Genomic DNA, 72089 nt, shown 5'->3' with positions numbered 1-72089 from the left:
AGACCTTACAGCTCACAGTGCATGTCAGAGCAAATGAGAATCATGAGGTCAAAGGAACTTCCTGAAGAGCTCAGAGACAGAATTGTGGCAAGGCACAGATCTGGCCAAGGTTACAAAAAATTTCTGCTGCACTTAAGGTTCCTAAGAGCACAGTGGCCTCCATAATCCTTAAATGGAAGACGTTTGGGACGACCAGAACCCTTCCTAGAGCTGACCGTCCGGCCAAACTGAGCTATCGGGGGAGAAGATCTTGGTGAGAGAGGTAAAGAAGAACCCAAATATCACTGTGGCTGAGCTCCAGAGATGCAGTCGGGAGATAGGAGAAAGTTGTAGAAAGTCAACCATCACTGCAGCCCTCCACCAGTCGGGGCTTTATGGCATAGTGGCCGGACTGAAGCCTCTCCTCAGTGCAAGACACATGAAAGCCCGCATGGAGTTTGCTAAAAAACACCTGAAGGACTCCAAGATGGTGAGAAATAAGATTCTTTGGTCTGATGAGACCAAGATAGAACTTTTTGGCCTTAATTCTAAGCGGTATGTGTGGAGAAAAACAGGCACTGCTCATCACCTGTCCAATACAGACCCAACAGTGAAGCATGGTGGTGGTAGCATCATGCTGTGGGGGTGTTTTTCAGCTTCAGGGACAGGACGACTGGTTGCAATCGAGGGAAAGATTAATGCGGCCAAGTACAGGGATATATTGGACAAAAACCTTCTCCAGAGTGCTCAGGACCTCAGACTTAAACCCAATTGAACATCTCTGGAGAGACCTAAAAATGGCTGTCCACCAACGTTTACCATCCAACCTGACAGAACTGGAGAGGATCTGCAAGGAGGAATAGCAGAGGATCCCCAAATCCAGGTGTGAAAAACTTGTTGCATCTTTCCCAAAAAGACTCATGGCTGTATTAGATCAAAAGGGTGCTTCTACTAAATACTGAGCAAAGGGTCTGAATACTTAGGACCATGTGATATTTCAGTTTTTCTTTTTTAATAAATCTGCAAAAATGTCAACAATCCTGTGTTTTTCTGTCAATATGGGGTGCTGTGTGTACATTAATGAGGAAAAAAATGAACTTAAATGATTTTAGCAAATGGCTGCAATATAACAAAGAGTGAAAAATTTAAGGGGGTCTGAATACTTTCCGTCCCCGCTGTATATATATATATATATATATATATATATATATATATATATATACAGTATATGAGACACTTATTATACAAGTGAAAAGTGTTTTATAAATATTCTTGGTCAAGGAATATTATATTCTTTATTGTTTGTTTACTTTTAACATGAGTTAGAATAGATATGGATTTTATTGCATTCATTATTACTGCCAGCTCCGTCCCGTTTCTCTGGGGACTCCAAGGCTTGCAGGGGCTTCCTCAGCCAATGCACCATTCATTTTGAGCTCCAGGATCAAAACTTTCTGTCTGATTGGGCTAAGGTAGCCTATATCATTTCCCTCCTCTCCGGTAAAGCTTTAGCCTGGACTGCCCCTCTGTGGGAGAAGAATGATCTGGTGGTTTCCCCTCCCTGTACACGCTGCCCCCTCTTGCACACATTACTCCTCTCCCTGTACACACAGCCCCCTCCTGCACACATTACTCCCCTCCCTGTACACACAGCACCCTCTTGCACACATTACTCCCCTCCGTGTACACATAGCACCCTCTTGCACACATGACTCCACTCCCAGTACACACAGCCCCCTTTTGCACGTTACTCCCCTCCCTGTACACACAGCCTCCTCTTGCACATATTACTCCCCTCCCTGTACACACAGCCCCCTCTTGCACATATTTCCCCCCTCCCTGTACACACAGCCCCCTCTTGCACACAATATTTCCCTCCCTGTATACACAGCCCCCTCTTGCACACATTACCTACCTTCCTGTACACACAGCCCCCTGCATACATAACCCCCCTCCCTGTACATACAACCCCCTCTTGCACACATTACCCCCCCATGTACTGGACTTGAGTGATTGCACTGGACTTGAAGCTGCCGCCCATGTGACATTGGAGCATGGGACAAAGCCCATTTCTGCGGGACGCCGGGAAAACGTTGTGATCACGGGACTGTCCCGCAGACAGGGGCGGATTAACCATTCGGGCACTTGGGCACTGCCCGAGGGCCCCATGCCACTAAGGGGCCCCATTAGGGTTGCCAGCCTCAATAAAACCAGGGACAGTATGTAAAAATCTGTGTTTTTAAAAAAATCCCAAGATTATAGCTGCCCCGCCTCTCCAGTACCTTTTTAGTGAGTGTATGTGTATTCTGTGTGTGTGTGTATATTGTGTGTCTGTGTCTATACTGTATGTGTGTGTGTATACACACACACATATATATATATATATATATATATATATATATATATATATATATATATATATATATATATATCTCTGTGTATATTATACTGTATATATATATATATATATATATATATATATATATATATATATATATATTGTATATATATATATATATATATATATATATATATATATATATACATATATATATTATGTAGGGGGACTATTTATTTTATTAACATTAGGGGGGGCATCTGTCCGTGTACTGAGCAGTGATGATTTATCACTGCTTAATAAACGGACACCTCAGTGTTTCAGTGAATTTATGGTACTGTAATCTCGTTATGCCTCGCGAGATTCCAGTATAAGGGGGTGTTCTCCACTGTTTGAAGCGTTTGTAGATCGCTTCACTTCATAAAAGGAGAAGCCATCTACACCACTTCATAAACTGGCACTCAGAGGAGAGAGATCTCCTCTGTGAATGCCGGAGAACGGAGCAGTGAATATTTTCCACTGCTTCATAAACAAACAACTTACACTGTTATACAAGCTTTACACTCATTACTTTACTTAGTAGCAAAGTGTAATTTCTTTAGTGTTGTCACATGAAAAGATATAAAAAAATATTTACCAAAATGTGAGGGGTGTACTCACTTTTGTAAGATACTGTATATAAGAAGGCCAGTATGGTGGCCTGAATTTATGGGAGGAGTTGGGGCATTTATATTCAGCTCACTCCCCTGTCTCCTTGTCGGTTCTGGTGCACAATACGTTGAGGTCACCAGGCCGACACTTCCCCGCTCAGTTCGTCGAACGAGAGACTGAGCATTCAAACCTTACTAGTGTTTGCGACTCCTTCGTTCAGGGTCATCGTCAGTGGTACTCCCTCGCTATCGCAGTTAAGCCTCAAACTTTTTCGTACCATGCGTTGTGTTGCGATTCAATGTTTTTTTCACCTCTTTGTAAATCGACCCCTTTTCGCAGTCTCGTTAAATCTTTTGAGTCATTGTGGGTCATCGTCTGGCATTTGCTTGTTACAGGCTTTGCGTCATTCTCGAGCCTGCTCGTTGACGTAGGGAGGACTTTCGAATCTCGTGCACAATCGATGTTCAGCTAGGCACCACAAGTCTCTCTATCTACTTTGGGTTACTCAGCCTCCCTAATGAGGCGCCATGTTACGCAGCACCCAAGTCGCAACTCTCATCAGTCGTTTGCATATTCTTCATTCAAAGCGCACGGTCCCCTGCCTCTTGCTGGCACAACCACGGATCCTTTCTACTATCATCCTTGTTCACTCTTATTTTCTGTCCAAACTTCGCATTTTCATAATTTCCAGCATGGCTGGTTGTGACTCTTCCTTACATACGCTCTGCAATTTCTCAGCTACTTTGTTTCCTACAGCCTCCCTCATGAGGCTCATTTCACGCAGCACTCAAATCACAACTCTCATCAATCATTGGCACATGATTGATTGATTACGGTCATTCGTTCGCATGTCTGTCTTCTCTTCCACAGATCATTAGATATCAGCTTCAATTTCATCCAGCACAAGGTCAGACGTTCCGTCATAGGTACAAAAAAGATTAAATAAATTTTGTTAGGCCAGAGGATACTTTCTTTGCACCAGGCTTGACCTTGGGCCTTCATGTTAACTCTATCTCAGGCTTCCAGCTCGTCCGAGCAATCTCAGCCAGGAACCAGAACTTCTTAAATCAATTCACCTTGATTCAGGTGTGTAGCATACATTCTCCACTCCTACATATCTCTTTCACAGCACTGTTACATCTCGCTGACTTCACACACACTATTTGGCTTGATCATCTGGCGATTAGCACTACTGTCACATTCTTTCTTCAATTTTATTGAAGGTCACCACCTTTCTACACGCAGACTTCTCCTTTGCAGAGATAATCCATCCACCTCACAGGTGTGGCATATCAAGATGCTGTTAGACAGCATGATTATTGCACAGGTGTGCCTTAGGCTGGCCACAATTAAAGGCCACTCTAAAATGTGCAGTTTTATCACACAGTATAATGTCACAGATGTCGAAAGTTTTGAGGGAGCATGCTTTGACATGCTGACTGCAGGAATGTCCACTAGAGCTGTTGCCCTTGATTTGAATGTTCATTTCTCTACCATAAGTCGTCTCCAAAGGCATTTCAGAGAATTTGGCAGTACATCCAACCGGCCTCACAACAGCAGACCGTGTGTAACCACACCAGCCCGTGTGTAACCACACCAGCCCAAGACCTCCACATCCAGCATCTTCACCTCCAAGATCGTCTGAGACCAGCCACCCGAAAAGCTGCTGCAACAATCGGTTTGCATAACCAAAGAATTTCTGCACAAACTGTCAGAAACCATCTTAGGGAAGCTCATCTGCATGCTCGTCGTCCTCATCGGGGTCTCGACCTGATTGCAGTTCATTGTCGTAACCGACTTGAGTTCACAAATGCTCACATTCGATGGCGTCTGGCACTTTGGAGGGATGTTTTCTTCATCGATGAATCACGGTTTTCACTGTACATGGCAGATGGCAGACAGCGTGTATGGCATCGTGTGGGTGAGCGGGTTGCTGATGTCCATGTTATGGATCGAGTGGCCCATGGTAGCAGTGGGATTATGGTATAGACAAGCCTATTTGCGCAATTTTTCAGAGTGTGTTTTTTCTTGATCACTTTTATTCCTATTACAAGGAATGTAAACATCCCTTGTAATAGGAAAAGAGCATGACAGGTCCTCTTTACAGCGAGATCTGGGGTCTATAAGTCCCCAGATCTCGCCTCTAGGCTGGAAAGCCTGAGATAATAAAAAAAAAACAGCTGCAGGCATCATTCAGATGTCCCCACTCAAAGTTTACAAGGTCGTTGGTTGGAAAGTGGTTAAAGGCATTATAAGTCTTCCTATCTAAACCTTTTGGGTTTCACCTGCTTTAGATGTGCATTGATCATGCAGTTAGGGGGAGATTTACAAAAACTGGAGAGTGCAAAATCTGGTGCAGCTCTGCATAGAAACCAATCAGCTTCCAGGTTTTATTGTCAAAGCCTAATTGAACAAGTTAGATGTGGATTGGCTACCATGCGCTTCACCAGAGTGCCCAAGTTTTAGTAAATCTCCCCCATAATGTCATTTGTTGCCCTGTACACGTAGCCTAAAGTAGAGCAAATTTTCACAATCAGGCTTCATATGTTTCCTTTTTGTGTTCAACCATAAGGCACCGCACACCCTGTGTTTTATACAGGATGGGCATTATAAACACACTTAACACCCAAACAAATGTTTTCCTTTCCTGGAAAAGTAAATTTGTTCCTTCACTGCTGAAACTTCACTTCAATTACTTCAATTTTAACCTGTTATAAAGGCAAAAATCATAACTGAAATAAAGTAGAACTAAATCAAACCAGGCAACACATGATTACCTCTTGTCCTTTTTAAAAGGCCCTGCATGTACCTGGCGTGCCATAAGTACAGTCAGAAGCAAATCTCACTTGGTGACTCTAGAAGTACCCATTTACGTTTATTTGAGCTCTTGACATTTATAAATAAATCAATGCAGTCAACGTAAAAGAAAAGGGAGCCTATAGAATGACATTGCAGTTTTAGCAAGTTGCTGTAGATTAAAATGATATAATTATGTTAAAGTATAGTTGATCCTTTGCTCTGAACAGTTCAATAAATGCTATAATATACTGTATAGAAAAGTCAGGTCATTGTTTATTTCACAAAAAGAAAAAGAATTATGTGGACAACTGAGCATGGAATTCATTCGTAGACGTGGTAAAGTGTATCTCTAGACAAAAGCTTTTTTTTTTTAGTTTTGAATAGAGCGTGGGAGTGTTAGACACTTCTCCTATATATTCTTGCTGTCTGTGACCCCATTGGGGAGATTCAACCTAAATCTATTTGCACTGGTGACCATTATCACCTATAAAGCAAATGAGTGCAAATCGTACAATTTTGAAGTGTCCCTTGAACAAGAGGTAAAGGGAAATCTTCATTGGGGGCACCTGTTACGGGGACAACTGTCTAAGATGGGACCTCACTCCCTTTGGGAGATTTCCTTTAACTTCTTGTTGCGTCTGGGACATGAAGTGAAGTAAATTTCTCCAATGGTACAAATAAAGCAAAAATAACATGGCAGGCATGGTAGCCTTTCCCTGCTCTATCCAAAGCCAAAAAAATTGGGGCTATACATACACTATATTGTAAAAAGTATTGGGACGCCTGCCTTTACACGCACATGAACTTTAATGGCATCACAGTCTTCGTCCACAGGGTTTAAAATTGAGTTGGCTCACCCTTTGCAGATATAACAGCTTCAACAAATCTGGGAGGGCTGTCCTCAAGATTTAGGACTGTGTCAATGTTTCTTTCAGAAGCGCATTTGTGAGGTCAGGCACTGATGTGGAAGAGAAGGCCTGGCTCGCAGTCTCCGCTCTAAGTAATCTCAAAGGTGTTCTATTGGGTTGAGGCAGAACTCAGGCCAGTCAAGTTTCTCCACCCCAAACTTGTTTATCCATGTCTTTATGGACCTTGCTTTGTGCACTGGTCCAAATCATTTGGTGGAGGGGGGATTATGGTGTGGGGTTGTTTTTCAGGGGTTGGGCTTGGCCCCTTAGTTCCAGTGAAGGGAACTCTTAAGGCATCAGCATACCAAGACATTTTGGACAATTTCATGCTCCCAACTTTGTGGGAACAGTTTGGGGATGGCCCCTTCCTGTTTCAACATGACTGCGCAACATTGCACAAAGCAAGGTCCATAAAGACATGGATTAGCAAGTTTGGGGTGGAGGAACTTGGCTGGCCTGCAGAGAGTCCTGACCTCAATCCAATAGAACACTTTTGGGATTAATTAGAGCGGAGACTGTGAGCCAGGCCTTCTCGTCCAATATCAGTGCCTGATCTCACAAATGCGCTTCTGGAAGAATGGTCAAACATTCCCATAGACACACTCCTAAACCTTGTGGACAGCCTTCCCAGAAGAGTTGAAGCTGTTATAGGGGCAAAGGGTGGGCCAACTCAAAACTGTACCATACCGAGCAAGACTGGGATGCCATGTGCGTGTAAAGGCAGGCGTCCCAATACTTTGACATTATAGTGTATACTTCTATGCTTTGGCATTGGTCATGGATTGATAGTTTTCGGACTTTCAACAACTGAAAAACCAACAGGTACATGCAAATGACTTCACAAATTAATTTGTCTTCTAAATAATTGATTCCCATTTTTTAAGTTGTTCTTCCATTAGATCTTGATTTACATCTCCTTGCATATCAATGACCACCCTGTATAGTTCAAATGGAACATTTTTGTTTCAATTGTCTTTGATTTATCTAAAAATGCTTACTTCCATGTAGCATTTATCATTGGAATTTTAGAAATTTACATTCATATATGTAAGCTAGATGTGTAAGAGAATATCTGGTTTAGTATGCTTTCTAATAGTTCACATTGAAAACCCTTTTATTGTGACGGAATCTAAATACACCTCGATTCCCTATCTTTATTAGGAAAACCCATTCAGAATATCAGGCTTACAGCAAAGGCCTCTAGTTGCTTTTGAAAACTGTATCCCATTATGTCAAATCCTGTTTCTATGTATTCCATACATTCTACTGTATGTGGTTTATGAATAGAGCTTAAATTTAAAGATGAAACATGAAATAAGCAAAGCATTCAAGGATTGTATAGTCAAGAACTGTTGCTGTGTTGTGGGAACTGTTTCCCAGCTGTCATCCCTGTTACTTTCAATGCTTTCTGTGTCAGATAAAGGACTTCCTTTGTGTGACAGACCCTCAAAATCAAGGTTACATTTAAACCCTACATGCTTCATGAGGTCTCAGAAGGCAGCAGACTGGATGATTATTGAGAAGTTAAAATATGTTTAACAGGAAAGCAAAATTGAATGACTACTACATTTTTTTTTTACAATACCAACAGTAAATGTCTACCTAGATATTTTCTTTAAAATTTAATTTTTTTGTTAGATATTTGTAATCAAGGATGTCACATATAGCATTAGAATACACAATACCTTGGTTACAAGATTGTAGATTACAGTGAGGGAAAAAGTATTTGATCCCCTGCTGATTTTGTACATTTGCCCACTGACAAAGAAATGATCAGTCTATAATGTTAATGGTAGCTTTTTTTTTAACAGTGAGAGACAGAATAACGACAGAAATATCCAGAAAAATGCATTTCAAATTCCATTTGCGAATAATCGCACCAACTGTTGTCACCCTCTCACCAAGCTGCTTTCACATTTCAAATAATGCCTTGTTTTTATTATTTGAAATTTGAGTACCCATACGTTTTTTCTAATAAAACATAATTTTAAACGATAATACACTATAGGAGCCCCTTTGCTTGTTTATTACTTCACGGAGGAGACCAGGTGGACACCCCAGTTTTGCACCTAAGGAGGTATCGCTATATATCCAGCCCTTAGGACAGCGCTTCTCTACAGAGCGATTCCCAAAGCTAAGAGGAGGCATTAGGATCCCCCATGAAAGATATCTGTATAATGCTGTAAACCTTACAGCAGTAAGGCGAGAGGCTTGTGAGCATGGAGGTGTCACAGATTATAAGGAAGAAACACCAATCACTGTTTATTTTTCACCATTTGTAATGTGCAAAAATTAAAGTACCTTCACTTTCATTGCACCTTTCAAGGAATTAATTATACTGCCTTCACTGGGACTATTGACCTATCACTATTTATTTTACTAGCTACTGTATCACCAATAGATAATTTATGGACATTTATAAGCAATTATCAACCATTTGTTCACGGTTTTATTTATTATATTGATTATGTTATTTATTGGTTAAATTTCACATCATTGGGGACAGCGCAGCATCATTTTTATTTTATTTAACGTTCTTAAGACATTTGTAATGTTAAAGAAGATGAACGGATCAGAAATATTATCAGTGACTCCCTGTGTCTCAATATCAGAGAATAAGTCAGTTATATGTTGTTCATGGGACCTATAGAACTCCCCATTCACTTCACCATTCATTTCACTAAAGCAGGTCTTCGGGATAGTTGTAGTTGTGGTAGATGTGGACAGGTCACAGGGGTTTACATACACCTTCTGGCAATCCCTAAAGTTGGTAAGATATTGGAAAGAAGTTGTTCAACATATTAATGCTATATTTAAAACAAATGTTATATGAAATCCATATAAAGGAGCTTTGGGGCAACTGGAGGGTCCAGCAAATTAATTTGTGATGGGGGTTTGGTAGATCGTTGTTTTTTGCTAATTTATTGCACAGAAGTGGACTTCACTACATAGGGAATGGATATAAGCGGTCAATTTGAATTTGGGACAAGAGCAGTTTACTTTATCATTGGGGAGCTTTAAATAAATTTAAAAGATTTGAGCAGAATGGCTTTAGGATCCAGGTTTGGTTCCACATTGGTAAAAATATGACAGATGCTAAAAGCTTGGGAATGTTGGAGTAATATTTTGTATAAATTATTTTGAGAGAGAGAGAGAGAGAGAGAAGTGGAGTTACCCTTTTCTCTTGAACAGACAGAAGCCCGTCGGCTTTGCTACTGTGGACATGAAACAAAAGCCCCAGTAGGACCGTGATAGAGGCTTTGGCCCCCCAAATCTGTTAACAATGCCATACTATATTCCCCCATGCACGGCAGGCCACTTTTTTTTTTTCTAGAATTGCATTTTCCCTTTTCCCTCCCCAGCTCATCTATCTTGTAATTCTGGGGAACCTTCCCAGATGCTGTTTGTTTCTCTTGTTTCTAATAAAACTTGGGTGACATCGCCACACTTGCAACCTTCCTTTTCTACTCAAAATCAAGGTTTATTTGTATATATAGATTGACCTGTTGTATCAACAACTCTTTGTATTATTGATCAGATGCTGTTGCTATATCAGTAGTGTTAAATACTATGATCATTCTGGTGTATGTGATATACCCCCTTTATAAATAAAGAATGAAAAAAAATAAAAATTGAACACAGCTTCACCGTTCCTAGTCATAGTTAGTCACATTCAACTGTATGTGCTGTGTAAGTATTTAATACAATAAAGCAGTGCAGCGCTAAACTAAAAGTCTATTGACACAGTCCCTTTAAGATAGAATCAGTTGTAGGTAGGAAAAACAGTTCTCCACTATGATGATAAAGGTGCTCAAAAATATTCCATGCAGTGCTACGCATCCGTGATACCACCACCGGCCAGCCAAACCGCTCACCTCAGCAAATGGACCCCTGAACTAACAGATAGGTCAAACCAGCATGTACCACGCTAGGTGGAAGGGAATGGAGACTTGTCTGGAAAGATGGTCCCACGGTAGTGGAGATGGCACTCCAAATTGTAGATCATATCACATGTAATAAAAATGAAGATACATAGTGCACACTGCGTGGCTAAAATAGATATCATTTATTAAAAGTATAAGGTACTCACAAACACAGCACTAAGCCCTAGTGCTGGGATACAGGTAAAATGTCATCAAAGGATAACGTGGGTTAAATGGCGGCTGCAGTGATGTCAGAAAGCTCCCGCACGCGTATCGTTCTCCTCTGGACTTCATCAGCGGTTAATGGAGATAAAAGACATCACATCTATATATATAGAGCCCAAAAAATCTATTTCCTGTAAGGTAAGACACCCCCCTAGGGAACCGTCCAATCAGCTCCAGCTATCATGGGGTCAAAGGGATTGCTTCCTACCAAGCATATCAAGTCACTATGGTAACCCAGGCTCATGTGTAATGATGCCCGGTCATGTGACATAAAAACATAGGAGACCCCTATTAGCAAAAAAATGGGATTACACAGGCCGTCATGACGTCATCACCGCCGGGACGGCCGATCATGTGACCCTCTATTCCTTAGTATAATCTGACACTGGAACTCCCTCTGACGCAGAGCCCCACCCCCAGTGTTCAGAGCTTCCCTCTCAGGCCGTCATTCCCTAAGAACGCCCCTTATGGGTGTGTATTGGGGCGGCCGCCGTGACGTCATTGACGTCAGGACGGCCAGTCATTGAGACCACATGACTGGCCGTCCTGACGTCAATGACGTCACGGCGGCCGTCCCAATACACACCCATAAGGGGCGTTCTTAGGGAATGACGGCCTGAGAGGGAAGCTCTGAACACTGGGGGTGGGGCTCTGCGTCAGAGGGAGTTCCAGTGTCAGATTATACTAAGGAATAGAGGGCCACATGATCGGCCGTCCCGGCGGTGATGACGTCATGACGGCCTGTGTAATCCCATTTTTTTGCTAATAGGGGTCTCCTATGTTTTTATGTCACATGACCGGGCATCATTACACATGAGCCTGGGTTACCATAGTGACTTGATATGCTTGGTAGGAAGCAATCCCTTTGACCCCATGATAGCTGGAGCTGATTGGACGGTTCCCTAGGGGGGTGTCTTACCTTACAGGAAATAGATTTTTTGGGCTCTATATATATAGATGTGATGTCTTTTATCTCCATTAACCGCTGATGAAGTCCAGAGGAGGACGATACGCGTGCGGGAGCTTTCTGACATCACTGCAGCCGCCATTTAACCCACGTTATCCTTTGATGACATTTTACCTGTATCCCAGCACTAGGGCTTAGTGCTGTGTTTGTGAGTACCTTATACTTTTAATAAATGATATCTATTTTAGCCACGCAGTGTGCACTATGTATCTTCATTTTTATTACATGTGATATGATCTACAATTTGGAGTGCCATCTCCACTACCGTGGGACCATCTTTCCAGACAAGTCTCCATTCCCTTCCACCTAGCGTGGTACATGCTGGTTTGACCTATCTGTTAGTTCAGGGGTCCATTTGCTGAGGTGAGCGGTTTGGCTGGCCGGTGGTGGTATCACGGATGCGTAGCACTGCATGGAATATTTTTGAGCACCTTTATCATCATAGTGGAGAACTGTTTTTCCTACCTACAACTGATTCTATCTTAAAGGGACTGTGTCAATAGACTTTTAGTTTAGCGCTGCACTGCTTTATTGTATTATATGTTTCCGGAGGTTTTATATGTTTACCTTCAGTGCACAGCAGCTTATATTTCGTATTAGTTATATTTTTGAGCTGACTGTATTATTTTAACGCTGTGTAAGTATTGCACCTAAGGAGGTATCGCTATATGTCCAGCCCTTAGGACAGCGCTTCTCTACAGTGAGATTCCCAAAGATAAGAGGAGGCATAAGGATCCCCCATGAAAGGTATCTATATAATGCTGTAAACCTTACAGCAGTAAGGCGAGAGGCTTGTGAGCATGGAGGTGTCACAGATTATAAGGAAGAAACACCAATCACCGTTTATTTTTCACCATTTGTAACGTGCATAAATTAGAGCACCTTCACTGCACTTTTCAAGGAATTATATTGCCTTCACTGGGACTATTGACATATCACTATTTATTTTACTAGCTACTGTATCACCAATTGATAATTTATGGACATTTATAAGCAATTATCAACTATTTGTTCACGGTTTTATTTATTATATTGATTATATTATTTATTGGTTAAATTTCATGTCATTGGGGACAGCGCAGCATCATTTATATTTTATTTAACGTTCTTAAGACATTTGTAATGTTAAAGAAGATGAACGATCAGAAATATCAGTGACTCCCTGTGTCTCAATATCAGAGAATAACTCAGTTATATGTTGTTCATGGGACCTATAGAACTCCCCATTCACTTCACCATTAATTTCACTAAAGTAGGTCTTTGGGATAGTTTTAGTTGTAGTAAATTTTGACAGGCCACAGGAGTTTCCATACACCTTCTGGAAATGCCCTAAAGTTGCTAAGATATTGGAAAGAAGTTGTTCAACATATTAATGCTATAATTTAAACAAATGTTATATGAAATCCATATAAATGAGTTTTGGGTCAACTGGAGGGTCCAGCAAATTAATTTGTGATGGGGGTTTGGTAGAACATTGTTTTTTGCTAATTTATTGCAACAGAAGTGGACTTCACTACATAGGGAATGGATATAAGCAGTCAATTTGAATTTGGGACAAGAGCAGTTTACTTTAGCATTGGGGAGATTTAAATAGGTTTCAAAAGATTTGAGCAGAATGGCTTTAGGATCCAGGTTTGGTACCACATTGGTAAAAATATGACAGATTCTAAAAGCTTGGGAATGTTGGAGTAATATTTTGTATGAATTATTTTGAGAGAGAGAGAGAGAGAGAGAGAGAGAGAGAGAGAGAGAGAGAGAGAGAGCGAGAGCGAGAGCGAGAGATGGGATAGGTTAGAATGTGTAATGTTTTAAACATGCAATGTTGGGTTTAGTTTGGTCTTTGTGTGTTTTGTGTGTTTTATTTTTTTGGATGTGGTTTGTTATGTATTGTTTAGTTTTATTATGTTATATGTGTTTGTCAGAAATAGTTTTCTTGAATAAAATATGGATAAAAAAGTGAATTCCCAGGACAACCCACGATTTTCTGGCACCGTGGCATACAAGTCGGCACCTTCTTACACATCTTCTGGAAGTGCCTAGTCCTACACGTCTTCTAATGACTTGTCCTGGAGATTATCCAACAAACTACAGGCTTCTCCTTCGTGGACAATCCAACAATCATCTTTCTTCATTTAATCCCAATATCGAGCGAACACTATAAGAAATCTTTGCTTTTACAACTACTGAATGTGACTAAGGCCTGCATTCCCAGTGCCTGGAAAGGTTTGTCACCCCCCAACTGTGGGACAATAGTTTTCCAGTGTAAATGACATACAAGAAATGGAGTTACCCTTTTCTCTTGAACAGACAGAAGCCCATCAGCTTTGCTACCTTGGACATGAAACAAAAACCCCAGTAGGACCGTGATAGAGGCTTTGGCCCCCCAAATCTGTTAACAATGCCATACTATATTCCCCCATGCACGGCAATCCACTTTTTTTTTTCTTCTAGAATTGCATTTTCCCTTTTCCCTCCCCAGCTCATCTGTCTTGTAATTCTGGGGAACCTTCCCAGATGCTGTTTGTTTCTCTTGTTTCTAATAAAACTTGGGTGACATCGCCACACTTGCAACCTTCCTTTTCTACTCAAAATCAAGGTTTATTTGTATGTATAGATTGACCTGTTGTATCAACAACTCTTTGTATTATTGATCAGATGATGCTGCCATATCAGCAGTGTTAAATACTATGATCATTCTGGTGTATGTGATGTACCCCCTTTATAAATAAAGAATGAAAAAAATAAAAATTGAACACAGCTTCACCATCCCTAGTCATAGTTAGTCACATTCAACTGTATGTGCTGTGTAAGTATTGCGCCTAAGGAGGTATCGCTATATATACAGCCCTTAGGACAGCGCTTCTCTACAGAGAGATTCCCAAAGATAAGAGGAGGCATAAGGATCCCCCATGAATGGTATCTATATAATGCTGTAAACCTTAGAGCAGTAAGGCGAGAGGCTTGTGAGCACGGAGGTGTCACAGATTATAAGGAAGAAACACCAAACACTGTTTATTTTTCACCATTTGTAACATGCATAAATTAGAGCACCTTCACTGCACTTTTCAAGGAATTATATTGCCTTCACTGGGACTATTGACCAATCACTATTTATTTTACTAGCTACTGTATCACCAATTGATAATTTATGGACATTTATAAGCAATTATCAACTATTTGTTCACGGTTTTATTTATTATATTGACTATATTATTTATTGGTTAAATTTCACGTCATTGGGGACAGCGCAGCATCATTTATATTTTATTTAACGTTCTTAAGGCATTTGTAATGTTAAAGAAGATGAACGATCAGAAATATTATCAGTGACTCCCTGTGTCTCAATATCAGGGAATAACTCAGTTATATGTTGTTCATGGGACCTATAGAACTCCCCATTCACTTCACCATTAATTTCACTAAAGCAGGTCTTCGGGATAGTTGTAGTTGTGGTAAATGTGGACAGGTCACAGGAGTTTCCATACACCTTCTGGAAATACCCTAAAGTTGGTAAGATATTGGAAAGAAGTTGTTCAACATATTAATGCTATATTTAAAACAAATGTTATATGAAATCCATATAAAGGAGTTTTGGGGCAACTGGAGGGTCCAGCAAATTAATTTGTGATGGGGGTTTGGTAGAACGTTGTTCTTTGCTAATTTTATTGCACAGAAGTGAACTTCACTACACAGGAAATGGATATAAGCAGTCAATTTGAATTTGGGACAAGAGTAGTTTACTTTAGCATTGGGGAGCTTTAAATAGATTTCAAAAGATTTGAGCAGAATGGCTTTAGGATCTAGGTTTGGTACCACATTGGTAAAAATTTGAAAGATGCTACAAGCTTGGGAATGTTGGAGTAATATTTTGTATGAATTATTGAGAGAGAGAGAGAGAGAGAGAGAGAGAGAGAGAGAGAGAGAGAGAGAGAGATGGGATAGGTTAGAATGTGTAATGTTTTAAACATGCAATGTTGGGTTTAGTTTGGTCTTTGTGTGTTTTATTTTTTTGGATGTGGTTTGTTATGTATTGTTTAGTTTTATTATGTTATATGTGTTTGTCAGAAATAGTTTTCTTGAATAAAATATGGATAAAAAAGTGAATTCCCAGGACAACCCACGATTTTCTGGCACCGTGGCATACAAGTCGGCACCTTCTTACACATCTTCTGGAAGTCCCTAGTCCTACACGCCTTCTAATGACTTGTCCTGGAGATTATCCAACAAACTACAGGATCCTCCTTCGTGGACAATCCAACAACCATCTTTCTTCATTTAATCCCAATATCGAGCAAACACTGGCGACGTTCCTTATTGGTCAAAACGCTGCGTAGGGTAGAGCCCGGAGATCTGACGTCACGACACTATATGTGCTGACTGTGGCCATTTTGTTGGTTGTAAACAAATGTTAACCCCTTCCCGCCGACCGTACGCACATATGCGTACTCGGCTTTCCGGGGTTATACCGGAATGATGCCCGCAGCTGCAGGCATCATCCCAGTACCGTTGTTTTCAGCGGGCGATCGGCTACCCGAGTATAACAACCGATGCGGCTAAAAGCCGCTCGGTTGTTATACCGGAGGAGCGGGAGGGGACATCCCCCCCTCCCGCTGCCTCCCGCCGCTGTTACCGGGCCTCCCGTGCGATCGGGAGGCCCGGTGTCCAATCGGGAATCTTCGGCGGCTGGGGGTGGGCTGGAACGAAGCTGTGAGCGGCTTCGTTCCAGCCTTCTTGTTGTAAACGCGGAAGCGACGTCATGACGTCACTTCCCGTTTACTCGGCTGCCAATGGCGCCGAATTTAAAAAAGTACACAGTATTCAGAATCGCCGTTTTCGGCGATCTGAATACTTTGAAGTGTAAAGGAGGGATGGGGGGTCTTTTAGACCCCCCATCCCTCCATAAAGAGTACCTGTCACCACCTATTACTGTCACAAGGGATGTTTACATTGCTTGTGACAGCAATCAAAGTAAAAAAAAAAAAAAAAAAAAAAATTTTAAACACAATTTATAAAAGTACAAAAATAAATAAAATAAATAAAAAAAAAAGTGACCCTGTCCCCGCGAGCTCGCGCAGCGAAGAAAACGCATACGGAAGTCGCGCCCGCATATGTAAACGGTGTTCAAACCACACATGTGAGGTATCGCCGCGATCGTCAGAGCGAGAGCAATAATTCTAGCCCTAGACCTCCTCTGTAGCTCAAACCTGGTAACCGTAAAAAAATTTTAAAGCGTCGCCTATGGAAATTCATAGGTACCGTAGTTCGTCGCCATTCCACGAGTGCGTGCAATTATAAAGGGTGACATGTTTGGTATCTATTTACTTGGCGTAACATCATCTTTCACATTATACAAAAAAATTGGGGTAACTTTACTGTTTGGATTTTTAAAAATTCATGAAAGTGTCACTTTTCCAAAAATTTGCATTTAAAACACCGCTGCACAAATACCGTGTGATAAAAAATATTGCAACAATCGCCATTTTATTCTCTAGATTCTCTTCTAAAAAAATATATATAATGTTTGGGAGTTCTAAGTAATTTTCTAGCAAAAAATACGGATTTTAACTTGTAAACACCAAATTTCAAAAATAGGCTTAGTCATGAAAGGGTTAACCAAGGACTTTTTGTGTTCCTGAAATGTCCATTTTAATTCTCCAAATGTGAGTACCCTGTATGCTTTTTACTTAATAAAATCATCTTGAATTAACATACTATACTATGAGGAGCTGCTTCTCTTTTATCCTACATATGAACCTGTGTATTCACTCCATGTTATGACCCTATGAGCTTCAGCTGTCTGGTACCAGAGTGGAGTCGTGCTATAGTGGATACAGTATATCATGCTTATCTGACCACCTATAACCTAGTGGTCCATTTTCTGCGGTAAGAGGCCCGGTCTGTTGGTTTGTGGTGGAGTATTTCATAGTTCACCTCAGCTTGTCATATTTACACTGTGGGTGATGCCATTTCTTGGAACATGGACTGTTTACGCTCAATGACAGTGGATTTTTATTTACATAGTTATTGTTTGTATTTCTAGCGCTGCAAACCTTTATACATTTTTTTAATAGTGTTACCTATATTTTATGCTAGATGCTGAATAGACATTAGCGCAGTGATTAATTTTATTTATTCACTATTGTTGGTTTGATAGCGCTGGAGTACTTTTCATATAGTCTTAAGAACATTGCTTTCTCCATTTTAATGGAGATAAAGATAAAAAAGCAATATTTTATCCAATATTTATGGATTAATATGCTGCATACAGAATAAATAATACCCACATCAGACAACATCACATTCTCTATTACTGGAATCTTCTAATGTCTCATAGGTGTTATCTTCTCATAGCTGTTAAATTATTTTGCGAATCATTATAATACAATTGCTCAAATCTTAAAATGTATCTAAAGGGCAAATCCATCTAGCTTTGCCACTTCCTTATACTGTACATGCAGTTGGAAAATAAGTAATTCTTTAACTAATCTCTAAAGTTTTTCATCAATTGGAGAATAGGGGCACCACCCGGACATCAAAAAATAAAAAATCCCCTCCTCTATCGCCTCTAACAGGTCACCTTTTCCCACATACACATATCAACTGATATAGAGGGTGGACCATCTTACCACATTCAGGAAAACATTGCACCTGTGCTGCTACACAATATATCATTGGAATAGGTGTAGTGGTATCACCGTCAGTTGAATGCTGTAAGGTTCCTATATGTAATTTGAACAATATGAATTGTGAAGTATATATAATAACTGAGGCATCCAGTTCATCTTTATAAAGTTACATCTGCCAGCTATAGACAAAGAACGTTTACACCACCTATTACACAGAGCCCCTAATTTGACAATAAGTGGAGTCACATTTATTGAAGCAAAAATCTCAGGATTTGTAGAAATTATCATTCCTAATGTTTAAAAGAGATAACCATCTTAATGGATTTGGCAAAGCTAGGTAGAGAAGATTTCAGTTCATCAATGAGCAACTTGCTTCAATTAATTAATAATTCTGAATAATAAGGTAGAAATTTAGACATTTTCTAAAGGGCAGTTTGTACCAAATAACAATAAAATAACACCATCCACATATAGTGCTATTTTTCTTCTATAGGACCTTATTTAATGCTATTGATGTCTGAGGAATGTCTGATCATAGCTGCCAATGTTTCAATAATTATCGCAAATAACAATTCCGTGCTCACAAATCGGATCATTCAATAGTATCAAAGGCTTTTGTAGTATCTAGAGATAATAGCACTTTAGCTTCCATATTATCCAAAGGTATTTGTACATTTAAAAAAGTGTGTTAAATATTATTGGTTGGGAATTTATTAAGACCATACAGCTCCCAGAGGCATTATAATGAGGAAGCATCTCCAATGCTTTTTCCAGCTCTTCCAAAGTTAAAGCAGAATATAAGTAACCCATATAGCCACCTCCAAAACTGGTAATATTATTTGTTCTAAGTAATTTTTTAGTTCACCTTATTATATGCCTTTTAGAAACATATAAAGTACTGTAAAATCAGCAAAATGTATCCACTATATCAGGAGGTAGAAGAGACTTCTGTACCCATTTCATTTTTATTACCCCTATGTAAGCAGATGACTGCTAAGCCTGTTTGTAGGCCGGATGATTTGTCATTTATCCAGGCCGCCCAGGTAGGGGATAAGGGGGGTAGGGGGATAAATCGTTCTATGCGAATTCCCAGGCATTTTTTGGGCTCTGTCCTCTACCCAGTGCTTTATATAAAATGGGGGGGGGGGGTTGTTTCTGCTCAGGGGCCAACAGCCGCATAGGAAGAATCGGGAGGCCAGCTTGAGGATGTAGCCGCCCACAACACCTGAATTACACTCAGAAAACCTTCCTGAGAAGGACTCTGCCCCTAGGACCTTTGGGAAGGTACGCACCAGGCAGCCTGGGTCTAGTTAGTCAGGAACAAACTGTATTGCACTGCTGGACTGTATTACCGAGTTGCCCAGTAAAGTCTGTTCAACTGTTTATCGCCTGGTCTGAAGTTATTCAAAGGGGTGCATGGAGGTACATGGCGTATCAGAAGAACAGTGCCTGTAACGCACATACAGGGGTGAAAAGGGAAGAATGGAATGCTATTGCTAAGGGTTAACTCAGCAAAACAGCTGGCAGAGGGAACATACTTGCTATGAGTAAACATGATCTGGGGGGAATGTAACAGCAGTCACACAGCAAAGTGTGCTACCAGGCATGGGTGACAGGTTCTCTAGTAACGAGGGGGTCGGGCCCATGATATGGAGACTCCAAGGACCTACTAGCATGGTACAGGGGAGCAGCATGTGGTCTGCACTTAGTGCATGCCGGTGTTCTATCGAATAGTGCATCTCCATCAGATAATGTCGCAGACAATCTGTGCATTGTCGGAGGCATTATCCAACGATCTGCATAGGGAGAATTATTATTATATTTATTATACAGGATTTATATAGCGCCGACAGTTTACGCAGCGCTTTACAACAGTAGGGCAAACAGTACAATTACAATACAATTCAATACAGGATCAATCAGAGAGCCCTGCTTGTTACAGCTTACAATCTAGGAGGGAGGGTCAAGTTATACAAAAGGGTAATAGCTGTGGGGGATGAGCTAATGGAGAAAATAATGCAGTTGATAGATGGAGGCAGGATATTCTTCTCTGAAGAGGAAAGTTTTCAGGGATCACTTAAAAGTGGATAAATTTGGAGACAGTCTGACAGATTGGGGTAGGGAATTCCAGAGGATGGGCGAGGCTTGGGAGAAGTCCTGGAGGCAGATATGGGAGGAGGTGATGAGGAAGCTAGAGAGCAGGAGGTCTTGGGAAGAACGAAGAGGGCGATTAGGTTGGTATTTTCAGACTAGGCTAGTGATGTAGCTAGGGGCAGAGTTGTGGATGGCTTTGTAACTTATTGTTAGTATTTTGAATTTAATTTGTTGGGTGAGTGGCAGCCAATGGAGGGATTGGCAGAGAGGGGTAGCAGACAATGAGCGGTTTGTAAGGTGGATAGTCTATTTAAAGGTAAGCCAATGAGGAGTGAGTTGCAGTAGTCAAGGCGAGAGATAACCATGGAGTGAATCAGGAGCTTTGTGGTTTCATTGGTTAGAAAGGGATGCAGTTTAGAGATGTTGCGGAGGTTGAGGCGGCAAGCTTTGGAAAGTGATTGGATGTGGGGCCTAAAGGAGAGTTCAGAGTCCAGGATAATACCTAGCACCCTGACATGTGGGGATGGGTGAACGGTTTTGCCATTGCACTTGACAGATAAGACAGGGGAAGAGGTACGTGGGGGAGGAAATATTATAAGCTCGGTTTTGGACAAGTTGAGTTTGAGGAAGTGGTGTGACATCCATACAGATATGTCTGTTAGTAAGTTAGTGATGTGTGAATCTGATGGAGCGAGTTGAGGGGTGGAGAGATAGATTTGTGTGTCGTCAGCGTAGAAATGATATTGAAAGCCGTGAGAGGCTATCAGCTGACCCAGGGAAGAGGTGTAGATTGAAAATAAAAGAGGCCCAAGAACAGGACCTTGGAGGACCCCGACGGAGAAGGGAAGAGGAGTGGAGGAAGTAGAACTGTAAGTGACACTGAAGGTGCGTTGGGATAGGTAGGATGAGAGCCACTGAAGAGCACAGTCATGGAGACCGAGGGAGTAAAGTTTTTTTTTGAGGAGGGGGTGGTCAACTGTGTCAAAGGCAGCTGAAAGGTACAGAAGTAGGAGTACAGAATAGTGTCCGTTGGTTTTTGCAGTTAGCAGGTCATTTGTGATTTTTAAAAGAGCAGTTTCTGTGGAGTGTTGAGGGCGAAATCCAGATTGAAGGGGATCAAGAAGGCTATTCTTAATAAGGTGGTTGTAAACCAGGCGTTCAAGGAGTTTAGAGGAAAAGGGGAGCAAGGAGATAGGGCGTAGGTTGTTAAGATTGGTATTGTCCAAGGACGGCTTTTTAAGTATGGGGGTGACCAGTGCATGTTTTAGAGCATTGGGGAGAATGTAATTGTCAGATTCTGTGATACAACTCATGCGGAAGAATTGACCGATCAGGTGACAGATGGATTTGGGGGTGTTGCAGGGTGGGCCACCGTCCTGCAACACCCCCAAATCCGCCCTTCAAACCGCCAAAACCCACCTGTCATGTCATTGGTCAATTCTCCCACATGAGCAGAGAGCCAGGCAGAATCTGATGATTACATTCTCCCTTTGCAGATCATCGGATAATGCCCCTGATGATCTGCGGATGTGCAGTGTTGACATCACACCAGCTGATCAACTTATCAGCTGGAGTGACGATGCGTACTGCGCATGCGCAGATCATCTGAGGCATTATCCGGTGGAGATGCATTATTCGATAGTTCCCATCGCACATGTTCCTGGATAAGCTCTCAAAAGTTTGGTTGCGGCAGTAACAACCAGCTGGAAAACTGGTTCAGAAAGACACAAAGTAAATATTTGCCCGCATACCAGTGGCGGCCCATCCATTAGGGGCGCCAGGGCGCCGCCCCCTCTTTCCATGGCCACCAGCCCCTATTCATGCTCTATGATCCATGGCCGCTACCCCTTATTCATGCCCTATGATCCACAACCGCCACCTCCTAATTATGCGTCCGGCCCCTTTCAGGTAGCGTCCAAACGGATTGTTTATTGCATGATCACATCACAAAAACAGTGCAACATTTCAGAGTCACACAGGACCCCTTTCTCAGGCATCAGAGGAGAGCATGCCTGACAAGGGGGGCCTGCGTGATTCCTAAACGTTGCACTGTTCTTGTGATGTGATCATGCAATAAACAGTCTGTTTGGACGCTATTTAGATCCATGGTGTGCTGGCAAATATTTACTTTGGCACTATTCCATAGAACCCAGGGACCCTATTCTGTCAGTGGGAGTAAAGTGGCAGAGGAAAGCTGAACTGGTGGAGCAGGACACAAGCTCATCAGTGTCCCCCTCTAAATGATACATTCTGCAAGACAAGGTGTGCAGCAAGATGGGAAAGAGTGCTTCACATTTGGCATCTGTATGTGCTTCACATGCAGTTGGAAAATAAGTAATTCTTTAACTAATCTCTAAAGTTTTTCATCAATTGGAGAATAGGGGCACCACCCGGACATCAAAAAATAAAAAATCCCCTCCTCTATCGCCTCTAACAGGTCACCTTTTCCCACATACACATATCAACTGATATAGAGGGTGGACCATCTTACCACATTCAGGAAAACATTGCACCTGTGCTGCTACACAATATATCATTGGAATAGGTGTAGTGGTATCACCGTCAGTTGAATGCTGTAAGGTTCCTATATGTAATTTGAACAATATGAATTGTGAAGTATATATAATAACTGAGGCATCCAGTTCATCTTTATAAAGTTACATCTGCCAGCTATAGACAAAGAACGTTTACACCACCTATTACACAGAGCCCCTAATTTGACAATAAGTGGAGTCACATTTATTGAAGCAAAAATCTCAGGATTTGTAGAAATTATCATTCGTAATGTTTAAAAGAGATAACCATCTTAATGGATTTGGCAAAGCTAGGTAGAGAAGATTTCAGTTCATCAATGAGCAACTTGCTTCAATTAATTAATAATTCTGAATAATAAGGTAGAAATTTAGACATTTTCTAAAGGGCAGTTTGTACCAAATAACAATAAAATAACACCATCCACATATAGTGCTATTTTTCTTCTATAGGACCTTATTTAATGCTATTGATGTCTGAGGAATGTCTGATCATAGCTGCCAATGTTTCAATAATTATCGCAAATAACAATTCCGTGCTCACAAATCGGATCATTCAATAGTATCAAAGGCTTTTGTAGTATCTAGAGATAATAGCACTTTAGCTTCCATATTATCCAAAGGTATTTGTACATTTAAAAAAGTGTGTTAAATATTATTGGTTGGGAATTTATTAAGACCATACAGCTCCCAGAGGCATTATAATGAGGAAGCATCTCCAATGCTTTTTCCAGCTCTTCCAAAGTTAAAGCAGAATATAAGTAACCCATATAGCCACCTCCAAAACTGGTAATATTATTTGTTCTAAGTAATTTTTTAGTTCACCTTATTATATGCCTTTTAGAAACATATAAAGTACTGTAAAATCAGCAAAATGTATCCACTATATCAGGAGGTAGAAGAGACTTCTGTACCCATTTCATTTTTATTACCCCTATGTAAGCAGATGACTGCTAAGCCTGTTTGTAGGCTGGATGATTTGTCATTTATCCAGGCCGCCCAAGTAGGGGATAAGGGGGGTAGGGGGATAAATCGTTCTATGCGATTTCCCAGGCATTTTTTGGGCTCTGTCCTCTACCCAGTGCTTTATATAAAATGGGGGGGGGGGGGGGGGGGTTGTTTCTGCTCAGGGGCCAACAGCCGCATAGGAAGAATCGGGAGGCCAGCTTGAGGATGTAGCCGCCCACAACACCTGAATTACACTCAGAAAACCTTCCTGAGAAGGACTCTGCCCCTAGGACCTTTGGGAAGGTACGCACCAGGCAGCCTGGGTCTAGTTAGTCAGGAACAAACTGTATTGCACTGCTGGACTGTATTACCGAGTTGCCCAGTAAAGTCTGTTCAACTGTTTATCGCCTGGTCTGAAGTTATTCAAAGGGGTGCATGGAGGTACATGGCGTATCAGAAGAACAGTGCCTGTAACGCACATACAGGGGTGAAAAGGGAAGAATGGAATGCTATTGCTAAGGGTTAACTCAGCAAAACAGCTGGCAGAGGGAACATACTTGCTATGAGTAAACATGATCTGGGGGGAATGTAACAGCAGTCACACAGCAAAGTGTGCTACCAGGCATGGGTGACAGGTTCTCTAGTAACGAGGGGGTCGGGCCCATGATATGGAGACTCCAAGGACCTACTAGCATGGTACAGGGGAGCAGCATGTGGTCTGCACTTAGTGCATGCCGGTGTTCTATCGAATAGTGCATCTCCATCAGATAATGTCGCAGACAATCTGTGCATTGTCGGAGGCATTATCCAACGATCTGCATAGGGAGAATTATTATTATATTTATTATACAGGATTTATATAGCGCCGACAGTTTACGCAGCGCTTTACAACAGTAGGGCAGACAGTACAATTACAATACAATTCAATACAGGATCAATCAGAGAGCCCTGCTTGTTACAGCTTACAATCTAGGAGGGAGGGTCAAGTTATACAAAAGGGTAATAGCTGTGGGGGATGAGCTAATGGAGAAAATAATGCAGTTGATAGATGGAGGCAGGATATTCTTCTCTGAAGAGGAAAGTTTTCAGGGATCACTTAAAAGTGGATAAATTTGGAGACAGTCTGACAGATTGGGGTAGGGAATTCCAGAGGATGGGCGAGGCTTGGGAGAAGTCCTGGAGGCAGATATGGGAGGAGGTGATGAGGAAGCTAGAGAGCAGGAGGTCTTGGGAAGAACGAAGAGGGCGATTAGGTTGGTATTTTCAGACTAGGCTAGTGATGTAGCTAGGGGCAGAGTTGTGGATGGCTTTGTAACTTATTGTTAGTATTTTGAATTTAATTTGTTGGGTGAGTGGCAGCCAATGGAGGGATTGGCAGAGAGGGGTAGCAGACAATGAGCGGTTTGTAAGGTGGATAGTCTATTTAAAGGTAAGCCAATGAGGAGTGAGTTGCAGTAGTCAAGGCGAGAGATAACCATGGAGTAAATCAGGAGCTTTGTGGTTTCATTGGTTAGAAAGGGATGCAGTTTAGAGATGTTGCGGAGGTTGAGGCGGCAAGCTTTGGAAAGTGATTGGATGTGGGGCCTAAAGGAGAGTTCAGAGTCCAGGATAATACCTAGCACCCTGACATGTGGGGATGGGTGAACGGTTTTGCCATTGCACTTGACAGATAAGACAGGGGAAGAGGTACGTGGGGGAGGAAATATTATAAGCTCGGTTTTGGACAAGTTGAGTTTGAGGAAGTGGTGTGACATCCATACAGATATGTCTGTTAGTAAGTTAGTGATGCGTGAGGAGAATGATGGAGTGAGTTGAGGGGTGGAGAGATAGATTTGTGTGTCGTCAGCGTAGAAATGATATTGAAAGCCGTGAGAGGCTATCAGCTGACCCAGGGAAGAGGTGTAGATTGAAAATAAAAGAGGCCCAAGAACAGGACCTTGGAGGACCCCGACGGAGAAGGGAAGAGGAGTGGAGGAAGTAGAATTGTAAGTGACACTGAAGGTGCGTTGGGATAGGTAGGATGAGAGCCACTGAAGAGCACAGTCATGGAGACCGAGGGAGTAAAGTTTTTTTTTGAGGAGGGGGTGGTCAACTGTGTCAAAGGCAGCTGAAAGGTACAGAAGTAGGAGTACAGAATAGTGTCCGTTGGTTTTTGCAGTTAGCAGGTCATTTGTGATTTTTAAAAGAGCAGTTTCTGTGGAGTGTTGAGGGCGAAATCCAGATTGAAGGGGATCAAGAAGGCTATTCTTAATAAGGTGGTTGTAAACCAGGCGTTCAAGGAGTTTAGAGGAAAAGGGGAGCAAGGAGATAGGGCGTAGGTTGTTAAGATTGGTATTGTCCAAGGACGGCTTTTTAAGTATGGGGGTGACCAGTGCATGTTTTAGAGCATTGGGGAGAATGTAATTGTCAGATTCTGAGATACAACTCATGCGGAAGAATTGACCGATCAGGTGACAGATGGATTTGGGGGTGTTGCAGGGTGGGCCACCGTCCTGCAACACCCCCAAATCCGCCCTTCAAACCGCCAAAACCCACCTGTCATGTCATTGGTCAATTCTCCCGCATGAGCAGAGAGCCAGGCAGAATCTGATGATTACATTCTCCCTTTGCAGATCATCGGATAATGCCCCTGATGATCTGCGGATGTGCAGTGTTGACATCACACCAGCTGATCAACTTATCAGCTGGAGTGACGATGCGTACTGCGCATGCGCAGATCATCTGAGGCATTATCCGGTGGAGATGCATTATTCGATAGTTCCCATCGCACATGTTCCTGGATAAGCTCTCAAAAGTTTGGTTGCGGCAGTAACAACCAGCTGGAAAACTGGTTCAGAAAGACACAAAGTAAATATTTGCCCGCATACCAGTGGCGGCCCATCCATTAGGGGCGCCAGGGTGCCGCCCCCTCTTTCCATGGCCACCAGCCCCTATTCATGCTCTATGATCCATGGCCGCTACCCCTTATTCATGCCCTATGATCCACAACCGCCACCTCCTAATTATGCGTCCGGCCCCTTTCAGGTAGCGTCCAAACGGATTGTTTATTGCATGATCACATCACAAAAACAGTGCAACATTTCAGAGTCACACAGGACCCCTTTCTCAGGCATCAGAGGAGAGCATGCCTGACAAGGGGGGCCTGCGTGATTCCTAAACGTTGCACTGTTCTTGTGATGTGATCATGCAATAAACAGTCTGTTTGGACGCTATTTAGATCCATGGTGTGCTGGCAAATATTTACTTTGGCACTATTCCATAGAACCCAGGGACCCTATTCTGTCAGTGGGAGTGAAGTGGCAGAGGAAAGCTGAACTGGTGGAGCAGGACACAAGCTCATCAGTGTCCCCCTCTAAATGATACATTCTGCAAGACAAGGTGTGCAGCAAGATGGGAAAGAGTGCTTCACATTTGGCATCTGTATGTGCTTCACAGTTGCACAAGGTGTACGACTTGCTCCTAATCTGGGGTTTCGCCTTAAAGCGGGGGTTCACCCACACCGCCAAAAAAAAAAAAATATTAAAAGCCAGCAGCTACAAATACTGCAGCTGCTGACTTTTAATACATTGCCACTTACCTGTCCCGGGGTCCAGCGATGTCGGCAGGGGACGCCGAGAACCCGCTCGGTTCTCGGCAGCTGCCGCCGCCATCCTAGGTGAGGGAATCAGGAAGTGAAGCGTTGCGGCTTCACTTCCCGGTTCCCTACTGCGCATGCGCGAGTCGCGCTGCGCGTCCCTAGTGGTCCCCGCTCTCTGCTGGGAGCTGTGTGTTCCCAGCAGACAGCGCGGTCGGGAAGGGAAGAGGCATAGACTCCCATGGGAGTCTATGCCGGAAGTGGGTGCAAATACCTGTCTTTGACAGGTATCTGCACCCCCCTCCCCCCTGAAAGGTGCCAAATGTGACACCGGAGGGGGGGAGGGTTCCGAAAAGCGGAAGTTCCATTTTTGTGTGGAACTCTGCTTTAATGTTGACCTTCACATGGCCCCACCTGGTCCTGGGCATTGGCGAGCATGTACATGAAAGTGGTACCCTCACGTGCAGGGTGAATAGGTCCTGTCCACATGTGTTATAATTGCTAATAAATGCCCTATTTTATCTCCTTCTTCAGAGTAATGCTTCTTTGAAAAAAGCCTACGTTGCCTTTTACAGTACAATTTTTTTCTTTGGATCCTGTGCCTTTCCAAATTCTTTTAGTAGATAATAGGATTAATATTTATATTCCTCTTCTGCTCTATTCTCTTGTACCATCATATTACACTTCCATTCCTTTTTGATTGCTTTAACAACTGAGATTTGTTTTTCCTCTGAGATATGCTCTAGTTTCCCAGACTTCCAATGGAGAAGTTGTAAAGCTATTCCACCTGATAAAAATCGATAAGATCAGAACGACCAGAAAAGGTCTCCTGGAACAATCCTAACCAATAAGGATTTAATCTTCAAGGAAGAGAAACATCCCTAGTTTAAATTTTAAATTGTATTACCAGTGAATAAATAAACAGAAATACTCCTAGCCATATATTCAGTTTCATTAACTAATGGTATAATGTTGGGATAACCAACTGCTAAATCTATTTCAAAGAATGTTGTTTGCGTTATAAAGAAACAAGAATATTTATTCTCTGTGGGGTGTATTTTACACAATAAATTAATTAATTCCAACTATTGTAGTAACTTGCTGGTTGCTGCCTGGCTTAACAGTGCCCATCAATACTGACCACTAAAAACTGATCTACCTGACCCACACTGACCTACTTGACCATTACACTGACCTACCTGACACACACTGACCATTACACTGACCTACCTGACCCACACTGACCCACACTGACCATTACACTGACCTACCTGACCCTTACATGGACCTACCTGACCCACACTGACCAACCTGACACACACTGACCCACACTGACCTACCTGACCCACACTTATCATTACACTGACCCACACTGACCTACCCGATGAACGCTGACCTACCTGACCACACTGACCCACACAGACCTACCTGACCCACACTAATCATTACACTGACCCACACTGACCTACCTGACGCACACTGATCATTACACTGACCCACACTGACCTACCCGATGAACGCTGACCTACCTGACCACACTGACCCACACAGACCTACCTGACCCACACTAATCATTACACTGACCCACACTGACCTACCTGACCCACACTGATCATTACACTGACCTACCTGACTCACACTGATCATTACCCTGACCCACACTAACCTACCTGACGCACACTGACCTACCTGACATACACTGACCTACCTGATATACACTGACCTACCTGACGCACACTGACCATTACACTGACTGACCCACACTGACCTACCTGACCCACACTGACCTACCTGACACACACTGAACCACACTGACCTACCTGACCCACACTGATCATTACATTGACCCACACTGACCTACCTGACCCACACTGATCATTACACTAACCCTCACTGACCTACCTGACGCACACTGACCTACCTGATATACACTGACCTACCTGACACACACTGACCTACCTTAAATACACTGACCATTACACTGACTGACCCACACTAACTTACCTGGCGCACACTGACCTACCTGACATACACTGACCTACCTGTCAACATACACTGACCTACCTGACACTGACATACACTGACCATTACACTGACCCAAACCCACACTGACCTACCTGACCCACACTGACATGCACTGACCTACCTGACCCATTACACGTGACGTCAGACTTGCAGCTTAGCCGTAGTGTGTGGCGCCTGCGCGCCCATCCCAGGAGACAGCAGGCAGCCAGAAACAGGAGAGGACAGGAGAGGAGAGGATAGCCATCTGCTCGAGTGGGGTTCTTCTCATAGTGACGCGGCTGCATTGTAATTCCCACCTTCTGGAGCCTGTAGCGCCTATGATGGACATCACACGTCCCGCGGCCCTGGCATTGAACCAGTGGGACATCCATAATAGGCACTGCAGGCTCCAGAAGGTGAAACCTGCTATGTCACTCGGCCGCGAGTTAGGTCGTCCCCTCTCGGGCTCGGGGCTAATAATACATTTGTGAATGCCTGAGACCCGGGGTTTTGTGGGGGCCCACTTGGGGCTCCAGCCCCCCTTAGCCCCCCCTCCTGACGCCACTGATTATATAGTCTATAACAATATGTACAGTTGTGCTCATAAGTTTACATACCCTGGCAGAATTTACGATTTCTTGGCCAATTTTTCAGAGAATATGAATGATAACACAAAAACCTTTCTTTCACGAATGCACATGTAGCGCTGACAAATTTTTGATCAGGCGCTTATTTGTAAATTTAGTGGGTTATCTGTTCTATATATAATTCAGAGTTAATCCATGGCTAAATTAGCCTCTGGTCCAGCATTGGCTGTGTTGCGTGCAGTTCCACACTGTTGCCCGTGGGTGTCGTTGTAACTGTAGGTCAGTGTTGGAAAAGCAACAAGCTGAAGTATATTGAGTGCTCTTCTTTCCCAGAGGTAACTCGGCAGAGGTGGTCCACTGCTATGCATTCTGGGAAAGAGTACTTAAGGAACAGATGGCATGTGCTAGAGGTCAGTTCTACCTCGTGGCCCTTCAGGCCGGAGGGCTGCGATGCTGCAGCCATGCAAGTAGGCCCAGGAGCCTGTCTGGGGCCTACTATTATGGAGATAGTCCTGTGCTGTCTGTCCTGTGGGAAGAAGCCAAGCAATTGAGAAGACCCAGGGGAGGACCCATCTTGGAGAGGACCGTGCGGAAGGCTGGTGTCTCAAGAGGGGCCTGGTGACTCAATTGGAGGATGCATCCTAATCTAATCTACCGCACAAGTACTGCCGGGTCGGCTTAAAGGTTCTGGTACTGTCTTGCTGTTCATCTAAAACTACTATTTTTATTTTTTCTGAAAGCCTATGGCGTGCATAACACACCCAAAAAACTTCACCCGGTGCCAAAAAAATGTGCACACACATAAAGAGTGGTCACAAAAAAGTGCAACGGGTACACAGACGTGCCAATTCCCTGATCCCCCGGGGCATTAGGCTCCAGACGGGGACAAAGGTACTTTACAATGGTCTATCTGGCCGAAACCAGACAGACCCCGTTCCCTGGAGGGTCTGCCAAAACAGAACCACCCAAGTACTAGGTGGGGCTCCCCCGAAGGGAGACCCCATGAGATAGGGTGAACTAAGCCAGAAGGCCATGTCCACCCCTTCCCAAGACTTTCAGGGCTGGCCCGAGGACCTGTCCTTACTCACCACACAATGAGACAAACGTGTACAAGACGTGACAAAACATAGGATTCAATCAAAAGAAAATAAATAAAAGAAAGTGGGGAAGGGATAGTGGAGAGGAGAGTGAAAAAGGTGGCCATTGCGTAAAACAATGACCAGGCCCTCCGGCCAGGAATAAAAAATTCCTCTGGTCCCAGCCAAAAAGCCCGGCCCAAGAGGCAGGTGCTAAAAAAGCGTGTTCTATGGTGCAGTGACCGTGGTGCCTCAAATCAAAGTGACTGCCACTCACAGTGATTTTATGGCACCGCTGGACTGCCACTCCAGGGGCACATACTCCATAGGCTTTCAAGACCAACCCTGGCCACCAGCCCAGACCACAGCAGCCCCCACCCCAGGCAGGAAGGCATGGAGTTCTGGAAGCTTGGTGAGAGCCCTTTACCATCAGGCCTCACCGTCGTTCCTTCCCTCCTACCTAATTACATTTGGGAAATACTGGCCGCCCCCCCGGTGGGAGAAAGGGGAGCCAGTGTTCTCTCCCGAATAACTGTCCGGAACTAGAGCTGCCCCAATTCAGGCCAGGAGGCCAGGGTCCCGTCCCTCTGGATCAGAACCCGTGGTTCTCCATCCCATTCAGAAGGCTTCCCTTTCGGCTACAAACCGCTCCAGGTCACCTTTACTCCAGCAGGTTTTGCATAGCAACCGCCATCCCATCTCCATCTCGCCATGGATCAGGGACGGAAGCAAGTGCCACCTCCTGGAAACTGATAAGAACAGATACTACACTTGATCTTAGCCAAAATGCCGAGAAGCGATCTAAACTAAGAAGTCATCTATGGCTAAATTAGCCTCTGTTCCAGCATTGGCTGTGTTGCGTGCAGTTCCACACGGTTGCCTGTAGGTGTCGTTGTCACTGTAGGTCAGTGTTGGAAAAGCAACAAGCTGAAGTATATTGAGTGCTCTTCTTTCCCAGAGGTAACTTGGCGGAGGTGGTCCACTGCTATGCATTCTGGGAGAGAGTACTTAAGGGACAGATGCCATGTGCTAGTCAGTTCTACCTCGTGGCCCTCCAGGCCGGAGGGCTACGATGCTGCAGCCGTGCAAGTAGGCCCAGAAGCCTGTCTGGGACCTACTATTATGGAGATGGTCCTGTGCTGTCTGTCCTGCGGGAAGAAGCCAAGCAATTGAGAAGACCCAGGGGAGGACCCATCTTGGAGAGGACCGTGCGGAAGGCTGGCGTCTCAAGAGGGGCCTGGTGACTCAATTGGAAGATGCATCCTAATCTACCGCAAAAGTACTGCCGGGTCAGCTTAAAGGTTCTGGTACTGTGTTGCTGTTCATCTAAAACTACTACGTCCTGCGGCAGAGGATCGTACAGTTAAATTGTTCTTCTTAAGTCTGTGGCAGAGACTTTTTGTTCGTGCTACGCTCTGGCTGCTAGGTCAGTGAGAGAGACCTATCCGGGTGGACAAAGATGTAATCTTGGACTGAAGGTATATTCCTCCCCGAGATTTCAACTCCTCAGTGATTCAAAGAAAAGGTATTTGTACTTTCCTGCAACTCTTCTTCTACCTCTTTCCTGCTACTTCTTCCAGTTATTTCCCATTAAAGCATTGGAAAAGTACTAAAGTGACTGGTGCCTACATTGTCAGATACAAAGCTCAACATGGACTCTAAGTTCTGGTATTGGTGAAACTACGGGTAAAAAGGTGACGGTAACAGCCCGATATAAATCAGCAGCTCCTTCAGGGGTTAGTGCTACACACAATAAGGAGGCACTTGAAGAAAGATGGGCTGCATGGTCGAGTTGCCAGAAGAAAGCCATTACTACGCAAATTCCACAAAGTATCCCACTTACAATATGCCAAACAGCACAGAGACAAGCCTCAAACCTTCTGCCACAAAGACATTTGGAGCAGTGGCATCTCCAGCTTTCATATTTAGGGGTGCATATGGGGGGACAGGGACAAAAGTAGGGGGGCAACTATAAAATGCATATATATAGATATATATAGATATATAAATATATCCTGGGGCCCTTTACTACGACCCCACAACGACCCTTTCACATGTTCTGCAGTGAGCTCCCTTCCTACTGTATTGGGGTCCCCCAGGGTGGCAGAAAACAAGATATATATATATATATATGTCACCAGCATACCAAGAAAATATAAGGATCCAAAGCAGTGGGAGAACTATCAGGGTTGCAAAGGTTGTCTTCCCTCCAGGCCCTGGTGTTCTGCCACTGTGGGGTTTCCCAGCCTCCTCTTGCTGTCCTGCCCCTGCTATTGACTGCTCTGGTCTGGCATCTCTTGAAATTTACAGGCTGGTTCTCCTGTCCTAAGGATGGGAGAAATGAGTCTGTTTTTTCAGTAACTGAGAGTCCTGGTGGAGTCCTTCCTGCAACTCGCTCTTCTCCCTGCCAATCAGGATGCAGGGGAAAGAGCAGATCGGGTGGCCGTGGTTGTGTGAGCGCTCGCATTATGCAGTGTCAGCAAGCAGAGGGAGGGGGGAGGAATCATCCGCAGGAGCTGACTGGGGACTCTCTCCCTCTTAGACATTGATTTTTTGTAAAAAAAAAAAAAATTTTTTTTTTATTGGGGGGCACATGGTGGGGCACAGCATAATGTTGGGGGGGGGGGGGGTCAGGGCCCCCTCTGTCCCCCCCCCTAGGGACGCCATTGATTTGGATTGAGGAGACCAAAATTTAGCTTTTTGACCACAACCATAAACACTACATTTGGAGAGGAGTCAACAAGGCCTATACTGAAAGGTACACCATTCCTACTGTGAAACACAAAGGTGGATCGCTGATGTTTTGGGGGATGTGTGAGCTACAATGGCACAGAAAATTTGGTCAAAATTGATGGTAAGATGAATGCAGTGTATTATCAAAAAATATTGGAGGAACATTTGCATTCATCAGCCAGGAAGCTGCGCATGAGACGTACTTGGACATTCCAACATGACAATGATCCACAAGGCCAAGTCGACTTGCCATTGGCTACAGCAGAATAAAGTGAAGGTTCTGGAGTGGCCATCTCAGTCTCCTGACCTCAAAATCATTGACCCACTCTGGGGAGATCTCAAACGTGCAGTTCATGCAAGACAGCCCAAGAATTTACAGGAATTGGAGGCTTTTTGCCAAGAGGAATGGGCAGCTTTACCATCTGAGAAGATAAAGAGCCTCATCCACAAACACCACAAAAGACTTCAAGCTGTCATTGATGTTAAAGGGGGCAATACACGGTATTAAGAGCTGGGGTATGTAAACTTTTGATCAGGGTCATTTGGGTAGTTTCTGTTGTCATTATGATTTTAAAAGAGTAAACACAGTTGATTGATAATAAATGGCTTCAGCCAAACACTAACCATGAGTGAAAGAAAAGTTTTTGTGTTATCATTCATATTCTCTGAAAAATGTCTAAGAAAACATAAATTCTGCCAGCGGGGTATGTAAACTTATAAGCACAACTGTATATATACAGTATCTCACAAAAGTGAGTACATCCCTCACATTTTTGTAAATATTTTATTATATCATTTCATGTGACAACACTGAAGAAATGACACTTTGCTACAATGTAAAGTAGTAAGACAGCTTGTATAAGGCCCCTTTCACACTGGGACGGTGGCTGCGTCGACGGTAAAACACCGCTACTTTCAGCGACGCTTTACCGTCAATTTTGCACCGCTATTCAGCCGATAGCGGGGCGCTTTTAGCCCTCCGCTAGCGGCTGAGAAAGGGTTAAAACCACCGCAAAGTGATGCTGTAGCAACGCTATGCCGGCGCTATGCCGGCGCTATAGCCGCGCTGCCCCATTAATTTCAATGGGCAGGAGCGTGAAGGAGCGGTGCATACACTGCTCCTTCACCGCTCCAAAGATGCTGCTAGCAAGACTTTTTTTTAGCATCCTGCCAGCGCACCGCTCCAGTGTGAAAGCCCTCAGGGCTTCAGGGCGCGTTGCAGGCGCTATCTTTAGCGTTATAGCGCGTGCAAAGCGCCCCAGTGTAAAAGGGGTCTAACAGTATAAATTTGCTGTTCCCTCAAAATAACTCAACACACAGCCATTAATGTGTAAACCGATGGCAACAAAAGTGAGTACACCCCTAGGTGAAAATGTCCAAATTGGGCCCAAAGTGTCAATATTTTGTGTAGTCACCATTATTTTCCAGCACTGCCTTAACCCTTTTGGGCATGGAGTTCACCAGAGCTTCACAGGTTTACTGTACAAAATAAGGTGATAGGCATGGACCATAGGGTGAGTACATGGATTGAAAACTGGCTACAAGGGCGAGTTCAGAGGGTGGTGATAAATGGGGAGTACTCGGAATGGTCAGGGGTGGGTAGTGGGGTCCCCCAGGGTTCTGTGCTGGGACCAATCCTATTTAATTTGTTCATCAACGACCTGGAGGATGGGGTAAACAGTTCAATCTCTGTATTTGCAGACGATGCTAAGCTAAGCAGGGCAATAACTTCTCCGCAGGATGTGGAAAAATCTGAACAAATTAATGGGGTGGGCAACTACATGGCAAATGAGGTTCAATGTAGAAAAATGTAAAATAATGAATTTGGGTGGCAAAAATATGAATGCAATCTTTACACAGGGGGGAGAACCTTTGGGGGAATCTAGGATGGAAAAGGACCTGGGGGTCCTAGTAGATGATAGGCTCAGCAATGGCATGCAATGCCAAGCTGCTGCTAACAAAGCAAACAGAATATTGGCATGCATTAAAAAGGGGATCAACTCCAGAGATAAAATGATAATTCTTCCACTCTACAAGACTCTGGTCCACCCGCACCTAGAGTATGCTGTCCAGTTCTGGGCACCAGTCCTCAGGAAGGATGTACTGGAAATGGATACAAAGAAGGGCAACAAAGCTAATAAAGGGTCTGGAGGATCTTAGTTATGAGGAAAGGTTGCGTGCACTGAACTTATTCTCTCTGGAGAAGAGACGCTTGAGAGGGGATATGATTTCAATATACAAATACCGTACTGGTGACGCCACAATAGGAATAAAACTTTTTAGCAGAAGAGAGTTTAACAAGACTCGTGGCCACTCATTAAAATTAGAAGAAAAGAGGTTTAACCTTAAACTACGTAGAGGGTTCTTTACTGTAAGAGCGGCAAGGATGTGGAATTCCCTTCCACAGGCGGTGGTCTCAGCGGGGAGCATCGATAGCTTCAAGAAACTATTAGATAAGCACCTGAATGACCGCAACATACAGGAATATACAATGTAATACTGACATATAATCACACATAGGTTGGACTTGATGGACTTGTGTCTTTTTTCAATCTCACCTACTATGTAACTATGTAACTTTACTATGTAGGTTGCCACTGGAGTCCTCTTCCACTCCTTCATGATGACATCACATAACTGGTGGATGTTAGAGACCTTGTGCTCCTCCACCTTCTGTTTAAGGATGCCCCACAGATGCTTAATAGGATTTAGGTCTGGAGAAATGCTTGGCTAGTCCATCACCTTTACCCTCAGCTTCTTTAGCAAAGCAGTGGTCATCTTGGAGGTGTGTTTGGGGTCATTATCATGTTGGAATACTGCCTTGCAGCCCAGTCTCCGAAGGGAGGGGATCATGCTCTTCTTCAGTATGTCACAGTACATGTTGGCATTCATGGTTCCCTCAATGAACTGTAGCTCCCCAGTGTCGGCAGCGCTCATGCAGCCCCAGACCATGACACTCCCACCACCATGCTTGACTGTAGGCAAGACACCATTTTCTTTGTACTCCTCACCTGGTTGCCACCACACGCTTGACACCATCTGAACCAAATATGTTTATCTTGGTCTCATCAGACCTCAGGACATAGTTCCAGTAATCCATGTCTTTAGTCTGCTTGTCTTCAGCAAACTGTTGGCTTTCTTGCGCATCATCTTTAGAAGAGGCTTGCTTCTGGGACAACAGCCATGCAGACCAATTTGATGCAGTGTGCTGCGTATGGTCTGAGCACTGACAGGCTGACACCCCATCCCTTCAACCTCTGCAGCAATGCTGGCAGCACTCATACGTCTTTCCCAAAGACAACCTCTGGATATGACGTTGAGCATGTGCACTCAACTTCTTTGGTCGACCATGGCGGGGCCTGTTCTGAGTGAAACCTGTCCTGTTAAACCGCTGTAAGGTCTTGACCACCATGCTGCAGCTCAGTTTCAGGGTGTTGCCAATATTCTTATAGCCTAGGCCATCTTTATGTAGAGCAACAATTCTTTTTTTCAGATCCTCAGGGAGTTCTTTGCCAGGAGGTGCCATGTTGAACTTCCAGTGACCAGTATGAGAGAGTGAGAGCAATAATACCAAATTTAACATACCTGCTCCCGATTCACACCTGAGACCTTGTAATACTAATGAGTCACATGACACAGAGGAGGGAAAATGGCTAATTAGGCCCAATTTGGACATTTTCACTTAGGGGTGTACTCACTTACATTTACACTGTTATACAAGCTGTACACTCACTACTTTACATTGTAGTAAAGTGTCATTTCTTCAGTGTTGTCACATGAAAAGATACAATAAAATATTTACAAAAAATGTGAGGGTGTACTCACTTTTGTGTGATACTGTATATAACCTAATACAGATAAACCTTGGTTTGAGAGCAACTTGGTCTGAGAGTGTTTTGCAAGACAAGCAAAATTTTCTAATAAATTTTGACTTGATAAACAAGCGATGTCTTGATATGCAAGTAGCATCACGTCATAACTGAATATAAAAGAGTGGCACCTCTAATGCCCTGTACACACGATCGGATATTGATCGGACATTCCGACAACAAAATCCATCGGATGTTGGCTCAAACTTGTCTTGCATACAAAAATCGGATCGTTCTGAACGCGGTGACGTGAAACACGTACGTCAGGACTATAAACAGGGCAGTAGCCAATAGCTTACGTCTCTTAATTTATTCTGAGCATGCTTGGCACTTTGTGCGTTGGATTTGTGTACACACAATCAGAATTTAAACGATGGATTTTGTTGTTGGAAAATTTTATATCCTGCTCTCAAACTTTGTGTGTTGAAAATTCCGACAGAAAAAGTCTGATGGAGCCCACACACTATCGGAATTTCCGACAAGACAATCCGATCGCACTTTTTCCGTCGGAAAATCCGACCGTGTGTACAGGGCATAAAGTGTAGCAATATGGTTAAATATAATGGTTACATAGTAAGCGAGGTTGAAAAAAAGACACAAATCCATCAAGTCCAACCTATGTGTTACCGTGTAAATCCCTGTATGTTGTGGTCGTTCAGGTGCTTATCTAATAGTTTTTTGAAACTATCGATGCCCCCCGCTGAGACCACCGCCTGTGGAAGGGAATTCCACATCCTTGACGCTCTTACAGTAAAGAACCCTCTGTGTAGTTTATGGTTAAATCTCTTTTCTTCTAATTTTAATGAGTGGCCACGTGTCTTGTTAAACTCCCTTCCACAAAAAAGTTTTATCCCTAATGTGGGGTCACCAGTATGGTATTTGTAAATTAAAATCATATCCCCTCTCAAGCGTCTCACTGAATAAGTTCAGTGCTCGCAACCTTTCCTCATAACTAATATCCTACAGACCCTTTATTAGCTTTGTTGCCCTTCTTTGTACTCGCTCCATTTCCAGTACATTCTTCCTGAGGACTGTTGCCCAGAAATGGACAGCATACTCCAGGTGCGGCCGAACCAGAGTCTTGTAGTGTGGGAGAATTATCGCTTTATCCCTGGAGTTAATCCCTTTTTAAATGCACGCCAATATTCTGTTTGCTTTGTTAGCAGCTGTGTGGCATTGCATGCCATTTCTGAGCCTAAGATCTACTAGGACCCACAGGTCCTTTTCCATCCTAGATTCCCCTAGAGGTTCTCCCCCTAGTGTATAGATTGCATTCATATTTTTGCCACCCAATTGCAATATTTAACATTTTTCTACATTAAACCTCATTTGCCATGCAGTTTCCACATCCTGTTATCAAGTTATTGCCCTGCTTAGCTAAGTATCATCCGCAAATACAGAGATTGAACTGTTTACCCCATCCTCCAGGTCGTTTATGAACAAATTCAATAGGATTGGTCCCAGCACAGAACCCTGTGGGACCCCACTACCCACCCCCTGACCATTCCGAGTATTCCCCACTTATCACCACCCTCTGAATTCGCCCTTGTAGCCAGGTTTCAATCTATCTACTCACCCTATGGTCCATGCCAACGGACCTTATTTTGTACAGTAAACTTTTATGGGGAACTGTGTCAAATGCTTTTGCAAAATCCAAATACACCATGTCTACGGGCCTTCCTTTATCTAGATGGCAACTCACCGGTCCCGGTGATTTATTAATGTTAAGTTTCCCAAGTCCAATTCTAATTCTGTCCTCTATTATCCATGATAGTGCTTCCTGTGATGTGTCATGAGGCTAAACACTGCAGTTTTGGTTACTAAAGCCCCTCACGACTCCCTCGTGAATACTGAGGAGAAGAATAAATTCAATAACTTCGCCATCTCCCCATCCTTTGTAGCCAGATGTCCTTCCTCATTCTTTATGGGGCCAAAATGGTCTGTCCTTCCTTTTTTACTGTTTACATACTTAAAGAATTTCTTGGGATTTTCTTTGCTCTCCTCCGCTATGTGCTTTTTGTGTTCTATTTTAGCCGCCCTAATTGCACCTTTACATTTCTTGTTGGATTCTTTATAAAGTCTGAATGCTGATGATGATCCCTCAACCATGTATTTTTTGAAGGCCTTCTCCTTTGCTTTTATATGCATTTTTACATTGGAGTTAAGCCATGCAGGACTTTTGTTCGCTCTTTTAAATTTATTTCCCAATAAGATGCACTGGCTAATGCCCTTATTTAATATGCTCTTAAAGCGAACCCATCTCTCCTCCGGGTTCTTGTTCCTAAGATTTTATCCCAACTTATGCTTTCTAGCAAGGTTCGTAGTTTAGGACAGTTGGCTCTTTTGAAATTCAGTGTCTTTGTATTCCCCTTATGTTTCCTATTTGTGTCATTTATACCGAAGCCAATTGACCTGTGATCACTGTTTCCTAAATTGCCGGGTATTTCCACATTCGTGATCAGGTCTGTATTGGTGTTAATCAGTAGATCTAGTAACGCTTTATTTCTAGTTGGTGCGTCTACCATCTGACCCATGAAATTGTCCTGCAAGACATTTAGGAACTGGCGAGCCTTGGACGTGGTGTGGTTCCCTCCGCCCAGTCTATGTCTGGATATTTAAAATCCCCCATTATGATAAAACTTCCCATCCTTGCTGCTAATCCAAATTGTGATAGGAGGTCCATCTCCCCCTCCTCCCTCAGGTTAGGGGGCCTATAGCATACTCCCAGTATTATTTTCCCCTTAGCTTCATCCCTTTGGAGCTCTACCCATAAGGATTCCACCTCCTCCCTAGCTCCCTTAGTTTTGTCATCTCTCACATTCACTTGTACATTATTCTTGATATATAGACATACCCCTCCCCCTTTTTTACCCTCTCTATCCCTGCGATAAAGGGTATAACCTTGAATGGTTCCCAGACAATCATGAGAGCTGTTGAACCAGGTCTCTGAAATTCCCACAAAATCCAAATCCTCCTCGTACAATAGTATCTCTAGTTCACCCATCTTGTCCAACAGGCTCCTGGCATTGGTGAACATGGCATGTAGTTTAGACCGGTCGCATACTATCCTCTTATTGGGTGTTCTGAGATTGTAACTAGGACTTGTTACTATACTTACCTTGGGTTTATGTGCTTTAGTCAACCTACCACTAAATGCCCCCAATACTACCTTCTGGAATATGTTCCGTGCTGACTATCTCTACCTCTGGACCCTCCCCCCCGTCCCCTAGTTTAAAAACCCCCCTAACTTTTTGTCCATCTTTACTCCCTATTCATCAGCCATGTGAGTTGCTAAATGTTGTACCTTCATTAAATGTAACCATTTTGCTACACTTAGAGGCGTCTCTTTTCTCTTTTATACACTGTAGTTCCTGCTGGATTTTGCTTCTTATCCCCTTGTGGAGGCTGCCATTTGTGGATGGACATTTTATGGTTACACAACCTTTTACATTGCTATTTCTTTTTATATGGACTATAAACTGAAGAACTTATGAATAAATGGTTGTGGAACGAATCATCTGAGTTTCCATTATTTCTTATGGGGAAATTCATTTTGATATGAGTCCTTTGGATTACAAGCATGCTTCTGGAATTAATTATGCTTGCAATCCAAGGTTTTACTGTAATATGAAATAGCAGAATTCCCCATTACCAATGGAAATGCCCAAACCCTGTGTTAAAGAATCCATAAAAAATTATCTACTGCACATCATATTACAGGGTAAACATTAATTACAATGTCAGATGTCAAAATCATTCTCTAATGACAACTTAAGTGGTCAAAAGGATAGGAAAATAAAACTAAAAATAAAGAATAATGCCGTGTACACACGGGCGGACTTTTCGACTGGACTGGTCCGACGGGACGAATCCGTTGGACAATCCGACCGTGTGTGGGCTTCATCAGACCTGCAGCGGACTTTTTCGGTCGAAAATCAGACGGACTTTAGATTTGAAACGTGTTTCAAATCATTCCGACGGACTCGAGTCCGGTCGAAAAATCCGCTCGTCTGTATGCTAGTCCGACGGACAAAAATCGACGCTAGGGCAGCTATTGGCTACTGGCTATCAACTTCCTTATTTTAATCCAGTCGTACGTCATCACGTATGAATCAGTCAGACTTTGGTGTGATCGTGTGTAGGCAAGTCCGTTCGTTCGAAAGTCCGTCAAAAGTCCATCGAAAGTCCGTTGGAAAGACCGTCGGACCTTTGATGCCAAAAAGTCCACCCCTGTGTACACGGCATAAGACTTTGTTAAGGAACATGAGGGGAAAAAAATAAACTCAGAACTTGCAATTTAGTTTCTTTAAGAGACAACCTATTTCTACTCTACACAACCCATACCCCTAAATCCCGCAAACAGAAAAAAAAACAGAGCGAGAATTTTTTAAAATTGGAACAATTAGAATCCGGAGCAGTGTTTCTCAACTCCAGTCCTCAAGGTGCCCCAACAGGTCATGTTTTCAGGCTTTCCATTATTTTGCACAGATGATTTGATCAGTTTCACTGCCTTAGTAATTATCCCAGCTGTTTCATCTGAGGGAATTCCTGAAAACATGACCTTTTCGGGTACCTTGAGGACTGGAGGTTAGAAACACTGATCTGGAGCAGTTGTGCAAGGCAGCCAATCAGCTTCTATCTTTGGTTTGTTCAGTTGGGCTTTGAAAAAGAAAGCTAGAAGCTGATTGGTTGCCATGCATACCTGCTGCAGATTCTGTCTGCTCCAGTTTTGATAAATTTCCCCCAGTGCCTTCTAAAACCGCCAGGTGCACAATTATTCCAGACAGTGCTATTAGAAATGGTTTTACTTCTTTCCAATCCATGAAACTGAATCAATTGATGTATAAAAAATTAGTTTCTCTCCTTCCAACAATTCCTAACGTAGCCCACTTTCTTTGCACCTTTGCAGTATAATCTGAATACAATTATATCCTTGCACTGTTTATTGTAATATCCCTAGGGTCAAATGCTTTCCCTAGTATACTATCTCTGTCGTGATAGTTAATCAGTCTGGCTAGGGTTGATTTTGGCAGTCCTTAACCACTTCAATACCGGACAATTTCACCCCCTTCCTGACCAGGCCCATTTTCAGCTTTCAGCACTGTCACACTTTGAATGGCAATTTTGCAGGTCATGCAACACTGTACCCAAATAACATTTATATAACTTTTTTTTCACATAAATAGAGCTTTCTTTTGGTGGTTTTTAATCACCGCTGGGTTTTTGCAAACAAATTATCTTTCTTCATAAATTTAGGCTAAAATGTATTCTACTACATTTCTTTGGTAAAAATAATCCAAATCAGTGTTTATTATTTAGTCTGTAGGAAAGTTATGGAGTCCACAAACTACGGTATATATACCGTATATACTCGAGTATAAGTCGAGATTTCCAGCCTTTTTTTTTTTAGGCTGAAAGTGCCCCCCTCGACTTATACTCGAGTCACCGCCGTCTGCCTACATGATCAGCATATCATGCAGGCAGACGGCGGCCAGCGTGTGATAATAAAGTTCAGAGGCTATTCTAGCTTTCAAAAGCCGCGCCTCCTCCTCGTCTGTGATAGGCTGAACACTCCATTTCCCAGCAGTCAGTGTACAGCCTATCACGGACATTCTCTCATCCTCGTCCGTGGTATGAGAATGAGTGAATGTCCATGATAGGCTGACCGCTGACTGCTGAGTGTTCTGCCTATCACAGATGAGGAGGAGGCGCAGCTTTTGAACAGTGGAATGGCCACCGAACTTTATTATCCCACGCTGATCGGAGGTTGGAGATCGCCACAGGGAGGATGGAGATCGCCACACGGAGGTTGCACAGGACACATGACACATACACATGTACAGGACACATGCACATACACAGGGACACAGGACACATGACACGACACATGCACATGTACAGGACACAGGCACAAGTACAGGACACAGGGACACAGGACACATGCACATGTACAGGACACAGGGACATGTACAGGACACAGGACACATGCACAGGACACAGGTAGACTGCACAGGACACATGCACAGGACACAGGGGGGCATGCAGCTGCAGATGGGCATTGTTGACCCTCTTTTTCCACTTACAGTAGCTGCTGCATTTCACACCCTCATCTTATACTCGGGTCAATATGTTTTTCCCAGTTTTTTGTGGTAAATTAGGGGCCTCGACTTATACTCGGGTTGACTTATACTTGAGTATATACATTATTTGAAAATCGATCAATCCTGATGTACTGAGATCTCATTTCTTGAGGCTGGAAATGCCAGGACAGTACAAATACCCCCCAAATGATGCCTTTCTAGAAAGTAGACAGCTCAAAGTATTTAGTAAGAGGCATGGCAAGTTTTTTGAAGTTGTCATTTTTTTGTCACAATTTTTGGGAAAATTAAGAAATTTTACATACTATCACCAGTGCAGTACAGTGTCTTCTTATACAGTAACTAGTGGCAGAGGCCCACACAGTCATCCACTGTGTCCGGTGGACAAAGCGAGCAATAGATTGTGTTGCAGCATGGCCTGTGGAGGAGGAGCAGCATTTTTACACTGCAGCTAAAAAATCTTCCAATGTTTTTATTTATTTATTTCAGGTACTTATATAGCACCGTCAATTTACGCAGTGCTTTACATATACATTCTAATCAGTCCCTACCCTCAAGGAGCTTACAATCTAAGGTCCCTAACTCTTTGTCTTTGGAGTGTGGGAAGAAACCGGAGTACCTGGAGGAAACCCACGCAGGCACAGGGAGAACATGCAAACTCCAGGCAGGTAGTGTCGTGGTTGGGATTCGAACCAGCGACCCTTCCTACTGCTAGGTGAAAGTGCTATGCACTACAACAATGTGAACTCTTTCTCACTTTGCAACTGTTCAGGAGTACATGAAAGTGTTAATGCATTCACTATATTTGTGCACTATACTGCATAAGCGCAGTTTGACTATCTTTCCTAGGAAAGAAGTCAAATTGGTCTGGTAAGCAGATCACTTATCTATTCACTTATTGGTGTCCATATTTCCCTAAACGCTTGGTGAAGGATTTCAAACCTTTGTTAGAAGACACTGCTATATTCGGAAGATTGAAGCTTCTTTACATATATCTTTTGTTGTGGACTTTTCTGTGGACCTTTTTTTCACTCATTTATATGTTTACACTTGTCATTTTTGTTGGGATTGTATCCATTACCCATTTTTATCCTAGGAGATGACTATGAATCAACACTTTTTCAATTGTTTGGTACAAAAATGATCAATTAGCTATTAAGCACTATTATTATATAGCGCCCCCTACACCCAACTTTTTCACATACCATTAGGAGCACACCACTCTTTGAGGGGACTAGCACTTTATTTACATTTTGTTAGTAATTTTCTTGTAGTTTGGTGCAGAGTTTTTCACTTAATACTTTCTGTCACACCATATTTGCGCAGCGGTCTTACAAGCGCACTTTATGTAACAAAAGTGAGTACACCCCAAAGTTAAAATGTCCAGATTGGGCCCAATTAGCCATTTTCCCTCCCCGGTGTCATGTGACTCGTTAGTGTTACAAGGTCTCAGGTGTGAATGGGGAGCAGGTGTGATAATTTGTTTTTTTATAGCTCTCACTCTCCCATACTGGTCACTGGAAGTTCAACATGGCACCTAATGTCAAAGAACTCTCTGAGGATCAGAAAAAAAAAGAATTGTTGCTCTACATAAAGATAGCCTAGGCTATAAAAAGATTGCCAAGACCCTAAAACTGAGCTGCAGCGTGGTAGGCAAGACCATACAGCGGTTTAACAGGACAGGTTCCACTCAGAACAGGGCTCGCCATGGTCGACCAAAGAAGTTGAGTGTACATGGTTCAGATGGTGTCAAGCTTGTGTGGCAGCGAGGAGGTGAGGAGTACAAAGACAAGTGTGTCTTTCCTACAGTCAAGCATGGTGGTGGAAGTGTCATGGTCTGGGACTGCATGAGTGCTACCGGCACTGAGGAGCTACAGTTCATTGAGGGAACCATGAATGCCAACATGTACTGTAACATAATGAAACGGAGCATTATCCTGTCCTTCAGAGACTGGGCCACAGGGCAGTATTCCAACATAATAACGACCCCAAACATACCTCAAAGACGACCACTGCCTTGCTAAAGAAGCTGAGGGTAAAGGTGATGGACTGGCCAAGCATGTCTCCAGATCTAAATCCTATTGAACATCTGTGGGAAATCCTCAAATGGAAGGTGGAGGAGCGCAATGTATCTAACATCCACTAGCTCCATGATATTGTCATTGAGGAGTGGAAGAGGACTCCAGTGACAACCTGTGAAGCACTGGCGAACTCCATGCCCAAGAGGGTTAAGGCAGTGCTGGAAATGAATGGTGACCACACAAAATATTGACACTTTGAGCCCAATTTGGACATTTTCACTTAGGAGTGTACTCACTTTTGTTGCCAGCAGTTTAGACATTAATGGCTATGTGTTGAGGTATTTTGAGGGGACAGCAAATTTACACTCTTATACAAGCTGTACACTCACTACTTTACATTGTAGCAAAGTGTAATTTCTTCAGTGTTGTCACATGAAAAGATATAATAAAATACTTACAAAAATGTGAGGGGTGTACTCACTTTTGTGAGATATATATATATATATATATAGTCGTGGCCCTAAGACCGAGACAAATGTGGATCACATAAACACGCGACAAGACTCACAACATAAATAGACCTGAGGTGTGGCTTTTGGTCGTCTGGTAGGTATGGCAAGAAAAGGGGCCAAAAATAACCAGGTAGGGAAGTATCTTTATTACCTCTAACCTCATTGAGTGAGCTTGGAGAAAGGGCCATCTTGAGGGAATATATATATCTGGTAAAGCATGCAGACTTTCACCTGCCGTACTCCGTGCTGAGATGTGGCTGAGGCTGCGCCGATCCAAAGGAATATCCAGAATACCACCTGGGGTCTAGGCCTAAGTTGACCAGTAGGACCCAAACATGTTTAATAAACTGATTTCCACTCAGGTGGTTGACCTGAAAAGGCAGTAACGGGCTGGAGACTGGCTGGCTGGGTAGGTGAAAGAGCAGATGGTCAAAAGATCGTTGCTGGGCACCAGGCGTTGCTGGTTCGAAAGAAGTTTATATCCACTCCGGGTCCGGTTTGTTGCGTTTTCCGTAAGATAAAGGACATAGTGGCTTGGATACCGGCCAGGTACAGCCTGATAGGGGTATGAGGGAGAGCCAGCTGTGTTTGGCAATAAGATATAAAGGCTAGGACATGAGTGACGTCATCTACTGTGGTTCCGGGACAAGTGGCAAGGAACCTACGGTAGGTGTTCCAGGCCGTGGGATAAGCCTTTAGTGTGTTGCTAAATAGTGAGTGGTTGATGAGCTGGGTTGCATTGGCAAGGTGTGGCTTCAATCCATTGTTAGTTGAGAGGTGGGATAGGAGTGGATGACGGGTCAGCTCCGGGTTCCTGCTGGAAGAATGAGACAAAATTGGAGCAGGACAGTGCATTGGCTGCGGTATTGCACTTGCCAGGGATATGCTTACAGTAACTGTTAAATTTGGTGATGTAGTGACAATTGCAGCAGACTGCGCAGGAAGGACATGACGGGGAGCAACTTGGATCTACCCTTATTAATGATGTCAGCTGTAACCTGGTTGTCTGTGGTGAAGAGCTCTGTCTGATCTGTCCACGTGTGGCCCCAGACTTGGGCTGCTGCCACAATGGGGTACAGCTCGAACAATGAGGAAGATCGAGGGAAACCAGGAATCAGGCAGATTTCCGGGGGCCAAGGTCTGGCAAACCAGTGATGGCCAAAAATTGCAGCAAAGCCAGTGGAGGCTGCAGCATCTGTGACTACCTGGGGCGACTGAGCTGATACTGAGGGAAAAACATTGATATGTCGTTCCAGTTGCAGAGGAACTCGTCCCACATAGCCAAGTCTGCTATTGCTGCTGGGTCTAGTCTGAGGACTTGGTCGGGTCCTGCACTCGGGCAAGAAAGACTAAGAGCCTTGAGATGAACGACCGCCCCTGAGGAATTGTTCTCATAGTGAAATTGAGCATCCCTATCAAGGACTGCAGCTGTCTTTTAGTACATTCCTGTGACTCCTGTAAACTCCTGAATGACCAACCCAACACAAGCTAATTTGTCAGAAGGCAGGCTAGGCTGCATGGCGTGCGTATCCAGGACGATGCCTGAGAAACTTATGAAATGTGTTGGACCTTCCACTATGTGTTCATTGAGATTGTTGAAGACCTCTCTTAGCTTGTCTAGATCTACCGGGGGGTATGTCTAGGTGTTCGATAAGCAGAAAATCGTCCGGATAATGGATAACCCTGTGACACTGGGCCTGGTGTGACAGGTTCAAGTGAGGGATTGGGCAAAACCGTCAGCTTTGTGGGCGAAGTGGCAACAAAAGAGTTCCGTGTCTGTGAGGCTCCAGTCAGAGCTTATCTAGAACTGGGCAAGTCTCGCTGCTGCTTTGGCTGAAAATGACCGATGGTCGTAGACGGCAAAACCTCCATATTTGTAAGCAAGATCTGTCACTGCATGAAGGTATAAGTCCCGCTCCTCCCTCCTGCTGAGGGTGGCTGAACAAAGTACATCTCTGAACATCCCGAAGGCCAGGGCGAACTCAGTGGCTGACAGCTTACGACTGAGGCTGGGGTCTCTCGACTTGACAACCACTGAGACATCCCCCCAGGCGTATGATTTGTTGTCAGCTAAGTCATGGACTGAGATGAGCAGGGATGCCAATTGACGTCTTTGCCCTCCAATGTATCCTCCCTGATGCTGGTCGGGACAAGATGAACAGGGAGGAGGATAGGTGCAGAGCCTGGTGTACCTGCAGAAGGAGAAGCTGTCATCGGGACCATGACCAGGTCCGGGAGGGCCATGAATGGGCGAACTTTCAAAGGTGTGACTCTGGTCTGGACGTCTGAACTGTTGCGGCTAAGGGGGAGACCAAAGAGTGCAGCTGGGCCCCGTGGATGGATTGTAGGGATGCATGTTGGGCCCAGCTGCAGCTGGAGGCGGGAAGAGGAGCCTGAAAACCTTTGCCTTCCTGGCCGTTAGCAGGAAAGGGAACATCCCTGCGACTCAGCTATGAGTTTGGGGGATGTTCCGTCCCCTGAGGGACTGCAGGCAGCCGCGCTCTGAGCCGCTTGGGGGGGGTAACAGAGGGGCGGGTGTGAAGTCCTCGCTGCCAGAAGACAAAAAGGGGGCTGGGTGCTCATATTTAAGAGGAGTCATAGCCATAGGATAGGGAGCGGAGTGGTAAAGAGAAAACTCAGAGGAGGAAAAAGGGAGAAGTACAGAAAAAGGAATGATAGGCATAGACAGGAGCTGACAGAGTTCTGTTGTGCAGAACTTATGTTGAGTGGAAATTTAGAAAACTCACAAGAGTGCGTGGTGACCGAGGTGGGCCAGGAGGTGACTGGCCAGATAACCGATAGCTCGGGTGCCTGTCTGTGGCAAGCACAAACCTGAAGACCAGAACCCCAGGGCGTACTGGGGTGAGAAGTAGAAGTCTGGTAAGGCCTACGTAGGAATGTTACGGTCTGTAGTGTGCTCGGCCTGCTAACACTTGCACTGCCAGCAAGTCTACTGTTATGCGACCTTGTCTACGAGGTGAAGGGTCGCCCTTCGAAAACAGAGTGCCATGTATAGACATATGTGACAGAACTAACGCCTGGAGATCACGTCCAATGATGTATGTGAAGTAACGGTATAGTGAAAGGGTGCTGCAGAATGATGTGATAGAAAAGCCCATGAACTAGGCCCTGACTGACGCTCTAGTAGCGAGGTCCTGGTTATGATCGAAACTCGGTCGACCGGGAACACCTGCAGTAGGGGTGACATGAGTGCAACAAGATTTCTTTACTTTTTTTTTTTCTTTTTTTTATGTGTCCCCCGTGTATGCGACTGGCCCTGGTGAAGATGCAAACATAGCGTTTTTTTTTTGTTTTTTTTTACCTGGGAAATAACGTCCAACCTGGTACAGGATGGAACCTGAACTCGACTGACCTGAGGGAGAAAAGACAGACGAAAACGATGAGTGGCTCGTATGAATGCCACTGGAGAAGAGTGACCAATTAAGTGCCACTAAAAAATGAAGTGGGCTGTATGAGCACCACTGAGTGTGCTTGCAGAGATTGCAAGGAGTATATGTTGAGATGCATGTTTGCAGCGATTGCAAATGGGTATATGCTGAGATGCGTGTTTTTGCAGCGATTGCAAGGAGTTTATACTTAGATGCGTGTTTTGCAGTGATTGCAAAAAAGGGTAAATGCTGAGATGCATGTTTTGCAGCTATTGCAAGTGGGTAAACACTAAGATGCGTGTATTTGCAGCAATTGCAAGGAGTTTATACTGAGAAGCATGTTTTGCAGTGATTGTATACGGGTAAATGGTAAGATGCGTGTATTTGTAGCAATTGCAAGGAGTTTGTACTGAGATGCAAAATGGGTATATGCCGAGATGCATGTTTTTTTGCAGCGATTGCAAGGAGTTATGATGAGATGTGTGTCTTGCAGCGATTGCAAGGAGTTATGATGAGATGCGTGTCTTGCAGCGATTGCAAGGAATTATGATGAGATGCGTGTCTTGCAGCGATTGCAAGGAGTTATGATGAGATGCGTGTTCTTGCAGTGATTGCAAAATGGGTATATGCTGAGATGCGTATCTTGCAGCAATTGCAAGGAGTTTGTACTGAGATGCATGTTTTGCAGAGATTGCAAAATGGGTATATGCTGAGATGCGTGTTTTTTGCAGCGATTGCAAGGAGTTATCATGAGATGCGTATCTTGCAGCGATTGCAAGGAGTTTATACTGAGATGCATGTTGCAGCAATTGCAAAAATGGGTAAATGTTGAGATGCGCAATCTTGCAATGATTGCAAGGAGATTATACTGAGATGCATGTTTTTGCAGCGATTGCAAATGGGTAAATGTTGAGATGCATGTTCTTGCAGCGATTGCAAGGAGTTTATACTGAGATGCATGTTTTTGCAGCGATTGCAAATGGGTAAATGATGAGATGCGCAATCTTGCAATGATTGCAAGGAGATTATACTGAGATGCATGTTTTTGCAGCGATTGCAAATGGGTAAATGTTGAGATGCGCAATCTTGCAATGATTGCAAGGAGATTATACTGAGATGCATGTTTTTGCAGCGATTGCAAATGGGTAAATGTTGAGATGCGTGTTCTTGCAGTGATTGCAAGGAGTTTATACTGAGATGCATGTTGCAGCGATTGCAAATGGGTATATGCTGAGATGCGTGTTTTGCAGCGATTGCAAGGAGTTATGATGAGATGCATAGCTTGCAGCGATTGCAAGAAAGGTCACCTACTGATAGGCGAAAAAGAAAAGGATAGCAGAAATTGTATATGTAGGAAGGAACTGAGAAGTGGCATACGTAACGAATCGTAGATTTGTTATAGGGACTGCTACGTATTGGTGTGTGGGATACTCGTGACACGAACAGTGGTGCCGCTTGTGCGACTAGGTTCGGAGTGGACTGTGATGCATGCAGCTGCTGAGGTGATGTGAATCGGACAAAAAATAAATAAAATAAATAATGAATCGTAGGGTATGGTAAGAACCACTACAAATTGGTGTGCAGGATAAGACCGATGCAAACCGTTGTGCCGCCGAGGCGACTAGGCTTGAATCCGACTGTGATTTGTATGACATGAAAGCAATACGAAACAGTCAATAGAAAATTACATAAACAACGAACCATTTGTGGGGTACAACAGGGACTAATAAGAATCAGTGAGCGGGATGCATCCGATGCGAACCGTTGTGCTGCCAATGCGACTAGGTTGTAACAGGTATGCAATATGAATCGGTTGTAAAGAGATGGCACTGATACAAATCGGTTGTAAGATGTATGAAGTGAATCCAATACAAATCAGTTGCAGCGTGTATACCACACCTTACTTCTAGAACCGAACACATACCAACCACCCAGCCCCCCAGGCTAATCAAAGTGCAGACAAGGCCCCATGTGGGTCTAATTACCACCTCAATCAGACACAGAACCCATGCAAATAATACATGCTGATCTCCAAATGGATGAGACGGCAACCCCATAGACAGTGAATTCTATGAGAAAATGAAGCCTGTATCGAGTGATATCAGAGAACAACCGACAATTGCTCAGAGGCTTGGATCTACGAACGAATCGTATGTTTGTGGATAGGATGACAAGCAAGGCAGAGCGAGCCTGCAAATCTAGGTTTGCAGGTATAGGAAACATATCCAATGGTAACATTGCATATGAACAAAAAGGTTTGAACCCTACCTGCAACAGCAAGCGAGAACCGCCGACGAAGACGCAGCAACCCACTTGTAATCGAACGCACAGACTTATGAACACAAGGTAAGCTGGGAAGAGTCAGCACAGTGACATGTAGTATCATGCACTGAAACTGACAAAGAGGAAGGGGAAGTGGTCAGCTTAAATACCCTCCGGGCTCCTCCCATAAATTCAGGCCAGCACACTGGCCTTCTAACATATATATATATATATACATATGTAAAACATTAAAAAATTAGGAAGGGGGAGGACTTTTTGAGGACTTTGCACAGCACTGTGTGTAAATATATATATATATATATATATATATATATATATATATATATATATTTATATTTACACACAGTGCTGTGCAAAGTCCTCAAAAAGTCCTCCCCCTTCCTAATTTTTTAATGTTTTACATATTTGTGACACTTAAATGATTAAGATCATCAAACAAATTGTACTATTACACTGATATAATCTGTGTAAATACAATATGCTATTTTTTAATTAGGATTTAATTTATTAAAGGGAAAAAAACTGATTGCCCCCCCCCCCCGCTTAATCATAAATGAACTGTGATTAACTGCATTTTTTGAAAAGCTGAGTTAAATTTTACTTGCCACACCCAGGCCTGATTACTGCCATACCTGTTTAATCAAGAAATCACTTAAATAGAAGCTGTCTGACAAAGTGAAGCACAATAAAAGACCTAAAAAAGCAACACGTCATGCCATGATGTAAAGAGGTTCAAGAACAGATGAGAACAGTCTGGAAAGGGTTACAAAGCCATTTCTAAGGCTATGGGACTCCAGCAAACCACAGTGAGAGCCATTATCCACAAACGGATAAAACTTGGAACAGTGGTGAACCTTCCCAGGAGTGGCCAGCCTACCAAAATTACTTCAAGAGCACAATGTCGACTCATCCAGGAGGTCATAAAAGAACCCAGAACAACATCTAAAGAACTGCAGTCCTCACTTGCCTCAGGTAAGATCAGTGTTCAGGATTCAACAATAAGAAAGAAACTGGGCAAAAATGGCATCCATGGGAGAGTTCTAAGGCAAAAGTCACTGCTGACCAAAAAGAACACAAAGGCTTGTCTCAAATTTGGCAAAAAAAATCTAAGTCTGGACTTAGATCCAATTGAGATGCTGTGGCATGACCTTAAACAGGCTGTTCATGTTGGAAAACCGTTCAATATGGCTGAATTCAAACAATTCTGCAAAGAAGAGTGGGCTAAAATTCCTCCACAGCAATGTGAAAGACTCATTGCCAGTTAGCGCAAACGTTTGATTGCAGTTGTTGCTGCCAAGGGTGGCACAACCAGTTATTAGGTTTAGGGGGCAATTACTTTTTCACATAGGACCAAGCAGGTTTGGACAGCTTTTTTCCCTCAATAAATGAAATAATTATTTAACCACTTCAGCTCCGGAAGGATTTTCCCCCTTCCTGAAAAGGCCATTTTTTGCGATACGGCACTGCGTCACTTTAACTGATAGTTGCGCCGTCATGCAACTTTGTACCCAAACAAAATTGATGTCCTTTTTTCCCCACAAATAGAGCTTTCTTTTGGTGGTATTTGATCACCTCTGCAGTTAAAATTGTTTGCGCTATAAACAAAAAAATTGTCAATTTTGAAAAAGACACAATATTTTTTACTTTTTGCTAGCATAAATATTCCCAAATTTAAAAAAAACGAATTTCTTCCTCAGTTTAGGCCGATATATATTCTTCTACAAATTTTTGGTAAAAAAAAATCGCAATAAGGGTATATTGATTAGTTTGTGCAAAAGTTATAGCGTCTACAAAATAGGGGATAGATTTATGGCATTTTTATTATTTTTGTTTTACTAGTAATGGCGGCGATCTGCGATTTTTATCAGGACTGGGACATTGCGGCGGACAGATCGGACACTTTTGACACTTTTTTGGGACCACTGACATTTATACAGCGATTAGAGCTAAAAATAGCCACTGATTACTGTATAAATGTCACTGGCAGGGAAGGGGTTAACGCTAGGGGGTGATCAGGGGGTTAAATGTGTTCCCTCAGTGTGTTCTAACTGTAGGGGGGATGGGACTGCCTGGGGGTGGAGACCGATCGGTGTTCCTATATAGGAACACACGATCGGTCTCCTCTCCCCTGCCAGAACGTGGATTTGTGTGTTTACACACACAGATCCTCCTTCTGGCTCTGTCAGGATCGATCGCGGGTGCCGGCTGACATCGTGACCGCCGGGTACGAGCATCAGCTCTTCAGTAACGCGGCGGGCATGCGCCCATGCCCCCTATTCCCCTTAAAGCGGTCACTGTACAGCTACGGCGATTTGCGCAGGGGAGCCATTCTGCCGCCTTCAAACGACGGCGGGCGGTCGGTAAGCGGTTAAAGACTGCATTTTGTATTCATTTCGGTTACCTTTGTGTTATAATAAAATTAGTTTGATGATCTGAATCATTTAAGTGTGACAAATATGCAAAAAATAAAAAATCAAGAAGGGGCTTATATATATATTTTTTTAAATTAAGGATTTCAATTAGGATTTTCCTTCTAGTGCTCTTATTTTTAATGCATGTGGTATCTAATTTGTGTATAAAACACCATGCAAATGCAATTCTAGATTTTGATCTGTTTTTTTATAGTTTTAAGCTGTCATTACATGGCTGCAGCACTAATCAAACACAATTTATCCAATAAGCCCATTTGGGGGAAGTCGATCATTAGATCAATTTTTCACGAAAGGGAATGGCCATAGATGAATCGAAATTCAGCAGTGTCGGCAGGGATTTTCATCCATCTATGGCCAGCTTTGAATTTAGTCATAAACACTCATATCTCACACCTCCCAGATTCTCCACTGCAGTTGACAAGTATTTGTGAACAGAAATTAACAGGGTGGAGTATATACTGATACCCATACTTCTAGCTTCACAACTGGTGCTGTTATTACATTCTATGGTGCAACCAGTTCATATGCAAAGTTAAAGCAGTAGTAAACTCTACATTTTGAATTTTACCTACAGGTAACCTTATAATAAAGCTTACCTGTTGGTTAAATTAATGTCTCCTAAGGGTTGTGTGCCATGGCCGAGACTCCCTCGCGCAAGCACAGGAGTGATGTCATCGTGGCTCGCCCATTCCAGTAGTCACAGCCTGTAAACCCGGAAGGAAGACAGGGTGAAGATGGAAGCCTCTGGAGGGCTTCATTTCAAGGTAGGTTTTTCATAATGTACTAGTATGTGGCATATGTGGTAGTTTGTGGTAACATTATGATATTGCCTTTCAGGAGGAAACATTTTTTTTTTTAAATTCTCCAGAGTTTACTATCGCTTTAAGAGTCAGACAAGCGCAGACAGCATGTACATGTACATGCACCATCTGGCCCTTGGCAAGCCAGGCAGTGTTGCAGGTAGAATTTTCATTGTTATCGACAATGTGAAAGGTCTGGGGATAGCCAATACACAAGTAGGGGGCCCAAGCATCAGGAGGGGCCAGGCCACCGGACAGCTCTGGGAGCAACTTGGCTGCCCTGTCATTCTCAGTCTATACATTCATTCACAACAGAAGAGTTGGCATCTGCTGTTATTCTCTGTCTCTGTGTTATTCTGCTCACATCGGGCTCTTTACTGCCACCTCTGGCTACGTCCTGCATGTGCACTCCCCGTACAAATGAGGGGAGGGGCCTGTTTGTGTACAGGGGGACCGGAGTTTGGTGCGTGTTTACAGGTGTGTGTATGTGTGAGGGCTGATTGTGTACAGGTGTGGGGGGGTAAGTGTGTACAGGTGGGGGGGTGAGTGCGTACAGGTGTGGGGGTGAGTGCGTGCAGGTGTAGTGGGGAGGTGTGTGTACAGGTGTGGGGGGGTGTGCGTATAGGTATGGGGGGAAGTGTGCGTACAGGTGTGGGGGGTGAGTGCGTGCAGCTGTGGGGGGAGGTGTGCGTACAGGTGTGGGGGAGTGTGCGTACAGGTGTGGGGGGTGAGTGCGTGCAGCTGTGGGGGGAGGTGTGCGTACAGGTGTGGTGGGGGTGAGTATGTACAAGTGTAGGGGGGGTGAGTGCGTACAGGTTGGAGTTGAGTGCGTACAGGTGTGTGGAGGGGTGAGTGCGTACAGGTGTGGGGGGTTGAGTGCATACAGGTGTAGGGGGGGTGAGTGCATACAGGTGTGGGGGGTGGGTGCATACAGGTGTGTGGGGGGGTGAGTGCGTACAGGTGGGGGGTGAGTGTGTACAGGTGTGTGTGGGGGTGAGTGCGTACAGGTGTAGGGGGGTGAGTGTGTACAGGTGGGGGGATGAGTGTGTACAGATGTGTGTGGGGGTGAGTGCGTACTGGTGTGGGGGGTAGAGTGCGTACAGGTGTGGGGGGGTGAGTACTTACAGGTGTGGGGGGTGAGTGCGTACAGGTGTGTGGGGGTGTGAGTGCGTAGAGGTGTGTGGGAGTTGAGTGCGTACATTTGTGAGGGGGGTAAGTGTGTGGAGGGGTGTGCGTACAGGTGTGGGGGGAAGTGTGCATACAGGTGTGGGGGGTGAGTGCGTGCAGCTGTGGGGGGAGGTGTGCGTACAGGTGTGGGGTGGGGTTTGCATACAGGTGTGGGGGGTGAGTGCGTGCAGCTGTGGGGGGAGGTGTGCGTACAGGTGTGGTGGGGGTGAGTGTGTACAGGTGTGGTGGGGGTGAGTGTGTACAGGTGTAGGGGGGGTGAGTGTGTACAGATGTGTGTGGGGGGTGAGTGCGTACTGATGTGGGGGGTAGAGTGCGTACAGGTGTGGGGGGGTGAGTACTTACAGGTGTGTGGGGGTGTGAGTGCGTACAGATGTGTGGGGGTTGAGTGCGTACATTTGTGAGGGGGGGTAAGTGTGTACAGGTGTGGGGGGGTAAGTGTGTACAGATGTGGGGGGGTGAGTGCGTACAGGTGTGGGGGGATGAGTGCGTACGGGTGTGGGGGGGGCCGCCTACAGGGCTGTTAAGTGCTCACTGTAGACTGATTTGGAGACAAGTTGTTAAACCCATCATGATCCAGCGATGTGCATGAGAGCCTCGGTTCACCCAGGACTCTACCTCCTCATTGGCTGATCAATCATCATATCATCTGTCAATCACAGCCAGTGAGTCAATGAGAAGAGAGAGGGGGTGGAATCGAGTCGTGGCTCTGTGTGTGAATAGACAGGCAGGGCAGCGGCTTGGGAATGCGCCAGCTCGGGTGCCCCCATAGCAAGCTGCTTGCTGTGGGGGCACTTGGCAAGAGAGAGGGGCCAGTAGCACCGGCGGGGGACTCGAGAAGAGGAGGATCGGGGCTGCTCTGTGCTTCTTTACACAGAGCAGGTAAGTATAACATGTTTGTTATTTTTTCTTTAAAAAAATTAAGCCTTTAATACCACTTTAAGTTGTAAGAGTGTTAAAATAAAAGTGGGTGCACTGAAGAACTGGCCAGTGGGTGGATAAAAAGGCCAGTGGGTGGATTCAGTGGGATGGCCGGTCGGCGGACCCTGGGGAGTATTGGTGGTCAGGCCTAAAGCTGTGTAAGGGGCCCCAAAATTTCTGATGGCTGCCCTGCTGGGGGTAGCTGGCTGATGGGAAAGTGCATTTATATAAACACTTTGGGGTTGATTTACTAAATCAAGGCTGCTCACTCTGCAAGGGAATTTTCACTTTGGAAAGGCATTTTCCTCAGCTCAGTGAATGAGGTGAAGCTCTGCTGACTTCCATCATTTCACTTGCAAAGTGAACAGACTATTTCACATTGCTAAATCAACCCCTTTTAACATAAAGTAGTATTAAACCCCCCAAAAATGTAATATATTACAGCTTACCAATTCTTAAATGTAATGGCTGCATTCGTTTTCATTTTTTAGGCTTTTTGTTTTCTTTCACCTGGTGATCTGGCCAGTACCTTCTAGGTGTCTCCCCTCCATTGGAGGAACTACTGAGATGTCTTTGGACAGCAGTATTTGTGAATCCAGGGAGGGCACAGCCATTCAATGTAATTATCAGTGTACTGCTATCTCTCCAACCCACCTCTCTAAGCCCCTTATGCAGCTGAGACCAGAGAATATGTGATTCCTTATAAAAAAAAAAAAAACATGAAAAAAATATTTATTAGTATTTATAATTTTTATTTATAACAATCTATAGAATGCCTAATTTCACAGATTGTCAGTAATAAATAAATATATATTTCAGGTACTTATATAGCGCCGTCAATTTACGCAGCGCTTTACATATACATTGTACATTCACATCAATCCCTACCCTCAAGGAGCTTACAATCTAAGGTCCCTAACTCACATTCATACATACTAGGGAAAATTTAGACAGAATCCAATTAATCTATCAGCATGTCTTTGGATGGATATATATATATATATATATATATATATATATATATATATATATATATATATATATATAAGCAATTTCAAAACATTATTATTATATACAATGTCTGGAGAAAGCATGTTATACATGTACATATACACACAAATGTTTTGCCTTTCATTTCCATTTTAAACTGAATTGGTTGATTTACATGATGAGGGTTCACCTATACTTTAAAAAGGGGAAACTAATGAAGCCAATCACATCTACAGATTGGCAAGCTGCAATATATTACATTTTTGGCCTTGAGTTTGATAACGCTTTAAATATGTTAAATGCTATGATAGTATAATATTTAATACAATGTTAATAGAATTTTTAATTTTTATTTAATACAATGTCAAAATATGCAAATATTTTTACATGTATCAATGGCCAATTCTGCAACAAAACTTATATTACAGCAGATTTGGTTTCTTCTATCTTTCTGACACTGCAGACACTGGCAAGATTTCCCCCTTAGCAATTTATGTTCAACCACCTCCATAACAAAGGTGTAATTGCTGCTGGACTTGTCAATTGAATGTCTATTTAATTTGACAAATTCAAAGGGGGTCATGGTGGTTGGACAGAACTTAGAAAATCCATGGGAATATCTCATCAGTGAGATTTCAGTGAGATATATATATATATATATATATATATATATATATATATATATATATATATATATATATATATATATATATATACAGTATCTCACAAAAGTGAGTACACCCCTCACATCTCTGTAAATATTTTCTTATATCTTTTCATGTGACAACACTGAATAAATGATACTTTGCTACAATGTAAAGTAGTGAGTGTACAGCTTGTATAACAGTGTAAATTTGCTGTCCCCTCAAAATTACTCAACACACAGCCATTAATGTCTAAACCGCTGGCAACAAGAGTGAGTACACCCCTAAGTGAAAATGTCCAAATTAGGCCCAATTAGCCATTTTCTCTCCATGGTGTCATGTGACTCAGTTGTGCTACAAGTTCTCAGGTGTGAATGGGGAGCAGGTGTGTTAAATTTGGTCTTATCACTCTCACTCTCTCATACTAGTCACTGGAAGTTCAACATGCCACCTCATGGCAAAGAACACCCTGAGGATCTGAAAAAAAGAATTGTTGTTCTACATAAAGATGGCCTAGGCTATAAGAAGATTGTCAGGACCCTGAAACTGAGCTGAAGCACGGTGGCCAAGATCATACAGCAGTTTAACAGGACAGGTTCCGCTCAGAACAGGCCTCGCCATGGTCGACCCCAAACGGAAGGTGGAGGAGCGCAAGGTCTCTAACATCCACCAGCTCCATGATGTCATCATGGAGGAGGGGAAGAGCACTCCAGTGGCAACCTGTGAAGCTCTGGTGAACTCCATGTCCAAGAGGGTTAAGGCAGTGCTGGAAATTAACGTTGACCACACAAAATATTGACACTTTGGGCCCAATTTGGACATTTTCACTTAGGGGTGTACTCACTTTTGTTGCCAGCGGTTTAGACATTAATGGCTGTGTGTTAAGTTATTTTGAGGGGACAGCAATTTTACACTGTTATACAAGCTGTACACTCACTACTTTACATACCAAAGTACCAAAGTGCCATTTCTTCAGTGTTATCACATGAAAAGATCTAATAAAACATTTACAAAAATGTGAGGACTCTACTCAGTTTTGTGAGATACTGTAGATACTGTATGTGTATATATATATATGTATATATATATACACACACACATACTGCTTTGGATCTGTGTAGAGTAGTTTGCTCAAGTCTACCGCAAACATACACAGCAGAGAGTGGGGTCTTACAACTCATACAATACAGTCTGATTGCAGATAGAGATGTGTCCTGTTTAAAGCCAACCGGTGGCATGGAGTTGGACAATCAAAGCTTACTCACCAGATCAGTTGCTATTGACCCAGCACAGAACATTTGTCACACCATATCCTATAATAATGCAGCTGATGTTTTCCATCATGACTCCCTGTTTTAGACACATATGTTTAACACAAAGGATATTAACACAATAAAAATATATGTAACAGCAACTACAGCTTCACCGGAATGATTATGCATGCTACGTTTTTACATCAAAGAATAATTTATACTTTAGATAAAATAAGGCCTAAATTCAGCTTTTTGACCTCCTTTTTTAAATTCTTAATTTTTACAATGAATTGATTTCAGGACCTCAAACATTTGCAACTGTTTTTATACAGCACAATACTGCCCTCTTGTGTTAAAAAATAAAAAAGGCAATGATGTCATCAATATACTCCAGCTGAAAGTTTTCAGTAACATTTTAAACAAAGATAGTAGAAATGCAATCATCATCACTAGGAAATAACTATTTCTACTACAAGACACATAAATTAAATGAAAAAAGTACCTCTCTAAAACTGCATTTTTTCTGTTCCAATCACAATGTACAGTAGAAGAACACTAGTCAGGACAAAAATTATTTTTAAACATATTTATTTAAATGCAGTTTCCGTTTCTTCTGTACTGTATAGTACATGCATGCACTGAAGGCTATATATCTTTACATCTAAGGACAAGATCCTATTTTTTATAGAGATGATGTTCATGTTAATTGCTTCCTTGGGTTTAAGATGAGTCCCTCCAATAAATATGGGAAGAAACAGAGCAGCCACTGAGGTTGATTTACTAAAGGCAAACCTCATAGTGTCAGTGCCTTGGAAGCTTCTGTAGGGATAAATAAGGGTCAGTTAGAGAATCATCCTTTATTTCTAATTAGTTTTTTAGGAAAACGATCCCTTTGCTACTTCTTGTTATTGAGGGCTTTTCTGTCTTTAAAGATTCCCCTCTGGGTGATGTACATTGCAGGAATTTTGACAAACTTTGTTGCAGATTCCTACCTGTTGTCATTCTAAAGAAATTACTGTTTGTTCCTCTGTACTGAGTGAGTCTAATGCAGCCCTCACATTTTCCACTCGCCTAGTCGCATTTTGTGTGGAAAATGAGGGCTGGCGAGGAGCTGGGCTGCCTGGGAGCATGGGGGGGGGGGGGGGGGCTGAGCACCGCCGGCGGGCGTGGTTGTTCGGGAGCCGTTCTCCCAGCGATTGTTCTGGGGGAAAAGAGCATGGAGGAGGAGGAGAGCCACGAGATCACAGAGCGGGATAGCCCGCTGTTACAGCTTACATTACAATTGTCTCCGCTCACCATCATACACAGCCCCATCTCCTCCTGACCCTGCACCTGTGATAGACAGAACGCGGGTCCAATGCTGGGATGCGTTCTGTCTATCAGAGGTGTGGAGTTAGGAGGAGGCAGGGCTGTGTATGACAGCGAGCACAGCGGAGGCAATTGTAATGTAAGCTGTATCCAGCTCTGTGATCCCGCAGCTCTCCTCTTCCTCCAGTCATGATCCTGCCGCCCTCTCTTCCTCTGCCTAGGCGAGGCTGCAGTGGTGGGCACAGTGAGGTGGCTGCAATGGTGGGCATAGTGAGGCTGCAGTCTTGGGCACAGGGAGGCTGAAATGGTGGGCACAGTGAGGCTGCAATGGTGGGCACAGTGTGGCTGCAATGTTGGGCACAGTGTGGCTGCAATGGTGGGCACAGTGTGGCTGCAATGATGGTCACCACTGTGCTACAATGGTGGGCACAGTGTGGCTGCAATGGTGGGCACAGTGTGGCTGCTATGGTAGGCACCATGTGGCTGCAATGGTGGGCACAGTGAGGTTGCAATAGTGGGCACAGTGAGGCTGCAATGGTGGGCACCACTGTGCTGCAATGGTGGGCACCACTGTGCTGCAATGGTGGGCACCACTGTGGCTACAATTGTGGGCACAGTGTAGCTGCAATGGTGGGGACAGTGAGGCTGAAGTGGTGGGCACCACTGTGCTGCAATGATAGGCACAGTAAGGCTCCAATGGTGGACACAGTGAAGCTGCAATTGTGGGCACAGTGAGGCTGCAATGGTGGGCACAGTGAGGCTGCAATGGTGGGCACAGTGAGGCTGCAATGGTGGGCACAGTGTGGCTGCAATGGTGGGCACAGTGAGGCTGCAATGGTGGGCACCACTGTGCTGCAATGGTGGGCACAGTGAGGCTGCAATGATGGGCACAGGTGAGGCTGCATAGATGGGCACAGGTGAGGCTGCAATTGTGGGCACAGGTGAGGCTGAAATGGTGGGCACAGGTGAGGCTGCAATGGTGGGCACAGGTGAGGCTTTATTGATAGGTGCAGGGGAGCCTGCATTGATAGGCACTGGTGAGGCTGTGCTGAGGGGCACTGATAAAGTTGTTGTTAATATTTATTTTTGTAACTTAATTCTGCATAAAACATTTAAGTGTCATTTCATGAGAGGCGTGTTTAGGGGCGGAATTAGGGGTGGGTCAGGATAGGGGTTGGGTGGAGCAACTGGTGGCGAGTAACTCTCGAGGCCTGGCTAGTAGCTCAGGACTTGAAATTTTGAGCCCTGGTCTAATGGGATTGTTTTCATAATTATCAATCAGCTGCAGCAGCTGCAGGGCACTGATGAGGAAAACTGTTGGGTCTGCATCCCTTTAGCTGTGATTTCCTGTTGGGAGTATCTCACCAAAAATGATTTTTGTTGCAGGGGATGCCTGAAATCTGACTTGCATCTTAGTGCAGACTTCTGGGAAAATCAGTGAGCCAATCACACAAGCAGGAAATTATATTTCTGGGGGGGCGTTCTGTACACATTCTGTGTACAGAACACCTCCGGGTTGCCATATAACATTGCACTTTACAGAAAATTACAGCAGCTGCAGATTGAAAAGGAAAGGTATTTAATAACATTCAATCACAATATGACTTGTGTAGCAATTGTAAACGCTGTATTATTTTTTTCTTTATTTGCTGTTTTTTTCCCCCTATGAAAGTGGAATTACCCTTTAATTTTGTTTTGTGGTTGATTTAAGGTCAGCATTTTTTCAGGCTAACCTTTAAAAAATGGTCTTTGTGGGGATGGTATTTTGGAGTTTTCATTTATTTCAATTTTTTTGTTACATTTAAGTTAACCTGTTTTTTTTCAGCCACGCTTTCCTTTAAATTTAGTTCCTAAACAATTCTTGTTGTATGTGACTTTTTAAGTGTTATAATTTATCTCAAGTAAATTTTAACTAAAAGTGCAGCATTAATAATATATATAAACATCTATCCCCATATGTGAGTGGATCCAATTGGATAATAAACATCAACACAAAAGTCCCAAATTCAAAAAGAAAGTGACTCTAATCTATCTTCACCCAAGCAGTACCAAACTTCCACTTTAAGATAACCACACCTCAGCGATCCATCACCACGTGCTCTTCAAAACGCGCCTACCAGAGTGTATTGACTCTCTTGGTTAGAGAAGTCAATATGTGCCTGTGTATATGAGATCCCACATAGAGCAGAATAGCCATCCTCCTGTATGGCTGATTATTCCTTCAGGTTCCAAGGCTACACGATACCAAAGAAAAAGAACCGAGGAAATTACATAGTGTAAAACCGTAATTTTATTAAAATACTCAACATACCAGAATAAAACCAAAAGCACTTGTAGTGTAATAAAGCTGGTCCTGGGCTCAGACAGGCCACTTTTGGGTATCAGGATGTGTGAGGATGTCAACATTCAAGAATGCTGTTGTAAAGGAAATTTGTAAGTTCTGTATATAATTGTATTCTATTTTGTATGTATTGCACAAAGCACTCGTGCACACGGCACTAATAATGTTTTCATTATATGTTTGCATTCTTTCAAGTCCTGATTAGAATTAGTCTGCCTATGTTACGCCCCTTGTCACCATAAAAGTTGTAATATTAATGTGATACCTACGTACTTGAGTATAAAAACCTTCAATTGCGTCATAATAAAACAGAACAGTTATTTGGAAAGATACCGATTGTATCTTTTGTGTCTGTTCCCTACTGCAGTAGTTATTATTAATTTGAAACTATTAATCAATATGAGGAGAGGAGTTGCCTATCTATAAAATATCCAGCACAGCTGTCATAAAAAATGCTCAATATTTATTAAATAAATAAAATACATATCATAGAATAAAAAGGAGATATGCAGGTTCCCCAAATTGATACATAAACAAAAAAATACATATATTTAGATGTCAAAAGTATCATTGAACAGGATAAACAACCCTTTCACAGCCACTGCTAAGTATATGCAATCAAACAAATGCTACCTCTTGCATGTGGTAAATGGTAGACTTTTGACGTGTTTCGCAGATGAACTGTATCCTGCTTCCTCTGGAGTCCTGTAGGGTGGATATCTAGAGATAATATCAAGACATGTATACATATACCATAAAGGGACCGAAATAAATTAATTTCTTATATTTTCCATAAGTACTTACAGATGACACAATATGATGGCATAGAGCTGCACGATTAATCGTTAAGAATAGAGATCGCAATTCTTTTCCCCTCATGATCTTAACAAAGCATTTTCCCGATTCTATGCAGAGTTCTCTGCTCAAGCCCATAGCTGTCAAAAAAAAAAAACAGTCAGTCTGCCAAGTTTCACAACATTTCTCAGCTGCTGAGCTAACTATACATTGTAATGTTTTGTTCTTTAGATCAAAGGAATGAACTTCAGTCTGTAAATGAGGAAAGTTTAACCACTTAAAGGGGTTGTAAACCCTTGTTTTTTTTATTTTTTTAATAACAAACATATCATACTTACCTTCACTGTGCAGTTCGTTTTGCAGAGTGGCCCTGATCATCATCTTCTGGGGTCACTCAATGGCGCTCATGGCTCCTCCTCATCGGTAAACCCCCTAGGAGAAGCGCTCTCCCTGGGGTTTATCGTGCAGGCACACTCCCGAGTCCAGGATTTGCGTCCATAGACACAGAATGTCGGACTCGGCCCCGGCGACCACATCATTGGATTTGATTGACAGCAGCGGGAGCCAATGGCTGCGCTGCTATCAATCTATCCAATCAAGAGCCGAGAACCCCAGCCAGAGAGGTAGAGCACGTCTCCGGCGGGGGAACGAACGGGCTCAGGTGAGTAAAATGGGGGGCTGGGGGGCGGCACAGTGCCAGAAGTCTTTTCACCTTAATGCATAGGATGCATTAAGATGAAAAAACACAAGGGTTTACAACCCCTTTAAAGACTAAACCTTTTTCTGACACTTGTTGGTTTCAAGTTAAAATCATTATTTTTTGCTAGAAAATTACTTAGAACCCCCAAACATTATATATATTTTTTTAGCAGAGGCCCTAGAGAATAAAATGGTGGTTGTTGCAATATTTAATGTCACACTGTATTTGGGCAGTGGTCTTTCAAATGCAATTTTTTGGGGAAAAAATACACTTTAATGAATTTACTAAAAATAAACAGTAAAGTTAGCCCAATTTTTTGTATAATGTGAAAGATGATATTACGCCACGAGAATTGTGAGAGAATCTTTATGCTAAGCAAAAAAATTGTGATTCTAATTTTTCACAGAATCGTGCAGCTCTATGATGGCAACAATGGTATCCTAAGGAGAGACTGCAGAGGATATACAAATGCCACCAGATAGTTCACAGCCTCACAGAGGCAATAGTTCCATAACCATCCATAATATCAATTAATAAATACCACTGTAAAGACACATGCTGAGAAATAAAATATGGTGAAAAGATGTCTCATATAGGGACAGCCCTCTCGCTTCTATGAGGAAAGTAAGATTGTTCATCTCTCTAAAAAAATATTTTTTGAAAGCAATTATGGGGTTGATTTACTAAAACTGGAGAGTGCAAAATTTGGTACAGCTCTGCATAGAAACCAATCAGGTCCAGAAGAGCCGATAAGGACCCGAGAAGAGGAGGATCCAGGCTGCTCTGTGCAAAACCACTGCACAGAGCAGGTAAGTATAACATGTTTTTTATTTTTAGGCAAAAAAAACAAGACTTTAGTATCGCTTTATTTGAACAAACTGATTGGCTACCATGCAGCTGCATCAGATTTTGCACTCTCCAGTTTTAGTAAAGCAATCCCTATATGTCTACTAAGAAAACATACAAGCCGGGAGTTCCTCCAAACTCGTAGATATTTCAGTTAAATTATCAAAAAGAATACCTTCTAGTATGCTATTTAAAAGCTCTTAGCTGTAAAAAAGAAACAATATACCAAAGGTACCACCTTGGTTAGAAAAGAAACTCCTGTACTTCTTCCCCATGTTTTTTTTTTTACCAGGGAATGTATTTTTTTTTTGTTTTTTTTGTTAGCACTTCTTTTAAGGTTCGGGTGCTCAAAGCGCAACATTCTGCAACTTGTTGCTGACCTCTGTTCTTGGAGCTGCATTTTCATAGCAGCATGCCACTGTTCAATGTGAAAGAAAAGAAAAACTAAGTGCAAGAACAGTGTACACCTAAACCACCTTACATCATATCATTATCATTCACGTTTACAGCTATTCCCATGGATAAAATAAAAGTTAGTCATACACCAGTTGGGTTATTATTCCCAGTTAAAACTGTTCTGTTGCTGGACTATTTTACACTGCTGTATGCTCTGCAGTATCTTTATTCTTGTAGTAAAACACCTGCCTGTACTCTTTTTCTATAGGACACTTCAGCCAATTCTCTCTCATTAAAAATGTCCCGATGCTCAGCAATTTTACACTGCTGTATCATCTGTGGTCTGTTAACTCTGCATGAGAGTTTGATAGAAATTGGCCAGCAGCAGAACAGTTTTACAGCGAGAATAGGGTCAGCCTCAGCGAACAACTGGTCAATTTTTAATTACCGCTCAATGCGTGTCTACTACAATTTGATGAAAAATAAAAAATATCTAAAAAAGCCTTTTTTTAAAACGGAAATTGATTGGGCTGCTGCTGCAGTATGTAAGCCAAGCTTATTGTAAAAGAGTAAAATCAATTCCACAGTCAACTATGCACTGCCAGAGTACACTCTTGCTGAGGCTCTCTGTGAAAATCATTCTAATCCATAACACTATGTAGAGCTTAAAGGCATCCCCCGAACATGTTATTTAAAAGATTTGTGGTATTTCAATGCAGCACATGAAAAGACCCTCTCTATGCTGTCCAGTATTTGTTTGTTGTGTGGGTACATGTCTTCTATGGCAATGCCCAGCTTCTCATGCCTTTTTAAAGTAGTTTACCTATTAACTCTAAAAATGGTCAAATTTAATTACAGGATTCGCCTCCCCTAGACTTTAATGGGACTTGCCTCTAATTTTTGGTAAGCTGGATTTTTAAAAAGGATTTGCCACCTTGATGAATTGAACTGGGGAAGATTCACAAATTTAAAGTGAAGGGGCAAAAACACACCTTAAAACCCAGAATTTTTGATCCTGCTGTATTTTTTGCAGCATACCACAGCACGCTCCAGTAATAGTAACTCCCAGCCAGGGCTGGTGCAAGGATTTTTGACACCCTAGGGCGGCGAAACCTCATTTTGCACTCCCCCTGCCCACCCATTGGCTATGCCTCTGACTCCACACCCTTTGTCCTGCCCATGTATACGGTGGAGGTGGCGTGGGTGGAGATTTTTGCGGCGCCTCTCCACCTATTTCTTCAGCCGTGGTCCACAGGCCCGCCTCTGGATCCGGACTGAAGACAAATAGTGGCAGCACTGGCTTGTTTCCTTGCGCCATCTGTGGTCCGCAGGTATATGGACAGGCTAGGGTAGTATATAGACAGGCTATGGTAGTATATGAAACAAGAGAAGAGAGAAAACAGGAGCCTCTGAGTGTAGACAATTTATTTATAGTAAGAAGAAAAAGAAAAAAACTCAAATTATGGTAGTGAGGAATAGGCATACCACAGGAAACAATTTATCCAAAGACTTCCACGGCGTGAGTTCCAGCCCCCACCCGAGCTCCTCCCTCTCCCCACCACCCAGCCAGCCAGAAACAGCCAAGCAAGGGTAGTATATAGACAGGCTAGGGTAGTATATAGACAGACTAGGATAGCATATGAACAGGCTAGGGTAGTATATAGACAGGCTAGGGTAGTACATAGACAGGCTAGTGTAGTATAAGGACAGGCTAGGGTAGTATATAGACAGGCTAGGGTAGTATATAGACAGGCTAGGGTAGTATATAGACAGGCTTCAAATATCATAGCCTCTCAGAACATTTAAAAAAATATCACAACCAAAATCTCACACAATTAAAGGTACAATATCTTACAAAAGTGAGTACACCCCTCACATTTTTGTAAATAATTTATTATATCTTGTGACCACCATTATTTTCCAGCACTGCCTTAATCCTCTTGGGCATGGAGTTCACCAGAGCTTCATAGGTTGCCACTGAAGTCCTCTTCCACGCCTCCATGACGACATCACGGAGCTCGTGGATGTTAAAGACCTTGCGCTCCTCCACCTTCCGTTTGAGGATGCCCTTAAGCATTTTTTGCAGAGCTGGAATCAGTGTCTACAAGGGAGTGGAGGTGCTCCAGGATGCAGTTCACAAACACATGTGCTACTTTTCTCAGAGGACTGAGAGTTCCTAGCCTGTAAGGGGCTGTTACTAAGCTAACAAGACACTGTTAGTTTCCAAAAATGTAAAGCCGGGTACACAGGGGCCGAATGTCGGGAGACATTTTCCGGATAAAAAAAAAAGTCTGACATTCAGCCTGTGTGTACATCGGTCTGTCCGACAGAAGACGGTCGTTTGGCTGGTTTCTGTCGGATGAGCATGCTGGAAAACCAACACCTGAACGACTCCGGGTCATCGATCTCAGCCAAGGGTGGCCATCCCCCTGTCAGAACACAACAGCTCAGTGGGGAGATATTGCTGTACTAATGTCGGATTGTTAGTGCAGCATCTCTGACTGGAGCTGTTAGTGTGTACCAGGCTTAAGTCAAGTGGAGCTGTACAGAGGATTAAGCTATTGCGCTGGAGGATCAAGTGGAAGCTGTAAATAGGGAGGAAGTTGTTTCTGGTTCTTTTTGTTACTGTCAAATTGGGCATTTCATAATTCCCATCCCCATCCCCCAGTATTACCCCTCAATGAAACAACAAAAACAAAGCTCAAGGACTCTTCTCTGTATCTGGATGCAAGTTGAAAATGCTATGTGACTGGCTGTGCAGCAGTGGGTAACCCTGTCACTTGCAGCCCCTCTGGGCACCAGCCTAATTTTAGCATAAGGCTGGTGTGAACAAAACTATCACTTTTCCTATTACACAACTAGTAAAAAATAAGCCATTTTTATTATATCTTTCAGTAAATAAAATTAATTTTAAAGATAAAAAAAAGTAGGCAGTTTATGCAAACCACAGTTGTAATGTAAGTATGTCACAGACATCTTTAGAAATCTAACTACCTATATATTTATTGAAGACATTGTTAAGACATTGTATCTACAGTGTATAGCTTGTTTTCAGTTTGTATTTTCTCTAAGCAATTCTCAGGAACTCAGCCAACGATAAACTCACATTACAACTGCGGTTTGTACAAACGGTTTTCTTTTTCTGTATAAGAAATTTTAATATGCATTGTGAGAATGCGCACATTTAATTTACCCAATAAAAAAATAAATTAAGTTTTACAAGGTTGTGTAAATATATTATGTTCTAATTTGGTACCATTAAAGTCCCATTCAGAGTTTTGGGCTTTTAAATATGTAACTTGTGGTGTTCATATCTCTAGCCCAGGGTTTCTAGGGCTGCCTTGAGCAATAAGCACTTTCTGCCTCTAAGATGAGTATCCTCTGACACCAGCCAGCGTATGGCCAACTTGTGGTGTCTTATCACAACAGCTCTGGTTGCCTCTTTGATATCTGTGTCCGAAGTTAGTGACACCTTACTTGGCTGTGCAAATAACTTTTTGTACACAAAATTAAAGTGTGAACAGATCTGTGCTTACCAATTTCAGTAAAGGGTCCCGGCTGGCGTACACACAGGCCGAATATCGGGCAGCATCGGCCAATTTAATAACTGTCTAACATTCGGCCCCTGTGTACGATAGCCAGTCCGACAGAAGCCGGGCTTTCTGCTAGCTTCTGTCGAAGGGGCATAACTGAAAAAGGCTATTGGCACCCAAGGGCGCAGACCGGAGTGTTATGGCGAGGGGGGGGAATCGTTCCCTTGTCAGAACACAACAGCTCAGCGGGGGGAGATAGCTGTACTAACTTTGGCTCCTCCTGAGTTCATAAATTGTTTTTTGTTCAGCCCGCTGGGTTGAATGAAAAGAAAATGGATAGTGTGTACCAGGCTTAAAGTGGTTGTAAAGGCAGAAGGTTTTTTATCTTAATGCATTCTATGTCCCCCTAATACTTACCTGAGCCCCATCTCGATCCAGAGTTGTTGTACGAGAGACTCGGCTGTCTGGGACTCTCCCTCCTCATTGGCTCCTGCTGTTGTCAATCAAAGTCAGTGAGCCAATGAGGAGAGAGAGGGGGCCAGGCCGTGGCTCTGTGTCTGTATGGACACAGGAAGATATGACTTGGCTCGGGTACCCCTATAGCAAGCTGTTTGCTGTGGGGGCACTCAACAGGAGGGAGGGGCCAGGAGCGCCGAAGAGGGACCCAAGAAGAGGAAGATCTGGGCTGCCCTGTGCAAAACCATTTCACAGAGCAGATAAGTATATCATGTTTATTATTTTTAATCAACAAAGTTGATTAAGTTTACTAAAACTGGAGAGTGTAGAATCCGATGCATAGAAACCAATCAGCTTCCAGTTTGTCAAAGCTTAAAGTGGTTCTAAAGGTTGAAGGTTTATTTACCTTCATGCATTCTATACATGAAGGTAAAAAACCTTTAGTATGCAGCTCCCCATTGCAGTCCTCCCAATATTTACCCGATCGCGATCCAGTGATGTACACAAGAGCGGCTGCTCCCCCGAGTCACTGCTTCCTCATTGGCCAAGAGCCATTGGCTCCCGGTGATGTCAAAAACAGCCAGTGAGGAGGGGGCAGGAGCAGGGCTTATGGACACACAGAGCTGGGCTCAGGATCGAGAAAGCATGAGTGCCCCCATAGCAAGCGGCTTCCTATGGAGGCACTCAGAGAAGAGGAGAGGCCAGGAGCGCTGGTGGGGGACCTGAGAAGAGGAGGACCGGGGTTGCTCTGTGCAAAACCATTGCACAGAGCAGGTATGTATAAAATGTTTGTTATTTTTTTAAAATGTGACCTTTACTATCACTTTAATTGAACAAGCTGAAGTTAGAAGCCAATTGGCTACCATGCACAGCTGCACCAGATTTTGTACTCTCCAGTTTTAGTAAGTAAACCCTAAACTGTCCTTAGCTGAATGCTATATCGTTTGTGGATATAATTGCTTTCTAGTAGCAGAGATCTTGAGAATGCACCTTGCACATAACCCATAACAGGGGCCAAGAAATTGTAATAACAAAGCAAAGAGTACATGATCTATACTGGTTGCCCAGCATGGATGCCCAGGTACTTACCAGTCAGTCTTGCGTTACTTGCCAGAGTCATGACAAATCTGCTGTCGCACACTCTCCACCACCCCAGCCAGTGCCATTTCCACATTCTCCTTGGAAGAAGCTCACTACTGATACTATAGGTCCTGTATCAGGGGCAAGTGTGGAATGGCAATTTGCTATAATAATAATGAATCATTACAGTAAATTGTCAGAAATCGCAATTTTCTCAAATTTAACTGTTATCTGTTATTTCAATTACATTTCTGTTCAAAGTCTTTAGCAAGGA

At 43.3% G+C, this 72089-nt stretch overlaps 1 pseudogene; it reads right to left on the bottom strand.

Moving 5' to 3' along the window:
- Positions 1-31898: 31898 nt before the first annotated feature.
- Positions 31899-32031, bottom strand: LOC141120758 (U2 spliceosomal RNA; annotated as a pseudogene).
- Between the last annotated feature and the right edge of the window lie 40058 nt (positions 32032-72089).

The sequence above is a fragment of the Aquarana catesbeiana genome, linkage group LG13, assembly GCF_042186555.1.
Source record: "Aquarana catesbeiana isolate 2022-GZ linkage group LG13, ASM4218655v1, whole genome shotgun sequence".
Lineage (NCBI taxonomy): Eukaryota > Metazoa > Chordata > Amphibia > Anura > Ranidae > Aquarana > Aquarana catesbeiana.
This window is presented reverse-complemented; position numbering and strand designations above follow the sequence as displayed.